The 71,683-nt window shown below is 40.5% G+C and overlaps 2 protein-coding genes across 16 annotated transcripts; both read left to right on the plus strand.

The window, feature by feature from the left end:
• The first annotated feature begins 15,190 nt into the window (after nucleotides 1-15,190).
• NAP1L1 (nucleosome assembly protein 1 like 1) lies at nucleotides 15,191-45,699 on the plus strand. Of its 15 annotated transcripts, none has more exons than XR_011502707.1 (17): nucleotides 15,191-15,598; nucleotides 19,728-19,767; nucleotides 23,959-23,995; nucleotides 28,589-28,674; nucleotides 30,138-30,240; nucleotides 36,488-36,629; nucleotides 36,876-36,956; nucleotides 37,680-37,808; nucleotides 39,262-39,333; nucleotides 40,151-40,290; nucleotides 40,747-40,892; nucleotides 40,987-41,006; nucleotides 42,654-42,776; nucleotides 43,199-43,228; nucleotides 43,463-43,788; nucleotides 44,819-44,890; nucleotides 45,574-45,699. XR_011502707.1 is itself a non-coding variant. In XM_044747791.2 (17 exons), the coding sequence occupies exons 3-16, from the start codon at nucleotides 23,979-23,981 to the stop codon at nucleotides 44,852-44,854; spliced, it is 1,176 nt and encodes a 391-aa protein (XP_044603726.1). In that variant the 5' UTR covers nucleotides 15,191-15,598; nucleotides 19,728-19,767; nucleotides 23,959-23,978; the 3' UTR covers nucleotides 44,855-44,890; nucleotides 45,574-45,699. The 15 variants fall into 15 exon arrangements, 10 of the variants coding, with proteins under 10 accessions (XP_044603726.1, XP_070363404.1, XP_044603713.1 ...); XM_044747791.2 differs by having other exon boundaries at nucleotides 43,738-43,788; XM_070507303.1 differs by having other exon boundaries at nucleotides 43,738-43,788; nucleotides 44,819-44,862.
• Nucleotides 45,700-61,268: 15,569 nt separating this feature from the next.
• Nucleotides 61,269-64,664, plus strand: PHLDA1 (pleckstrin homology like domain family A member 1). The gene is given in 3 exon segments (XM_014841563.3): nucleotides 61,269-61,379; nucleotides 61,381-62,429; nucleotides 62,871-64,664. Coding segments are annotated over 2 exon segments (1,119 nt in total). The 5' UTR covers nucleotides 61,269-61,283; the 3' UTR covers nucleotides 62,404-62,429; nucleotides 62,871-64,664.
• Nucleotides 64,665-71,683: the final 7,019 nt, after the last annotated feature.

Here is a 71,683-nt window from a genome sequence, read left to right on the forward strand (position 1 = left end):
AATCAAAGCTTATCTACAAAAGTAAGCAACAGACTGGGTTTGGCCTGCCGGGTGTATTTTGCTGACCCCTGGTCTAGACCAGTGTTGTGTAACAGACGTGTAATGCAAGCCACAAATGCGATTATAAAGTTTTTAGTAGGCACGTTAGAAAAGTTAAAAGAAACAGGTGCAAATAATTTTAATAATACATTTTATTTAACCCAATATATCCAAAATATTATCATTTCAACACGTAATTAGCATTAAAAATTCCTAATGAAATATCTTAAATTCTTTCTTTGTGCTGTCTCTGGAATCTGACGTGCATGTTACACTTACCGCACAGGTGTCTGAAGTCAGACTAGCCACATTCCAAGCGCTCAAGAGCTGCATGCAGGCCACGGCCCCTGCGTCGGATGGGACAGCTCTAGACTCTGCACGCACCTCAAGTTCCTCATCTGGTTCCCCTCTTCTTAGGTCTACCCATCTGCATATTCATTCTCTACCCGCAGAGCTGCAGTTATCCCAGGGTCCTTATTCTTTCCCCTGAGTTTGAGTTATTAGATATAGAATAGCATTCAGGGACTGCCTCTGGGCTGCCAATGGTGACCTTCGTCACTCCAAGTTCTATAGAACAGAAAGTATGTCTGTGGGGTGGGGTTGGGGGTGTCTTTCTTAGTCCATTCAGGATGCTGTAACAAAAATACCATATACAATGTGGCTTAAATAACAAACGTTTATTTCTCACAGTTCTGGAGACTGAGAAGTCCAAAATCAGGATGCCAGCAGAGCACAACTGGAGGCACCTACAACTGGAATATACAACTATGTACTGGGGGGCTTTGGGGAGAAGAAGAAGAAAAAAAGAAGAAGATTGGCAACAGATGTTAGCTCAGGTGCCAATCATTAAAAAAAAAAGAATGCAGGGGCTGGCCCCGTGGCCGAGTGGTTAAGTTCGCTTGCTCTGCTTTGGCGGCCCAAGGTTTCACCGGTTCGAATCCTGGGTACGGACATGGCACCATTCGTCAATCCACACTGAGACAGCATCCCACATGCCACAACTAGAAGGACCCACAACTAAAAATGCACAGCTATGTACCAGGGGGCTTTGGGGAGAAAAAGGAAAAAAAAATTTTTAAAAAAGAAAGGATGTAGGCAGATTCGGTGTCTACTGAGAGCTGGCTTCTTGATTCATAGAATGCCATCTTCTTGCTATGTCCTCACACGGCAGAGGGAGCGAGGGAGCTCTCTGAGGTCTCTTTCATGAGGGTTCCACCCTCATGAGCTAATCACCTCCCAAAGGCCCCTCCTCCAAATACCATCACATTGGGGATTAGGTTTCAACATACGAATTTGGGGGGGACACAGACATTCAGTCTATAGCGATGTCCCAGGAGAATGACCCAGCAATCCAAGTTCTGAAGGGCAGCCAGAATATGTGTGTATACTCCAAATCTGGCTCCTTTTGCGAGTAACTATTGGATCTGGATTCCCTCTTCTCTCTCTCTGTCTTGGTCTCTCTGTCTCCGTGCCTCTGTGTTTCTATCTCTGTCTCTCTCATACACATACAAAGGGAAAATACTAATTCTCTAAGACTGTACCATCTAGTAAATTTGTAAGGAGGAAGAGAAATAGTTTTTCTCCTAATTTTCCCATAATTTACAATCCTTCCTCACTTTGGAATCAATGCTCCACAATAGCTTAAAGAGTCGCGTTAGTTCCTTTCCTTCACCTTTTTACCTCCCAGTTTCCAGTTTTATCTACTTAGGACTGCCAGAAATAAGGAGCAGACTCATCACTGAGCCACTTGCTTCTTATGGCCATACTCTCAGTTACACACAGACACATCTGAAAGCTTGCAAGAGCCCAGCTGAATTCTTCGACCAGGGCTGTATTGGTTTGGATGAGGTCAGACTGCTGTAACAGAGACCCAACACGACAGCAGTGCAAAGCATGCAGAGTTTCTTTCTTTATCATGTAATCATTATGAAGAGGGTGGTTCAGGTCAGCAAGGCAGCTGTGCTCAGCAGGGTTATTTAGAAACACGGGTTCCTTCCATTAGGTTGCTCCGTCCCCCTCTGGGGCATATCCTCAGCTGCATTGTTGAAGACCTTAGCCCCCAAGCCAGGCTCTGTAGCTGGAAAGTCAATGAGAACAGGGAGACGGCAGATCAAGCGTCTCAAACCCCAAGCCCAGAAGCAACACACGCCATTTCTGCTCAGGTTCTGTTGGCCAGAACTCAGGAACACAGTCACACCTTGATGTGCGGAAGGCTGGAGAATTTAGTCTGAGAGGGCAGCCATGGACCCAGGAAGGAAAAGAGACTGAATTTTAGTGGGTAAATAACAGTCTCCACTGAGGGGTGTTCTCCTTCGCAGGCTGACTGAGCTGTGGGTGTGGGATCATTCTTCCAACTTCAACATCATTATCTCATGTAACAATTTTAAAAGTCCTATGGGATCAAAATTGTTATTTCCATCTTATGGATGAGGAAATTGAGGCGTTAGCTTATGTAACTTTCACAGAATATTGTTCCTTTTTCTAGTACATTCTTCCTTTTATTATGTTTATTTGGGATATGTCCTCAACTAGATCATAAAATCGTGTCCCCAACATTACAAAATTTAACACCTAAAAGTACTAATTGCTTAATAAAACTTTGCTAATTAAATGACTGAATTCATGATGAACATATATTTATGTGCTGATGCTAGAAACTAAGACAGGCAGACTTATTGCTACATAGTTAAATTATTTTGGGAAGAACTAACGTTCTAAAATTCAGGTACTCAAGACACCTATTAAGAGGTAACAAAGATGGCTGCTAATTTCTTCTACAATGCAGCGTCATGTAACTGTTTTTATTTAATTAATCTACGAATCCAGAATTTTTTAAAAAGTCAAACTAGTCAGAAAAGCTAAGTTTTTAATGGTTCAAATGATTTATACATATAAAAACCACTGAATAAGAAGGCAAAACCTTCTGTGGGTAGGGTCAGTCCCTAGATTAGAACAAGAAAAAGGAAGAAAACTAACACTTACTGGGTACATTGTATGGGAGGCCCTTTATGTAACCCCCATAAAACCCTGTTAGGTAAAAAGCATAATATTATTCACATATTCAGAAGGAGGTTGTTGGGAGGATCAACTTTTCCACTACCCTCTCGGGTTCAGTGCACGGTGGCCTGTAAATGAAACTAACAAAAGACAGATTAACAGGGGAAAAAAGCACACAATTTTTTGTCAATATTTACGTGCATGAGAGTTCACAGAAAATAAGTGGAGCTCAAAGAAGCAGTTATACTTGGGAACTTTTATAACCTTCCTAATTAAGGAAAGAGAATTTGGGCTTCAAGCGATGATGATTGTGGGGAAGTGACCAGGAAATATATGGGGGAAACTAATGGACGATAAGGACTATTTTAGTAAGGTCTGTTTATGCAGACTCTCTCCGCGTTGACGCTCCATCTTCGAAGATAGGAGTCGCTCTTCTCTCCCTGGTAGGGGTGGGAGAGCACCTTCTTTAAAGGGAAATTTATGTCCCGCTTTCAGGCAATGAGGGGAAGGCAGAAGGCTCTTCCTGCACCTGTTGATTTTCAATTGCCTCCTGCTCAAAATAATCTTTATGCCAAAGAGGCATATTTTGATGTAGCATGTTCTAATCCTCTTCAAGGTTCAGAAAGATTAAATTACTTATCCAGGTTTACTCAGGTAGTGAATGGAGGACTCTATTATTTAAATCCACCTCTGCTAGCCTCTAAAGCATATCCTTTTTAAATATAAATATTCAGGAAAAGTCTGATTTCCTGTTTTATTTAAGATTACTGAAATAATAGTTTCATCCCAAATAATAGCTATATTTTTTACTATAGCATGATGCTGGTTGAAAGTGCTTTTATAAATATCTCATCTGATCCTCTGGTAGGATTTGCTAAACTGGTTTTACAGATGAGAATACTAAGTTACTAAGAATGTAGTGACTTGACCACGGCGGCAACCAGTTGGTAATGTTGTGGCAAACGTGTTCTAGGTCTCCTGAATCCTAGCACAGGATCTTTTTTGGCTACTTCATTATTGCCTTTTCCCTCACTGCCCACCCGATGAATTTAAACGGGATTATTCCATGTGACCACAGACCTCTGGGGCATAGCCTCCCAGGGTGGTATGAAGGTCACTGTTCTGAAATCATGAGACCTGGGTCTGAGTCCAGGTTTAGTCATTTACTGGCTATGTGGGATAACAGGAGCTGCCTTGTGGGATGAGCACAAAAGGAGATAAGGCAGCAGGGAGGGTTTCAGAGGGGCCTCCATTTCTCTCGCCTTGGGCTTCCGTGGAGAAGGACCTCCACCAGAAAAATCTGCTTTACTCTTTCCTTCCGGATTGTTTGTCCCCAGGGCAGGAGGAGTGATGTGTCTGACTGGGGAGTTTGGGAGAAAGAACTGGCGAGCAAAGCCCAGTCCCTTCACGGGTTCCCTTTTCTGAGGAGCTGGTCTGTCTAGGTCTGCATTCTGCCCTGCTGTCGGGCCTGTGTTAGTTAGAGGTGAGGCACGAGCAAATCCAGTCCACTGCAGACACAGAGCCGTGTTCTCCAAACTGCCTTATCTGCAAGGAAGATGCTACTTTGACCTGCGTTTGTGTGCCTCCTGCATCTCTCTTTCAGTTGGTTCCAAACTCAGGCAAGGAGAACGGGTCTTATTTACTGGCTCCCTAGACCCCAACAAGTAGGTAGCTTCCTTTACCTTCCTTGCTCATAGAAGGAGGTGTCCTAAATTCATTGTAAAATTGTGTCTGAGCAAAGTCATAAATAATTTTGATGTGTAAACCAAGTTTTAACTTGTAGGTGTGAAAAAATGCTTTTAGGTAATCATAAATCTAAACGGGTATTGCTTTCTCACAAAAATTGCAGTTTTTGTTATTGTTGGTTCTGGTAAAATTTGGTAGGTATTTCAGAAGTCTCAAAATGTCATAAGAGAAAACTCGATTAAGAAAACACCTGAAGAAATGGAATAATAATTATGTTAATAAAATATCACTAAAATTGGCAAAATGGAAGTAAAATACTTCTCCCTTGTAATTAGAGCCATCGAAGTGATCAGCAGGACGACAGCGCTGGGAGCCTCCTGTAGAGCTGAGGTTTGATCCAAGAAGCCATAGCTTCCTCAGGCTTTAAAAAGTTCTTCTTTGATCTTGCATGATCTCTTTTTACTGAGGTCTGGGATCTCTTCCACCCACGGATCAGTACATCAGCTCTCGGCAAGGTTAGACTGATGGGGTCTGCCCGGTTCACCTCCGCCTCTGCATCTCAGAGTCTACTCTCTTCTGCCTTTCCTTCTACTCCAGGTCCTCCTTACTGATCTTCATCTCCTGACAACTCTAGAAATGCTGGCGTTCTTGGTCCTCTTGTTTCCTTTTTACCTTTTCCGCAGCCCTCCTCATCTATACTCCTTGCAATGAAGATTTCTAAATCCATACTTGCCTTCCAAGCTATTCTCCTGAACGGCACATTCAAATTTCTAACTGCTGAGGCTGCCCCACGGCCAAGTAGTTCAGTTCACGTGCTCTGCTTCATGGCCCAGGGTTTCGCCAGTTCGGATCCTGGGTGTGGACATGGCACTGCTCGTCAGGCCATACTGAGGTGGCATCCCACATAGCACAACCAGAAGGACCTACAACTAGAATATACAACTATGTACCGGGGGGGTTTGGGGAGAAGAAGAAGAAAAAAAGGAAGATTGGCAATAGATGTTAGCTCAGGTGCCAACCTTTAAAAAAAATACAAATTTCTATCTACTGGAAGCATCACAGCTATCTTAAATGCAGTGTGTCTGGAACTGAACTCAGTTCATGCACTCCTTCTCCCAAACTGGAAGATTTTATATAAAAGTCAGGTTCTCCTGAAAAATTGGAAAATCTGATAATATTGCACCCATGTGACAATAGCTGGCTGGAGCTAAGGAGTGGCTGCCCCCTTTAAATGAAGCCCATGGTCTCCAGTTGGTCGCAGTTCCTACCTCTCCCTACTGTCCCACACCTGGCTGACTTCATGATGTATGTACCTGGCCTGGCAGCTGTAGACACTTGAGTTTGTGACCACTGATCTAGGCAATCCTAGAACATTTGGTGAATTAAGAAATGAATTAAAGTAGCATCACTCTTTTCTATTCAGTCTGGAATTACCTGATTTTACTGAATCCTGGCTCCATCAGTCACTAAACTGATTGCAATCCTGCATAAGTTACTTACCGTCTCTATACCTCAGCTATGAAATAGTGGTAACAGTAGGAGCTACCTCACAGGGTTGTTGTGAGAGTTAAATGAGCTAAAACATGTAGGCAACTTAGAACAACGCCCAGCATGTAAGCCTTAGTCATTCCTGCCTCTGCCCCTACTGTTTCTCACTCTCTTCTCGAGTTTTGTAATGTATTTTTCCAAACTGTTTGTAAAAGAGATTGTTTCATGAGATTTTGGAAAATAGATGTAATCTGGTTCATGACCCCTAAGAATACAACTTTGATTGTATGAAATTATGTAAATGCATTTTTTTACTAATAGGGGTGACATTTCTGGAATGAGAGGTTCAGTTTGGCAACTGAAAGTCGTGAGGATGATGGGCCCCAATTGAATTGATGAATACTTGATACCAACACATTTCATGACTTAGCTAGGGTTTTTCTGTATATGAAATCCATGCCCAGCCAAAGGCGGAAGTCGTTGTTTGAGCCGTTTTGCATTCCAGACTTTGTTTCCTGCACGACCTTAAACAACTAGAACAAAACTTCTTCCATATGCCTGTTCTCTTGCCAGGAATGCTGTCCTGTTCTTGTCATACAGCAAGCTCTTACTTCCCCTTTAAGATTTGTTTTTGGCGTCACTTCTGTGATACCCTCTTTTCTGATACCCTCTTCTCTATTATTGGCACTTACATTGGGTTGTAAGTGCCTGTTTATGTCCCCCTTACAGTGAGTTCCTTAAATTCTGGGACATCTTATGCATTTAACTAGACAAGATATAATTACAGGCTCAGGCTCTGGGGCCAGGGTCCCCGGATTCAAATCCTCACTCTGCCACTTACGGGCTGTGTGGTGTGGACACAGGTCCTGAATCTCTCCGAACCTTGATTTCCTCACCCACAGCACAGAGGCAGTAACATCTCCTAGGGCTCTTGTGAGGATTAAATGAGCTAATACTTGTAAAACTCCATGGAACGGTGGCTCACACATAGAAGACAGCCAGTAAATGTTAGTGATTATTATTCGTGTTGCTGTTGACCAGATCTTTCTTTATTTGCATATTTTATCTCTAGTTTCCTCCAACTGCTCAAAGTTATTCTGCTACAACTGATGACAAATCCAATTTTGCTGCTCTTCTTTTCTCCCAGCTTTAAGAACTAACCTTTCAAGATATGAATCACAATTTGATACTGCAGAGATAGAATATCGAGAAATGAAAGATATTGAATGTCTAGTATTGGCAAAAGGTGCGTGCACACATTCCACTTTTTTTTTTAACTTACCCTGTAATCCCTCCCAGTCCTAGATAAAACCCATCTAGGTCAATAAGTTGATTCCTTTTATTTCTGTTCTCCACTCTCATTCACTCCTACCCCCAATATAATGTGTTTGATATGTGCTTGTATTTAATTAGTACATTGTACATTTAGTACAAATGTACACAGTACATTTAATTAGTACATTGTAATTAAATGAGGGCACTAATTCCCACCCCATCACATCAAGGCATACGTGACATTAACACGACTCACAACTGATGATGTCAACTTTGAACAGTTTGGTTGAGGGGGTGTTTGCCAGGTTTCTCCGCTATAAAGTTAGTATTTTTCCCTTTCCATACTTTTCTCTGGAAGTGAGTCATTAAGTCCAGTCCACAGTTCAGGGGGAGGAGATCAATCTTCACCTCCTGGGGGGAGGGATACCCATACACATTCTTTGGAATTCTTCTATAAGGAAGATTTGTCCCTTCTCCACTGTTCATTTATTTATTCAATAATTTTCATATCATTATGGACTCATGGATATTTATTTTATTCTTTCAGTTATAATCCAATACTATCACTATTTTGTTGCTGAAACTGTTCCAGCTTTGGCCATTGAGAGCTCTTTCAGATTGGTTCCTGTGTCCTTTTGACATGTCGCCACCATTTTCTTTTCTTTTCTTCAAACTTCTTTCCTTTCTGGCACTATAAGATGTTCCAGATTCATCTTATATTTTCCCTCCCTAACCCTAGAATCAGCCATTTCTCCTTTTCTTGGAAAACGGTATTTGGAAATCCAAATCTGGGTGCTGGGCATGCTTATGGCTACTGGAATGTCACTGCTTCTCGGCTTTCTCACTGGACAGAGCTGGGAAATATATGTATATATACTAACCTTTGTCTGCACATGCTTAGCTAGCTATATCATCTATCTGTCTATAAACGTGAATTTATATTGCTATCTCTGGCCCTAATTCAGCACCACAGGGCTCATTTTAGCCTTCTCTCTGTGCTTATTTGTGACTCTTTCTCTGATAATAAGAGACCTGGCTCCCATTATGTACAATTATTCACTTATTTGTTTGACTCTAGTATTATGGGGTGAATTGTGTCCTCCCAAAGTCCCTATGGGGAAGTCCTAGCCCCCAGTACCTCATAATGTGACTTTATTTGGAGACAGTCTTTATAGAGGTAAGAGGTGAGCAAGTTAAAATGAGGTCATCAGGGTGGGCCCTACCCAACATGACTGGTGTCCTTACAAGAAGGAGAAATTTGGACACAGACACATGCACAGAGGGAAGACAAAGTGAAGGCACCAGGAGAAGATGGACACCTAGAAGCCGAAGAGAAAGGCCTCAGAAGGGACCAACTCAGCCAACACCTTGAAGCAGACTTCTATTCCCCAGAGCTATGAGACAATACATTTCTGTTGCTTAAGCCACCCAGTCTGGTACTTGCTATGGCAGCCCTAGCACACTAATACAGATTTCCCAGTATGCAGGTGAATTAGTTTTGGAATTCCTAATACTTACCCCTATGAGAAACAAATTTACTAAATAGAACACAATGTTTATATATAGCTCTTTTTGCCTTTAGCCTTACGGAATCTAGTCAAAACACTGTTTTCTACAGTCAGCTCCTTTTTTACCCACCCCTTCAATGAGGTCATAGTACACATTTGTAATACGGTTAGATTAATTTGTCATAGTCTGTATTCCATCCTAGGATCCTTCAGCATCCTAGTTGGTTTTTTAAAATTTGAATACCACAAATGGATTTCGACAGAGACATCAAGTGCAGAGCTACAAAGAGTACAAAGTGGGGCACAGGGCGTTTCCATCACCCTCAACAGCCCCAGCCTCTGCAGCGCCTTTCGAGGCGACCCTTCACTGCTCCCGAACCCCTGGCAACTCCTGATATGTTTCCATCCCTATCATTTTGCCTTTTCCATATGTCATATAAATGGAATTATACAATATACACCCTTTGAATCTGATTTCTTTCACTTCGCAAAATGCTTCTGAGATTCATCCGTGTTGTTGAGTGAACAGCAGCTTGTTCCTTCTTATTTCTGAATAGTATTCCATTCCATTGTACCATTTAACCATTCACCTGTGGAAAGACATCTTCATTGCTTCCGGTTTTTGGCAACTAGGAATAAAGTTACTATAAATATTCACCTCCAGGCTTTGTGTGTGCACATAAGTTTTCAATTCACTTGGGCAAATACCCAGGAGTGAGACTGCTAGGTCATATGGTAAGCGTATATTTAATTTTACAAGAAACTGCCAAACTGCCTTCCAAAATGACTGTACCATTTTGCATTCATACCAGCAATGAATGAGAGTTCCTGTTGTTCCACATCTTTACCAGCATTTTGTACCATTTTCTTGTTTGTTTTAATTTGAGCGACTCAGGTGTGCAATAATATCTAATTGTGGTTTTATTTTGCATGCACTGCACTCTGCAGGTGAATCGCTGTGTCCTATTGCACTCGACGTTCTGCTGCATAATCCTCTGCGATGTGCATCCACCACGTCGCACTATCAATTCTGCCGAGAACGGACACTATAATCGTCTCCAAATAATACCATTTGATTTCTTTATTTTTACTTATTATGATCTCAAAGATTTCAATGTTTCTTTACTTTCTTTTTACCGGCAAGTTGTTTCATGGATGAGGAAAAATAAAGTCCAAACAATATCTAAACTACATCCAAAAATCTTCTTGCAAAGACTAGATTGTTAAATTTTCTTACGTAGACTCTACGACAAATGTGGAACTGATGCAACTGTCTTCAAAGGATTATTTAATCAAGTGGTATGACTTCCAGTTTGTTTATGTGACATGTTTCTTTCCTTTCTCCTCCCTCCCTTGCTTTCTTCCTTTCTTCCTTTCCTTCATCTCATTCTCTCAAACAAATATTTGTTGACAGCCTTTGCCCTGCTAGTCACTGTCCAAGCCAGGTGTATACAAAAACAAGGACACTGCCCTGTAGCAAGCAACAATCTAGTGTAGTGTGTCTTGGGGGAGAAAGAAACATGGGAACACATACACATACATACAGAAAAGAGTTGTTTGAAAACAGACAGGAGTGTGCAGCCAAGTCTGCCTTGGTGAGTAAGAGAAGTTCCCCAGAGAAGATAATTTAAACTAGATATAGAAGGATAAGTAGAAGGGGAGAGCAGGCAACATGAAAACTCTTGGCATCTTGAGGATCTGGTGAGAAGCTCAAAGTCATACATTATGGGGTTTCGAGAGCAGATAGTGGGAGGTGCGGCTAGAAAAATAGGCTGGAATGAGACTGGGATGGGCTTTGCAGGCCTTATTTTGTCATGAAGACCTCCAAGAGCCATTGAAGGTTTTATGACAAAGTAGACTTGATTAGGCTTTTATTTTAGATCCTGACTTCGGTAACATAGATCAGAGAAGAGTAGGAGAATGGTATTAGGGAGACCAATTGCAAGGCTGTTGCAAATATTTCAGGTAAGAAATATTGAAGCCACATAAAGGAATGGCCTATTTTCTGCCTAAGTGGTCGACTTGTGAGAAACAGGAGAAAAGGTAAAATCTGGGAAGGTAGAACCATGTTTGGCATGTAAATTAGAAAAAAAAATCCATCATAAAAAGGCAACATAAGGGATCCTTGTGGTGAGAGAACTGTTGTGTATCTCACCTGTGGTGACAGATACACAAACTTACACATGTGACAACATTGTAGAGAACTAAACACACAAACACACATAAGTGGATCCAAGTGAAGTTGGGGAAATTTGAGTAAGACTGTGGATTGTTGTTACCATTGTGGTACACTGGGTAAAGTTGAGATGGATCTCTTTGTGTTATTTGGTACAACTGCATGTGAATCTAAAATCAATTCAATAAAAACTTCAATTGAGACTGATAGCAAAATAAAGACATTTTCTAACAAAAAAAATCTATCAATTCTTTTTTGGATGTAGAGGAAGAAATTTAAGGCAATTTATCCACAACTCCCTACTGGTATTTTAATTTTATGTTGCATTTATATAGTTATTTGGAAAAAATGAAAAATAAAACCAACCAGATTCAAAACTAAGATATTTATTTTACTTTTTAAAAATTTTTTGGGTTTGAGGAAGATTAGCCCCGAGCTAACATCTGCCACCAATCCTCCTCTTTTTGCTGAGGAAGACTGGCCCTGAGCTCACATCCATGCCCATCTTCCTCTACTTTATATGTGGAATGCCTACCACAGCATGGCTTGCCAAGCAGTGCCATGTCGGCCCCCGGGGATCTGAACTGGTGAACCCTGGGCCACAGAAGAGGAATGTGCGCACTTAACTGCTGTGCCACCGGGCCGGCCCCTAAGTTATTTAAATATAATTTGCGCAGTTTCTAGATGAATATTGTTGGTGTCATTAGACATTTTACATACTGATGAATTGGGAGGGGAGAGAAATAAACATTTACTGAGTACTTAAAGTGCAAGTCGTTGCTCTGGGGGCTTACGTACATTTCTCTGCTGCCTGCTAATGAAGAGGTAAGTTTCATTAGAATCATTAACACACTTCTCAGATGGGGAAGCCCAAGGGTCAAAGTGCATAAGGACTTTTGCAGGGTCAGTGTTGGGATGAACCTACGCCTGTCTGACTTTCAAGTCTATGCACTTTTTTACTACTTAGGGGCTGAAATACAGACACAAGCACATTTAAGACGTTGTCTCTGTCATCAACTTGTCTCAATCTGTACAAGGTCTGTATCCAGTATTTAGAAATGTGGAAGATATTCCTTTTGTGGTAGTCAGTGTAGATTCTTTCAGCTCAGGAAAACATGTTTTAAATTTATGATAGCTTTTTTTTTGCTGAGGAAGATTTGCCCTGAGCTAACATCTGCGCCAATCTTCCTCTATTGTGTATGTGGGTTGCTGCCACAACATGGCCACTGACAAGCTGCGTGGGTCTGTGCACAGTAACCAAACCCAGGGTGCTGAAGTGGAGCATGCTGAACTTAACCACTAGGCCATGGGGCTGACCTCTGATAAGAGAGCTTTTGATAAAATATTTCTCAAAAATAGTGTCAGATGCTATTAGGAGACTTCAGGGGAGTTCCCTCAACCTTTAAATAAACAAAACCTCATGAAGAGATTTATATTGTTTAGATTTTATTGCGTGTTTACTATATGTCAGGTACAGTGTTAGGCAACTTAAACGTTGTTTAAAATTTCATAACAAAGTTATGATGGAACTTGGGCTGCTCGATTCGAAAGCCACATTTCTGAACCACTAGGGCTATAGTGCTATAAAAATCTACCAACACAAATAACAGGGCCTGAAGGAAAAGGCAACTTTACTGAAAGTTTAGCAGGGTCCAAGATCAGTGATCAGAGCCACCATTTATTGTAATTAAATTAGATGAGTTACTACATGGTGTGATTTGGGATCTAAGGGGGTCCGTGTGAAAAGCTCACTGGTATCTTCAGGTCAGTCACCTTCTACCCCTTTGTCTTATTTTATTTTCTTCACAGCTCTTTCACTTACTAATATCTAAAATTATTTCATTACTTGTCTATCACTTGCCCCACCTCACTAGAACATAAGTTCAATAAAATCAAAAATCTTATCCTTCTTCCTCAATGCTGTATTTCCAGTGTCTCAAGCCGTTCCAGACATACAAATATTTGTTGAATGAATGCATAAATGATAGGCCTTCCCTGAACTTAAAAGGTAGAGGTTTAGATTGACAAACTGTGGTTCAAAAGATCACATTAAAAGGCCTGCATTATCAGTAATTTATTAGTGTTTTGTTTCTTTTTTTTTTTTTTTTGAGGAAGATTAGCCCTGAGCTAACTACTGCCAGTCCTCCTCTTTTTGCTGAGGAAGCCTGGCCCTGAGCTAACATCGTGCCCATCTTCCTCTACTTTTATATGTGGGACGCCTACCACAGCATGGTGTGCCAAGTGGTGCCACGTCCGCACCCAGGATCCGAACCGGCAAACCCCAGGCCGTGGAGAATCGAAACGTGGGAACTTAACCGCTGCACCACCGGGCTGGCCCCCCGAGGTGTTTTGTTTCTTAGATTGACTGGATACATTGAAAGAAGGGGAGGAGGAAGCTGGAGGAAGGAAGAGGAGGCTCGAGAAAAGGGGAAAGAGGGAATATAAACTGGTCATGATAAGCCCTTAAATATGGGGATGGGTGTGAAGTGTCAGTGCCTGAAATTGGTGAGGCTCCCTGGAGTGGGATAAAAGTCCTCACAAAGGCTAACTTCTCAATTTGGTCTCTTAAATTCTACCACCACAAAGGTTTATGGAAAGGAGGTGAAAGTTATGCAGTTCATTTTAATATGCTAATTAGGTTGCACTGTGCATAGCTTTGATTAGAATGCAATACTTTTGAGGGTTCCACTGAAATTAGTGCCAAGTTTATGTATATATTGGGCACTGGTCCACCTAGTTTATACATTGTGGATTCTTCATGAGGAGCCATTACTGATGTTACTATAATCCTTGTTAGCCTTACATCATTGTTGAGTAGGACATACATGAAGAAAGAAGGTTGAGAAAAACAAGAGTCAAATATGAAGAACCATAATGAATAGGTAAACTGAGGTACCTGTAGCATAGAGTGGGAAAGGCAACTAATATCAACGAGGTTGGGAAGTGCCAAGGAAAAAGACAGTCTCTCTAAAACGGAATAGAGCGAGTTGCTAAGCGTGAGGATTACAACAGATGACTCCAGGCAGTTTGAAGTTTCAAGGAATGCAACACTAGGTTCTCAAAACTTTTGGTCTTAGGACCTCTTTATAAGGTTAAAATTGAGGACACCAAAGAACTTTTATGTGCATTATAGATACTGATATTTATATTAGAAATTAAAATTAAGAAATTTCAAGAGTAGTTACTGTTTCATTTAAAAACAATACACCAATTAAATGTTAACATAAGAGTACTTTTATATGAAAAGTATAACAAACAAAAAAACTGCGTTGAGTGGCATTGTTTTACCATCTTGCAAATCTTTTCAATGTCTGGTTTAACAGCTGATGACTGTATTCTGATATTTGCTTGTTTTCAATGTTTCCATATCACATGTCATGTAGCCCTGGAAAACTCCATTGCACAACTTGTGAGAGAGAGAGTGCAAAAGGCCAATTAACGTTTTCGTTATTATTATGGAGATACTTTTCACCTCTCCATTCAAAGGGTCTAGGGGCCCTCGGATCACACTTTGAGAACCACTGTTTTAAGAGTTACTATTAGTCAATCCAGCATCAAGTGAGGTTTCACAGGCCTAAGGATTTACATTTTCAGAAGGATGAAACAACAGAGTGTCCTCGTTATAAGGCATCCAGAGAAAACACAAATATGCCATTTTTCACCCATCAAAAGAACTAACGAGGAAAGGAGGGATAGCACATCAAATAAAAGGATAAAGGGGTAGATTTGAAGGGCATCCGCGGAAGCCCCAGAGACCCACTGAGTTAGGAGAAGCAAAACCGGTAGAAGACGCCGCCGAGGCGGTCAGGAGTAAAGAACTGTTGTTCTTAAGGGGAAAAAATGGGCGAGGACAGAAAAAATGGTTACCGGGGACCGGGGAGCCGCAGGAACGAGGCCGGGACAGGGACAGGAACGGAAGAGCGCGGCCGTCAGGATGCCGCGGGCCCGCCCTGGGCAGCGGCGCCCGCCCTCGCCCCCGCCCGCAACATGCCGAGGGGGAGAGGCGGGCCGCGGCCGAGGCGCGCAGGTCAGGGCCCTTCCCGGGGGCAGAAGGAGCTGAGATTTCCCTTCCAGAACAGAGGGGAGAGAAAGAGACGGCAGGGCGCGTCGTAGGGGGGGGGGGCGGGAACCCGGGGAACCCGAGCGCAGCGCGCAGGATGTGGAGGTCGTCGGGGAAGAAGGACGGTTCTGTTGCTAGGCAACCCTCCCTGGACCCGCCTCCTGCTCGCGTTGCTAGGCGACGGCGAGGCCAGGGGCGGGCACGGAGCGGTCCCTGCGTGCTGACGCTAATTGTATATGAGCGCCAGCGGCGGGCTCTTGGGTCTTTTTAGCGCCATCTGCTCGCGGCGCCGCCTCCTGCTTCTCCGGCCGCCGCCCTGAGTCACTGCCTGCGCAGCTCCGGCCGCCTGGCTCTGCGCGCTCGCCGCTGGTAACGGACGGGGCCTGAAGGGAAGGGGCGCGAGGTGCGGCCGGCGGCCGGGGAGGGGAGGGCCGGGCCGAGCGCGGGGCCGCCGGGCCTCCGGGGGCCGAGCCGCAGCGGCCGTGGCCTTTCGGGCCCGCAGCCTGAGGGCCCCGGGCGGGCCGGCGCGCTCCCTGGGGACGGCTGAGGGGACTCGGGGTCGGCGCGGCCTGTGGGCCGGGGCCCGCCGTCTCTCCGCGCGGACGGCGGCGACGCCCGGCGCCCTGAGGAGGCGGCCGCGCCGCAGCGAGCGGCTCGAGGCGCTGCCCCGCTGCCTCCAAACAGCCCTCTGAGCGAGGCCGCGGGGGCTGGCGAGAACGGCGGGGGCGCGGGGCCCGCAGGCGGGCGGGAGGGGCGGCGCGCCGGGGCCCGCGGGCCCCTCGACACGTGGCCGCGGACGCCGCGGGCCGACTTTGGTGCCGGGCCGCCGTGGGACGAGCGGGGGCTCTGCCCGGCCTCGCTGGCCGCCTCCGGCGGAGGCGCGGGCCTTGGGGAGCCGGCCGCCGCGCTGGGTTAGCTGCTGCTGACAAAGGTCTTTTTGTGCGCTTCCAGTGCGGGCAGAATTGGGATGGTTGCCTTGACCAGAGTGTTTCTTTGGGGACGCTTGATCCTAGTCAGTCCCATCCTCTGGACGGTTCCAAGATGGAGAGAAAGAATTTGGCCCGAGATGCCTTTAATCCTTCAGGACCTGTGTTGCTCGCTCACGGATGGCTGCCCTGCCCATGGTTCTGGCCGTGGGGCGCGGGCTCCGGCAGCGGGGCCTTCCCGGCCGCGGCCGCTTGTCCGGGAGGGCGGGCCGGCGGCCTGGGGGCCCGGGGGCCGCGGCCCTCCGCCCTCCCTTCGCCCTGGCGCCGGCCCGGCGCTCTGGAGGCGCTGCGCTTGGAAACGACATTTGCCATTTTTGAAAAATAGGTGGCATCGAAATACCTTTTCACATCACAATTCACGTCCTTTTTTTGGTCAGCTCTAATTAATACTAGTTCTTTACTTAGGAAGTGACACACCTTAGCTTTGACTGGATAAGGGAGAAACTTTATATATAGAATAACTTTGTAAAACTGACGGGGGGCAAATGAGGTTTACGGTGGTCTTCTGGAACTCTATGCACGTTCAGAGTTGTCCGAGTTCAGATTAGGGGCCCAAACCTAAAATGTGTGATTTACTCGAGACTGGTCCTTTGGAGGATAGATGGAACTAAACATTCAGTTGGTCGACTTGGACATCTATCATTGTAAAAACCTTGACTTTTTATCTATCTTTTCAGGTTAGTGATAGTTAATTTGATAAATAAAATTTTTTAAAAATTCACCTTACCAGTTTGAAAATCTTTCTAAATTCTGTCTGTTGCAAAGTACCTGTTTTTGATATTGGACTTATTGACAGAAAATTATTAAGCTAATACTAAATTACTAAATGTGGCACATGACTGTTCTCACACTCTAGAAATTAAAGAGAAAACAAAAAACCCGATACTTGTACCTGAACTAATTTAATTAAAAATGCTATTGCTTATTTTATTACTTATTCAATTTTCCCATATTGTCTGTAGGTGACCGATTTGCTTCTAAACTCCCAAAAATGTATTCAGTAGAATCCTTTTGTAAGATAAGGTGCTGAAAGAGGCCGAATCTGTTTGACTTAGACGTATGAAAATGTCAGAAAAAATACTACTTTGTTAATTTTTTTTGCTTGATTGTAAGTTTGAAATATTAATGAAAGATAAGATTACAGAGAATGAATCCTGATCACTTTAGAAAACTAATGATCGGTCTATTCACATCCTTCAGTCTAATCAGACCTGTAATTACTCGTGTTCTTAGTTGATTCTTTGAGTAAATATGTTAGCACCTATTTGGACGTATCTTATCATGTCGTGAGCCAAACAGACAAATTGGTGGACTGAATGTAAGATGTCGAGCTGTGATGAGTGCTGAGAAGAAAAAGAAAGTGGGGCAAGTAGAGTAGTATTTACAGCTTTCCTTCCATGACGGATCCTATGAGAATAGTGATACTGAGTCCCTTTTCCTCCTGACTTCATCTGAAGTTGTTCTCCCCTTGTTGGGCAGAGTAGGGTTTGCGAGGGGAGTGCTGTGGCTTTTGCTCAGCCTTGTAAGGTAAGTACATTGCCCGCAGGCCAGGAGATATATTCGTGGGCTTGCCGCAGAATGTGGCCTCCAGACTTCTGCTTACCGGCTCTGCCTTCTACTGCTGCATAACTTGATGCCTGTTCAGAAGTTTTGTACATTTTGATTTTTATTGGGAAAGGGGGCTGTAATTTTGAAGAGCTTATTACTTTGAGTTGTTTTCTAAGGTAAAGAGGGTACAGAAGAGCACAACAGGGGTAAATAATATTAACAGCACTTACTAAGTGATTATTCAGGCAGAGTTTTAACTCATTTACTGCTAGAGGCAGGTAGTATCAACATTTTAATGAGGAAACTGAGGTACAGAGCAGTTAAAGGACTTATCCAAGGTGACATAACTGAGTAGCGTTGATTTATGAGGAGGATTTTGTTTTGGTTTTAGAGTTCCTTTGACTTAAACTGTTAGGCTGTACATCAGCTTGGAATTCACAAGCACTTTTGCCTGGGTTTCACTGTGCTTCCAGGAAAAGTGTACAGCACTTAATGGTTACAAGGTCTTCCAACATATGTCAGATACATATTCCATGTGAGTAAATTGTTTTTGTTTGTTAATGCTGGGTAAATTTTTACCAAATAACAGTCCGACCCAGTAATGTTGCTCTGCTATTGGGTCAGATAATACTCGGAGATCCCTTGGACAGAAGATAGCATTCTCAAGTAGCAGTCTGTTGTGCTTGGGACTCTAATGCAAAAGTCAGTTCTGTGTTGACTGTTGATATCCCTGAAGTGAAAAAGTGAACATAGAGAATAAAGTATTCTAACTGGGAGGTCTTGTTGGAGCCAAATAAAGTTCTGGGTCCCCTGGACCACTAAAAATGTTAATAGGACAGTGTCTGATACAGATTTGTTTAAAGTGCATTTGGAATTAGATATGAGGTCTGAGATACAGGGAAATCTTGGGATATTACTGGTTCCTTTGAACTCTTGCTTTAAAATATTTGTACTTTTTATTTATTATTTCACCATGAAATAGTCATCTTCTGTAAGGCGACTTCAGTAAGATGATTGGGTTCTTTCTGTATAATCTGTGTAGCAGTAGGCTGACAGGGAAAGCACTTAGTTTTTGGAATAGTGGACTGGGCATGGTGTTGGAAGTCAGGTTTTAATTCCCAGTTTCACTTGCTGCTTATCTGCTAACTGAGCAGGTTGCTTAATATTTTATCTGCAAATATAGAGGAAAGCCTAGAAGAGTCCCTTACAGAAGTAGGCTCCTTAAATGTTAGCTTTGTTTACTTCTCATTGAAAGTAGGGAGAACTTATTCAGAATCAGGTTTACTGGAATGATAAGTTATTTGATAGCACATGTCTGGACATCTAGCTATTATAAGCCCTTCTAGTTGTGGCATGTGGGATGCCACCTGAGCGTGGCCTGATGAGCCGTGCCATGTCCTTGGCCCAGGATTTGAACCATGAAACCCTGGGCTGCCGAAGCAGAGCACGCGAACTTAACCACTCGACCATGGGCCCGGCCCCTGTATGTTGTGTTTTTAATCTTTTGGAACTTACATGTATACTTAAGAATTTTAGAGTATTTTAATCCATTTCGTCCCCCCCTTATCCTCACCACTGACTTAATGTTGTGGTAGTTTTAATTTTTTAACACCCTACACAGTGGTAATATTTCTCTTAAAATATTTATTTAGATATATCCTTTTTGCCCCTCGTTTCTTTTATCTTAGACTCTCTGTCTGGGATCACTTGCCTTCTGCCTGAACAACATGCTTACAGAATTTATTAGAGTGCTGGAGGTATTTTTGCCTGGAAGTATCCATTTTACCTTCTTTCTAAAAGGATGCTTTGGTTGGGTATAATATTCTAAGATCCTCGTTATTTTCGGCACATTGAGCATGACAGCATATTCTCTTGTCTTTTGGTATATATTATTGAAGAGAAAATGGCTGTCAATCTTGTGCCTTTGAAGTTAATCGAAGTCTTTTCTCTCTTTACTTTTGCAGTGACTTCTGTCTTTAGTGTCTTGCCTTTTCACTGCCTGATGTAAGTGTGGATTTCTTTTTTATTTATCCTGATTGGGATATGTACGGCTGTCTTCCATTAGTTCTGGAAGATTTTTAGCTGTTAATTTCTTTAAATATTCTGCCCATTCTCTACTCTACTCCTAGAACCTGTGTTAAATCATTGTTAAACTTTATTGAATCCTAAAATGTCTTCTAACTTCAGTACTTTCAATCCTTTAGGCCATATTTTGGAAGATTTCTTCTAAGCTTGTTTCCAACTCACCTAATTCTCTCTCCAGCTGTGTTTAGTCTACTGTTAAACATGCCCATTTAATTTCTGTTATTTTTATTTCTAGAAGCTTTATTTAGTTATTTGCCAAATTTGCTGTATCACCTTTAAGAGATGACTGTTCCTTGCCAATACTGCTGCAGACACTGTTTTCAAACTTAGTGATCATGGTTGTTTTTGTGTATGTTTGTAGTTATAAGTTTGTTTATGGTCTTTTTGACAATATTTAAGTCTTTATAAGACTGGTTTCTGTTGTGTTCTTTTCTCTTGCCCCTATTGCTTTTGAAAATTACTTGTATAAATTATTTGAGGTCTAGGATGAAGGTGCCTTTCACTTAATGTTTGGATATGCGGGTACCTAGGAACACTGTCAGACCACTTTGTGTCATAGCTTGGGGTTTTGGGGGCAACACTGACGTGGTGATCTTGGAGTTTTCTCCAAGTAGTACTGGTTTGTTATCCCTGAAAATATAGGACTTTGTGATCTCGCTTAATTTGGGACGGTTGCTGTAAAGATTCTCCACCCTGGCTATGTCTCCAGGGCTTTTGATTTCTCCCCCCAGGAGTTCACATTTGAGATTGGCAGTTGCCCTCAGGGCAAAAGTGGCTTCCTTCTGCTTATTCTTTTGCTTCTTGTTTTGCCTTCAGTTTTGGGTCAGTGATTCCTTACTATCTTAGCATTTTCCATGCTTTTAAGATTTAACAAATATTTTATTCTGTACTTTCAATTTTTTTTATTGGTAGCATTGGTCTGCATAATCTAGTTTGTCGTTACCAGAATGGAAATTCTTCAGATCTCTTAGAAAACGATTTCATGTCTGATAAATAAAATTCTCATTCATTCTATTTAATGTTGTTGACTGAAGTAAAAAAATCAGTGTAGATATTAACCCAAACCTGTGTTTCTCAATGTGATCTGATTATCTGAGACCACCTGCCTCAGAAGCAGGGTTTCTTGTTTAGAATGCAGATTTTTGGGTCCACTTCCTCATACCTGTTGGTTCAGAATCTGGGTGTGGGAATTTGTTTTTTAAAAAACAAACTTATTTGTAGTTTTAGATTTATAGAAAAGTTGTAGAGATAGTTTGGAGAGTTCCCATATGCCCCTTACTCAGTTTCCCCTAGCCTTAACATCTTAATTACTATCTGAGCTGATTATTTTGCAGAAACACTGACCTGATGCTAAGGATAATTCAAAATGGACAAAATGAAAAAATAGCTTACGTTTGTTGAGTACTTACTAGGTATCAACTCCAAGTTAAGTGTTTTACATGAATTTGCTTCTTATGGGAACAATCCAGTGAGGCAACAGTGTTTTCCTACATTTTGTAGATGATGAAATAAAGCTGGGATTTGGTTTGCCTGAGCTAGATTGCTGCAAAGCTGGTGTCAAACCAAATAATCTGACTACAAAATTAGGCCTACTTTAAAAAACAAAAGTGCGTACAATCAAGAAATCTAATTTAGCCAGGTTGGGCAGATTGGAGAGGCCATCTCTGAAGAAGTAAATGCCATGCTATTCTGTCTTGAATCCTTTTTAATAGAGAATGAAAAGAATCCCATAATGAAAGTTTGAATTCTAAATGTAATGCCACTTAGTGGACCCTGAGAGTAGCAGTGTAGACATTCTTCTGTGAACACGTTAGATGTTATAAATATTTGAATTTAGGAGTTTCGGGAGATTTTTTTGTTTCGTATTTTTGATAGTTGTTGGTTTTACTATACACTGTATATTCAGCTCAGCAAATTCCAGAATGTTCTTAAATACGTAACTGTGTATGGGAAAACCAAGTAATGTGGAAGGAAATATAAGTTCTCCTTTACTCCCAATCTTTTTTTTCTTATAGGTAACTACTGGTAGGTTTCTGGTGTATTTTTCCAGAAATGTTTTATTCATAAGAAAGTATGTGCATATGAGTATGCATATTCATATATATTTTCATATCCAGATGGATTTTGCCATACATCCTTTACCCCCCTGCCTTGGTGCTCTTTCCATATCAACTCAGAGATCTGCTTCATTTTGACTGCAAAGCATTCCATTGTATGCATATTCCTTGCTGTATATACTCATTTTATTTTTGTTGAATTAAGAATTAATTGAGGCTGACATATATGTGTATATATACACATATACACTTCGTGTGTGTATCTGTGTGTACATATGTATGTATACATACCCTGAAGGATGTAGTGGCAGTGTTGGCAAAAGGGAGTATAATCCCTGTAATGGTGAATCTTGTCTGATCAGTGTCTGATCAGTTGGGGAAGACAGACCTTAGTCAGATAATCAGACTGATTAACAACTACAAACTAAGGCATCTCTGAAGAAGTAAAACTTTTGAGCTGAGAGCCAAAGGATGTATAGGATTTGTTAAAACTAAGCTTTTGGAACAACCTTTTAGGTGAACGTGAAAAGCACAGGCCGTTAGATTCTTCATTTAATTTTTTTCATCGTAGATTCTCATAAGTGAATGAGACTGGAGATGGGCATATTTAAGGCTTTTGCTACTCCTGTGCCCAAGTTGCTATCCAGAAGGGTAATAGTTTTTAGGAATACTAGCCATATTTAAGAGTGCATATTCACCACAATTTTCCTTGCGTTAAAAGAAAACCCTTGCTGATTTGATAAATTAGAATCCCCCTTGGCGTTTCTTTGGTGAATAAGATTCAATATTTTTCTTGTTGAATTAGTTTTTCTTCTTAATTTTTGGCTGTGTTATTTTTGTTAATGCTGGGCAATTACTCAGCATCGGTAGAGAAATTTATCAATGCAATGAGAAATTATTTAAGGCAAATAAAAGATACTTAAAAATAGGAAGAAATCTCTCCTTTATAATTTGTCTAAAGGATGAATGTTGGATCAGAGGCAGTACCCTTCCAAATATTAGCACCTGACTCGATAACTCTTAACTCCGTAAGTAATAAGCATGTTAAGCCTGTTGGTATGAGGAATCACATCTTGTAACATTTTTTGAGTTAAAGAATAATGTTTTAATTTTTAAAAGATAGAAACTTAATCTGTGATTCTAAGCTTGATTTAAGCGTTTTTTTAGTAATCTGTGCGTCACCTATGGTGTTCAGCCATTTTACTGCCTGAATGGAACACATTTTCCTGTAACTTTTGGCTTTCTAAAAGCAGTATTCTCTAAGTCAATACTAATCTTACAGTGAGAGAACTTGGCTCTGCTGCATTGTAACAGTATTCAAGTCTGTCTACATTGTTGACCATGCCAGCATATCCAAGGTAGGCTGGATGGGGGCGTGGTGGTGATCAGTGATGTGACATGAGGTACATTTGAAAAGATGGGGAAGGTTTACTTGATAATAGATTGGATGCAGAGCTTTATAACTCTTATTAAATATTTTAAAGTGCTGACATTTGATACAAAGATTATTAAACTTTTTTTAAAAAGACCTCTGAGGAGGGCTGCATAGTGAGTACAGTAGGTGGCAGATTTTGGCTTTTTAACATGAATTTGATAAGAATTAATACTATTAAAAATGAAGTGGATTTATTTTGTGAGGGTACTGAGTAGCCTAAAAATTTAATCAAAAATTGGCCATTCTTGGTTGTTCAAGGAATTTGAGTAAAGACCCTTTCTATTGTTCCTTTTCTGTGATGCTAGCATACATCTCTTTCTTTGCTAACACTACGATTCTAAAAGTCCTTACACATAGATTGTAAATGCCTAATAGTAACTTACTTTTTTAAAGCAGTATCCTCTGAAAAGTTACTTTGGTGACTAATATGAAAGTCTGTGTGTTCCATGATTTTTCTTCTTAGCACTGATACTTTTTTAATGGGAGTATACGTTTCTTCTTGGGATAGTTTTCAACGTGGTATTGATTTAAAGGATTTTGGCTTCAAATGTTTTTATTGGTTTTAATTAAATCATATGCTTTTTTTTTTTTTTTTAACACTGACGTTTCTCTCCATAGATATTTGGAGTTCTTACAACATGGCAGACATTGACAAGTAAGTGGCAGATAGTTGGTTCTTTTTTCAGAGATTTGGCATCACTTTGTGCTGTGATATAGTTAACAGCAGTACTAATTATTCATTATGAAAATATATGGTAATGACTAATGCTTAGTACCTACTATTATAAAAGTTGGGTACAGTGTATCTAAGACAAAATGTGGTGTATATAATCACTGTCATAAATATAGTAAACCATTTGTCAGTGTTTATTCTTAGGAAAGTGCTGAGCACAATAATCATAAATACTTGTAGAATTCATTTTTACCATATTTGTGTTTCCCAAAGATTTTACTGCTTATATTGTAATGTATCCTACATACAAGATAAAAAGTGTATAAAATGTATATGTAGAGTTTAAAGAATAATAGGGCACTTGTACACAAGTTTAAAAAAATAGAGCATTACTGTTAGAAGCCCTGTGTGCCCCTTCTCAATTGCATCCTCCACCTTACCTCTCCCGAGGTGTAAGCCCTATCCTGGCTTTTGTCTAATTCATTTCTTTGTTTTTCTTTAGAGTGTTACCACCTACAGATTCTTAATCAGTGTTTAATTTTGAAATAGTCACAAACTTAGCTGTGTAAAGAAAAAAGCACTATTACCATTGTTAGTTATAGGCGCCAAGGCAGGAAAATAAAAAGCAAAAGAGACTACGTGGGTCGTAGTCTGGCTTCAACTTTCCTGAGGCTTTAGAAGGGCTTATTTTGGAGAAGGCAATGGGCAGGGTCATCCATCCTGGATGAAGTTGGCATCTGTCAGTTCTAGTGTGGATGGATGTCTTGCAGAAATATGGTCAGGGAGAATGGGATGAGCTGCACTGTCTGTTGCTTGTAATTTCAGAGTAGTCTGCCAACTCAGGAGTAGTTTAAAACAACACATGGGGATGGAGAGGGGTATGATGTGACTATCTACAGCTGTTGTAGACAGCGGAGCATGGAGGTGGGAGGGCGGGAAAGTAGCACAAGGGCAGCACGTTCAAGTACAGTGACATGCCACATAATAACATTTCAGTCAAGGCAGACTGCATTTATGACAGTGGTCCCATAATATTATACTAATCTGAGTATAATCCTAGGTATGTAGTAGGCTGTACCATCTAGGTTTGTGTAAGTACACTCAGTGACGTTCGTACAATGATGAAATCACCTAGCGACGCATTTCTCAGAATATATCCCTGTCGTTAAGTGTGACAGTACATATAAGAAAGTGGCTAATCCTCCCTTGCCTGCTGTCTTCAGCATAAAAAGATGGAGGAGTGGCAGCAGGCATTTTATTGATAATGGCTGTCAAAGTGATTATCTCCTGAATCACACTGCTCCAATCTGAATTGCTTAACCTTCGTTACACAGTTGTCATCATGGATCTATTTTACTATCTTCCTGGGGTTTCCTTTTGTTTCTCCTTTCTTGGGTTTGCTCTTTGCTGCATCCAGCTGCATCCAATGTTTTCTTTTTTGCTTCTTTAGTACCTTTTTGAAGAGTACAAGGGAAGTAAATTATTTTGAGATATGGCATGACTGACTCTTCTACCCTTATGCTTGATAGTTTGGGTACAGAATTCTAATTTGGGAATCGTTTTTCTTCAGAATTTTGAAGGCATTGCTCTGTTGTCACCTTGCTTCCAGTGTTGCTGTGTTGAAGATTGAGTCATTATGATTCTTGATCATTTGTATGTGGCACTTTTTTTAAAAAACATACCTATATAGATAGCTATTTCTGGAAGCTGCTCTGGCTTCAGAGTTGAGAAATTTTCCTTGTCAGGTCTTCTTTTATCTCTTGTGTTAGGCATTCGGTAGTGAACCCTTTTAGTCTGGCAGCTCAGTGGCTTTCAGTTCTGGGGGGAATTCTTGATTTATTTTGTTGATGGTCTTCTTTCCGTTTTCTCTTTCTGGAGCTCCTGTTATGTTGTATGTCAGACTGGTTCTTCTGTTTACCTTTTGTCCTATTTTCCATCTTTGTCTCTGCGCTTCTTTCTGGGCACAGCTGAAGAAACTATCTTTTAACTCTTGTATTGAGTTTGTAAATTTCTCTTGTTTTAATTTTCAAGAGCTCCTGTTCCTGTTTTATAGCATCATCTTCTTGTTTCATTGGTTGTAATCTCCCCTTTGGATGTTTCTTTCCCCTCTGTAGTCTGTTTGCTCTTAAATTTTTTTTTCCTCTTTTGTTTTGGTCTCAGTGTAACAGCTTTCCTCAAATAGGAGGTTATACTTGGTTGTCTGCTCATTAAGATTAGAGCGGGGCGTTGGGGGGGGAGTGCACAAAGAATGTTTTAGAAAACTTGATTGAAAAATTTGAGTGTTGGGCAGAGGGGCTTGTCCATTTAGGATTTTAATGCAGTCATCAGGGTGGGCATTTGTTGTGAGAATCCCCACTGTCGAGAAGGTATTTTTTCCTGGGCCGGTCAGATACCCCAGTGAAGAGGGTCGGGGTAAAGATCTGACTTGCGCTGTTCCAAGAGCTAAATTGGGAGCAGGTGGCTAGGAAGGGGTCTCTACGTTCAGCATTATATCTAGTATGTATGTTGTCCTGTGTCTCATACTCTAACTGTATCTCTGGTCCTCTAGTCTGAGCTCTGTTTAACCTTTCCAGAGAAGAAACTGCCATACTTCAGAATGAAGGAGAAGATCTGAGGATTTAACCTGCTTCTCAGTTTTTGCTTAGTACTTCCTGTTTTTATCCACTTTCATCTCCCAGCCTTGCTTCCGAAAGTGTCCTTTTTAAGATTCTGTGTTTGGGCTGGTTTTCAGCTTTCCCCACTGCTAACTTGGATTTCACTTCTTAGTGAAGTTGCTGCTTTTATCTCCTTGTCCTTCAGTGTGTGTTTGAAAACTCCTTTGTCAGAATTCTAGTGGGGGTTTTGGAAGGATTAAGATTGGAGGAGTATGTGCAATCTCCCATCTTAACCTTGGAACCTTATTTTGTTTTAATATTTGAAAAAAGAATAAATTGGTTGTGATAGTTGACTCCTTGCCCGCGCCCTCCTTCCCCCCATTATTTAATTTTGCATGGCTGTGAGCCCTAGGAGGGTGGGAGGAAGAGGGCATTCTTGGTCTTTAAAGCAGGAGCAGCAAACTTTGTCTGTAAAGGACCTGATCCTAAATACTTTAGGTATTTGGGACTGCATGGTCGCTGTTTCAGCTACTCAGCTGTGCTGTTGTAGTGCGAAAGCTACCCTAGACAGTGCATAAAGGACTTAATGTGGCTGTGTTCCAATAGAACTTTATTTACAAAAGAAGTAGTGAGCTGGATTTGCCCATGTGACCTAGTTTGTGGACCCCTGCTTTAAAGCATTAAGATTTAGATGTTCAATAAATAATTGAATGAAATGACGCTGGAGCTGTTTCATGTTTTTAGTTAGTGGCCCTTAACTCTACATATGCTTACCTTTGTACTAAGTCAAAGATAGTCCAGAAGTATTCTGTATTTCTGTTGGGAGAGCTGATTTTTTTTTTTCTTAGTTGACAGGAACATAAATTTTGCTGGCAGAATACAGTTGGCCTTTTTTATACTTAGCCCTACGTGAAAATTAGATAGTGTTTATCCCTATATGAAATTTTCAAATGCTGTTTCTAGACATGAAAGCAACTAAATCTTGCTTTGGTCTAAATTTGGTTTAGACCAAATACTAAAAATGTAAAATCACACAAGGAATTGTGTGGTGTTCTGTATATTGATTTAGATATCCTTATTCCTCTTTTTAATGCTGATTGTAATCTTATGTTCAAAAGCTAGATTTTTAAGATGAAATGGGAAGAATGTTAACTTATTGCTTTTTATCTTCTTTTTCAATGATGCCATCCTTCTGGCTTTGCTCTAAGCATAAAGTAGGCTCAGGTCTTCTTAACTTTCATTTTTCTTCCCCATCTCCACTATGAAGTAAAGAAAGAAAAAAAGAGGAAAACCCAAAGATAGTAAGTACCGACTGATAGGGTTACTCCACAACCATCAGGGATCCAGGATCCTTCTGTTTTTTTCAAACGCCTTCATCCTTAGCTAGTGACTTCCATTTTCAAGGATTCCTTAGGATCCGGCATTCCTGCTGGAGTTCTAGCCATCACATTCCTATTCTGGGGAGGGAGCAAGATAAAAAAGCCTCCTGCTGTTTACAGTCCTATAAAGGTGGCTTCCTCAAAGTTCTACACTGCTTCCCCTTTTTATCTCACTGCCAAAACATAGTCACAGCTACGTCTAGCTAAAAAGGTAGGCTGGGAAATGGAGACTTGTTAGCTTGGTGTATTGCCGTATAAAATCAGATTGCTGTTACTAAGGAATGAAATGAACAGATACTGGGTAGAAAGCACAGACTTCCTGACATCACATTGTCTGAACCAAAACCTATCAAACCACATTTTAAAGCTTGAAGTATAAACTTTATTTTTGACCATATGCTTTTAAATGAAATTTTAAATACTTCCAATTTGTACTTAATTACAAATGAAGTTAGCAAACTGAATTACCGTTTGGATTTCCTGTTTCATATTTTTGAAAGAGGCATATTAACCTAGAAAATGAATTGAAGTTTTTCTGTAATTTTTTTTTTTTTTTTGTAATTGGTACGTTTGAACCTTGGTGTGATACTATGATGTTGTAGCAAAGAACAGTCTGAACTTGATCAAGATTTGGATGATGTTGAAGAAGTAGAAGAAGAAGAAACTGGTGAAGAAACAAAAATCAAAGGTATTATTTTAAATTACTTTAGGAACCAGTGCTTACTGGCAGCTGTCTTTTAGAGGATAATAATAGTACCATTTTCTTTTTGGATCCTTGTCCACTTTACCCACTGGCCCATACCTCCAGTTTAATAATGGTTTGTGTGTGTGTGCTTGTGTGAGAGAGAAGGTGGGAGGGAGGAAAGGAGGGGAAGATGGAGATGGAATGGTAGTAAGGGAGGAAGATATGGCTGTAGTAACCCATCAGAAGTCACTTTGTGTACCCCCTACTCCTGGAGTGATGTGGCGTAGTTGTGTCAAACAGCTCACCGGGAGTTTATCTGAATTTAGAAATGCTACAGGTGGTGGTGGGAGTTGTTTTTGGTGGTGCTTCTAAACAAATAACACTAGCTTAGACTTATTTGGACATGTTTAGTATTTAATATGTAGGAAATGTCTGTTTTTTAAAGCCATTCCAACCAAAGAACAACAGAGATTTATTAAATGTAGACAAAATCATTCACAATTTGCTTTAGCAAGTAATTTTAAAGGGTGATGGCGGTAGGGGATTATACTGCTTTTGGTTATGCCCTGTAGATATGGGCCAAGAATATTGCGGTAAGATGACTCAGCTTTTCATTTTTAAGCCAGAATGAGGTTAATTGTGAAAAGACAACTGAATCTCTAGCCTCAATTTTCATCTTGCAACATTTTCTTAAAAGATACAGGACTGTATCCTTGGTGGCCAATAGTGATATTTCTAAAGGCATGTTGGTTATCAGAACTGTATTATCATCCAATAATCAAGTTAATATTAGAAGTAAATTGACCTTTAAAAACATAATTGGAAAAATTAATGGCAATTTGTGTAATGTCTGTTGAAAAAGAAGAAGGAAAATAATTTGTTTTCATAAATCTAGCTTATCTTTGGATTGAGTATAATTTTTAGGTGCCATTAATAACCAAATTGTGTTTGGCTTTAATTGCAGCCTTTGACTACCTCAACTAATAACATTCTCTATTCAGATACACACAAGCACATTATACAAGCATCAAACAAATATTCAGGTCACTCACTCTGTCTTTCTCCCAGCCTGGAAACTGTCACTATATTTGCAGTTTTCTGATATGTGTTGTCTGCCTTCAGAGGATTATCAAGAGTCGTAGATAGGCATCTGGATGAAGCTTTGAGCTTCCCAAAATGCCAGGTGGGTGAAACACAAGACAGTAGGACGAGAAAGGGTAATTGTTCATAGTAGTTGTGGCAATGGCCTTGAGAAGTGGCGTGCAGTAGAGGTCATTAGGAGTCTGAACTTTTCCTGCACATTGGGTTTTCCTAGAGTTAATTTTCTTTAGCCTGCTGCTCACCTCTACTCATACCGGTGATTTAAGGGCTGATTAGGGAAACTTCATGATTGGATTGTCCTTATTAAAATAACGTAATACATTTTCATAAAATCCTTCTTTCGATGCCCCCCCTTTTTTTTAAAGCGCGTCAGCTGACTGTTCAGATGATGCAAAATCCTCAGATTCTTGCAGCCCTTCAAGAAAGACTTGATGGTCTGGTAGAAACACCAACAGGATACATTGAAAGGTACAAGTTCTTCTTTTTCATATTTCTATGATCAACATTGCAGGTGTATCTATTTTTAAGACCATCTAGGACTTATTTACGTAGTAGTGGAAAGCTGTTGTCTGTCAGTATCTGATACAGGGTTATTGGGGAGTTGAAAATTTTGCTGTGTACCACCAACTTAAAGTTGGTCTTTTAAAGTTTGTTTTGGTTAATCTCCACAGGAAATATACTGATCTTAGCTATTGCTGAGATTTCTTTAGAGGTTTGTTAGAAATGCAAAGAAGTAGAAGAAATACAGTTTTTTTTTATTTCATTGGTGATATAAATTATTAATAATAGCCCAAATATCTTGTTCTGCTTATAATTTTTTTACATAGCTTTATGATTTTAAGATCCATCCATGTTGCTATCTATTTGTATCTCTCGTCAGTAGCTTCTAGCTTCTAAATGTTGCCCAGTTCTCGTGTTGTATGTCTGCCGTGTTGTTATTCTACCCTTTTTCTTTGATGGACACGTGGATTCGTTCCCTCTAGGCTCCATTGAATTCCATTGTGGTGGTCATCCTTGTGCATATCCTTTTAAGGAACTGTGTAAGAATTTTTGGGGGATATATACGTAGGAATGGAATTCCTAGTTATGCAGTATGCAAGCCCTTAAGTTCTTCTAGCTTGCTTTCTAGGATGACTGTATCCAGTGCATGAACATTGTTTATTCTTGTATCCTTGCCAACAGTTGGCATGATTCAGCTTTATAGCTTTTTTGTTTTTACCAATCTAAGAGGTACAGGCTCATTTTGTTTTATTTATATTTTCTGATTTCTAATGAGTTTTGAGCTTCTCTTCATAATGATTGTGAGCTATTTAGGTTGCTTATTTGTACTCTTTGCCCATTTTCCTATTGGAATTTACTGTCTTTTTCTTGTTTTGCAGGAGTTCTTATGTATTCTAGGTGTTAATCCCTTATCACTTTTAGACTTCGTAGATAATCTATTGTATCATTTCTGTTTTTATCTGTAGCATCCTCCATTAAACGTAAGTCCTTAATTTTTATGTCTGTTATATTTTTTGACCTATGGCTTCTTCTTTTGAAATTAAGAAGTCCTTCCTGGTTCCTTCTACATTTCCAATTGACTAGTTTTACCTTTCATCTTTAGGTCTTTAAGCCCTCTAGAGTCCACCTTTTATTTGGTGTAAATAGGCATCTAGTGCCTTTTTTTTTTCTTTTTTAGTGAGCTAGTTTTTGTAGTTCTTCACTCAGCAGTTCATTCTTCCTCCATTTATTTGTGGTACCACCTTTGTTGCATATCAGTTTCTTGTGAACACCTGTGTTTGTCTTTGAGCAGCACTCTTCTATTTCATTGGTCTTTTTGTCTATTCTTTTGCCATTGTCACATTTAATTACTATGGATTTACAGTAGGTCTTAATAAGGGCAAGGTGAGTTGCTTTTTCCACCACCCCTCACCCTCTACGCAACACACTCTTAAGATTGTCCTAACCATCTGTAGAACTTTATCCCACATATGGTTGACAGTAAGTGTATCAGGGTTCTCTCAAAAACAAACAAAAAAACTAAAATTTTGATAGGAATTACATTGAATATATAGATTAACATGGTAGAGAATTACATCTTTTTAATAATAGTCTCATGCTTATCCTTGTATTATGCAGATCATATTCTGTGTGTTTTATTACAAAGTTTTATTCATTCCTGTATACTTTAGTTGTGTTGCTGTTGTAAACAGTATCTTATTTTTTTATTGTATGTTTTGGTTGGCTGTTGTAGAGAGGAGTGCTATTGATTTTTTTAAGTTGATCTTGTATCCAGAAACCTTGCTACACTTACTGTAGTAATTGTTTTTTTCCTACCATAACCAAAAGATCTTATCTGCACATAATGGCAGTTTTAGCTCTAATCTACATTACACCACACTGTATGTTCATTTTTCTTTCTTTATAACATTGGCCAGGACTTTCAGTACTATGTTAAACATTAGCATTAAAAATAGGCATCTGTTTCTTATTTCCAGTCTTAACCAGGGATGGGTATACCATCCCTCCATTAAATTTGGTGTCTGATTTTTTATGACCTTTTTTCCTGTATCAGTTCAGTTGGTCTTTTGACTTTCTTTGAATCAATTAAGTATACGTGTCTAGTTGGAAATATATATTTGGATATCAGACTAGCCTTGCATTCCTGGAGTAAACGTAATCATGATGTATTGTCACATCGTGGAGTTGGGTAGTTAATATTTTATTTAGAGTATTATTCATTAGTGAAATGAGCCTGTGTGTGCATATATGTGCCTGTATGTATATACAATAAAGAAACTTTCAGGGGATGGTAATTCTATACCCCGGTTTTAGAGTCAAGGTTTCAACTGCCTAATGAAGTGAACAGGGCTGCAAATTTCCCTGTTTTCGTGAACAACCTGTATGAGATAGGAATTAACTGTACCTTGGACAGTTGGTAGAATTGTTCTAAAAATTGACTTGGGCCTTTGGTATTTGGGAACTAGAGGCCTTGGGGAATTCTTTTGTCTTTTTCTTTTTTTGGTGAGGAAGGTTAGCCCTGAGCTAACATCTGTGCCCATCTTCTGTTTTATATGTGGGATGCCTGCCATAGCATGGTTTGATAAGCATCATGTAGGTCCGAGCCTGGGATCCAAACCCATGAACCCCAGGCCACCCAATTGGAACGTGCGAACTCTAACAACTACACTAGGGGCCAACCCCTCTTTTTCTTTTTTTACTATGCTAATTGACCTCTTCAAGTTCTCTTCTGCCAATTTTGGAGTTTTATATTCTAAAAATGCGTGCTGTTTATCTAGGTTTCAAATTGCTTAGTGTATAATTTTTAAAAAATCTGATTATTTTCTCTTTTATATTCTATTTTGCATCTTCAGTAGTTTTATCAGTTGTCTCAATCTTGTTAATCTGTTTTAGAACCAGGTTTTTGATTTTTTCATTTCCATATTGGTTTTTTTTTGCTTTTGCTTCTTTATTCTGACTTTAATGTTATTTCCCTCTTATTTGGATTTGCTCTATTCCTCTTTCTTTAATTGAATGCTTTTAGTTCATTTGATTTTTTTTAAGTAGTCTGTATCTTTTATGGCTTTGTAAATGTTTTGTGGCTGTTAAGTGTGAAGATCTATATGCTGAAATTAATAGCTCAAGCTTATTTATTCAGGTTCTCATTTCTGCTTATTGATTGATTGCTTGATCTAACAGTTTCTGGGAAGGTTGTGTTAAAAATCTCCACGTAATTTATCTGTTTCTTCCTGTAATTCCGTCAGTTGTGGATTGTATCATAGATTCTGTTTTGTCTGATATATCAAGCTAGCTACTCCAGCTTTCTTTTGGTTTTTATTTACCTGGAATGTCTTTTTCCGTCCTTGTATCCTACTCCAGTATGAATGTTTGCTTCCTTATTAGTAATTTCAAACTCTTTCCTTTCTTGGAAGTGGTGTTGATTTTGGTCTTAATTGCTGCCATCTTTTCTTATTTTTTAATTTATTGTACTTTATTTTTTTTTCTGCTTTCCATTGGATAGATCAAGTTTTCTTCTGCTGGTTTTAAAGTTAATGCATTCTGTTTTTTGTTATTATGTAAAATGATTTGTAACTTAATACCTAAGTTTATTTACTTGTTGATTTCTTAAATTTACCAACACTTTCTGTAGTCCTCTGTTTTTCCTTTCAAGGAAACAGTAAAATCTACCAAGATATTCTGCCCACCTATAACTTACATATAGCATCTACTGGATTTGTTTGTTTTACTTCCTCAAAAATTATTATTATTAATTTTTTTTAAAAGATTTTATTTTTCCTTTTTCTCCCCAAAGCCCCCTGGTACATAGTTGTATATTTTTAGTTGTGAGTCTTTCTAGTTGTGGTATGTGGGATGCTGCCCCAGCATGGCTTGATGAGGCGTGCCATGTCCGTGCCCAGGATCCGAACCAGTGAAACCCTGGGCGGCTGAAGCAGAGCGAGCAAACTTAACTGCTCAGCCATGGGGCTGGCTCCTCAAAAATTAGTTTTAATGAATATAATGAGTATGTGTGGCATACTTACTCAAGGTTGATATACCTCATACAGTTTTTATTTTGCCTTCATATCTGAGTAATAGTTTGGCTTATAAAATTATTTCAAAGTTCTTAAATATCTTAAAGATTCACATCATTTCTTTTTGTGTCCAGTGTTTTCTTTTGAAGCCTGATGTCAGTTTGATTCCTTTTCCTTTGTAGGTTACATACTTTTTTTCATTGAACACCTTTCGAATTTTCTTTTGACTTTGAAGTTCATAAATCTCATTAACGTGTTTAGAGGTTAGAGTAAGGGTTTTTAGATTGCTTTAACACTGAGAAATTTTTCTCATTTCTGTACATAGCCACTTCTCTATTTTTCAGCTGTTGCTACATTTGTTATCCATATCTTGTAGCTTTTCTGTCTGTTCTGCTGCCTTTCTGGAGAGCTTTTCAACATCATGGATTTTTTCTTGAATCGAACCTGTCTTTTAATCCTATTTGTTGGTTATTTTAGTTAACTGTATTTTTCATACCTAATATTCCCACCTTGTATTAGATTTCTTGGTCTTGTTTCCTATTGTTAGTATCTTCCCTCATCTCTAAATATATATACATATTTGTACAAATTCTTTGGTAATATTTCTTCAGATGATAAATATTTCATTCTGTTGTGGAAATTGTACTTCTCAAGTGTCTACTTATTTTGGCCTTAGAGCTCAGGCACACTGGGTGATATAGATTAGTCCAATAATTAGTATTGAGGGAGGACTGAAGATCAGACTCTGGTTTTTGACAGTTCCCTGGAGTTGAAGGGAAGGGGATGGGATGAGCCTAAGGAGACCGCAGACTCAATTTTGCTGACAATTCCAGGCAGTTTTTCTTGGCTGCTTTGGGAGGAGGCAGTTTATTTTGGTTGTAATCCATTGTACCTGGATTGGAGTGTGTGGAGAAGTGAGTGCTTGTGAACTCTGAACGAGTCCAGCTTTCATCAGCTCTTTGTGTTGCTGGGCACTGTGAAGGGTGAAAGGGACAGGCCATGAGTGTTGCAAGGCAAGCGCAGAACTTAAAAAGCTTTCTTGGAAAAGTTTTCCAACCGGTCCTCCCTGCTACCCACCATGGCCGTCTCCTTCCCGCTCCAGGCTGCAGCTCGTCCTGTGCCAGGTAGGCACCTTTCAGTCTTACTCAGCAGTTGCTCATGGGGGGGCGGGGTGTATATGAGTGTGCCTGAAATAGTTGTTTCCTTCTTAAAGTTTCTAGGGTTGATGTTTTTTGAGATGCGAAGTAGGGGGGAGGCCAGCAGCCCAGCAGCCCGGTATTTCACCACCTTGACAGAACATTAAACTTTTAATTGTAAGAAATAAAAAGTTGATATCTTTAGGCATTTGTTTTTTACTTCTGATTATCTTAACTAAATTAATGGTTAAGAGAATTTGATTTAAAACAATCTGTCTACAGCAGGAAATTCTAACCTAGATTCTGGATCTGTTGCACAGATTCCCTGAAGTTAGGTAAATTTCGAATATGAACATTTTTTCGGTGGTAGAGGGGTTCGTAAGTTTAGTCATTCTTCAAGGAGCTCAAAAGCTAGGTGTGTATATATAACCTTTAAATCTATGCCCTCTAGTGAATTGTATGATATGTAAATTATATCTCAATAAAGCTGTTATTTAAAAAATCCATGTTCCCTCTTCATATCACATTCTTATTTAATACAATTTCAAATTCAATTTAAATGCAAAGACTAAAATAGAAAACAGTGGTGTAGGATACCATTCTTTTTCCCCATATGCATATGCTCCCCTCCTTTCCCCTAATAATAACTAGTACAGGTGGGCTATCCATATTTTTTAAAAAATCAGGTTATCATTGTTGTTCTTAGAGTTAGGATAGTCATTCCATAGCTTTTTAACTTTATCTTAAAAGTTAAAAGCTACATTTTATAGCTGAGATGCCAACACTGACAAGTTTAATGCTGAATTTGATTACAATGAAAGATTTAGAGTTGTTGATATGGTTTACGTTTTCTTATCAATTTACTGTACCTGGTTTAATTTCCACTTTTAAAAAGTTTTATAGTTGAGATCCATGTATTTCTATCTCTTGAATTTTAATTACTTAGAGTATACCTTTTACTTCAAATAGGAAACCTGTCATTCACTAACTTTGATACTTTCAGTATGATTAAAGTGTGACTTGTGTTTCACTGTGATGCTATGTAACTGGTGCTTTCTAACCTTTCAGCTTGCCTAGAGTAGTTAAAAGACGAGTGAATGCTCTCAAAAACCTACAAGTTAAATGTGCACAGATAGAAGCCAAATTCTATGAGGAAGTTCATGATCTTGAAAGAAAGTATGCTGTTCTCTATCAGCCTCTATTTGATAAGGTAATGATTTCTTCTACTTTGATTTATTTGTCTAAAATTTGAGAACATGATAAAGCTCTGGAAATATAAACAAACTTTCTTCTGACTTCTCAACAAAATGGTTATGAGGTATTTGGGAAAACTATCAGTAATAGCAATTCAAGTTGTGGTACGTGTTAATTAAATCCTTAATGAGAAACAGCTGGATTTTAGCTTGGCTGCTAAGAGTTTTTATGCTTCCCTTTTTTTTCCCCTAAATCATTTTAGCGGTTTGAGATTATTAATGCAATTTATGAACCTACGGAAGAAGAATGTGAGTGGAAACCAGATGAGGAAGATGAAATTTCGGTTGGTAACAACTTTAGTGTATTTTTATACCTTGGAGATATTTTCTTTATTGTGAGATGGATAATGAGCACAGATGAGCCACTGTTCAACCTAGCACCATTTGTACCCAAATTCACTTTCTTCTTAAATTTTTATAATACTTAAAGTTTATAGATTTTTATAAACTTTTCTTTTGAACTTCGTGATGAAATTCAAAGGATTGTTACCATTTTTCAAGTGAAGAAATGGAGGCCTTTAAGTGACTTGCCCATAACTAATAAATGGCAGAGTTGTGACACAAATCCAGTGCTCTGTTACATGACCTTGTTTCTCCAGCATTGCTGTTTTATTATTGGTTGATTAAAGGAATATAATATTTTGATTGAGAACACGAAGGGATGAAGCATTGGATAGGTTTATATTTCTTTTGCTTTTCCTGTTTGCTATGCTTGAAAGTTTTTATTTTTCATGAAGTTAAATTTTTTTTTTCCTAAAACTGTTTGCTCTGCAGCTCCTGGTCCCAGGAGGGTATGGTAATAGCAGTATTTATAGAAGTAAGGTTTTGTATGGGTAACAGTAGTGCTTACACAGTTGGACTAGAACTTCTTTGGCTGATAGTTATAATTAGTGATTGAGGGTTTATTTGTTTCCATAATTCTACCACTGCGTGTAAGTTAAGGGGATGTAAGACTTTATTAAGAGATTAATGTAGGTATTCAATAATGTATGCTGTCATTTATCAAGGAGGAACTGAAAGAAAAGGCCAAGATTGAAGATGAGAAAAAGGATGAAGAAAAAGAAGACCCCAAGGGAATTCCTGAATTTTGGTTGACTGTTTTTAAGAATGTTGACTTGCTCAGTGATATGGTTCAGGTAATTTTATTCATTAAAAACATGAGTTTACCTCAAAGGGTAAACTCTTCAAATTTAAATGGTCATAATGACTAGTCTCTTCATTATTGACCTTCATAGAATGATTGCTTTCTTTTGATACAGCTGTTTTTTGTAGAGGGCAAATTGCAGCTTTGATTAATGCAGTCACTTAAATTGTAATTCATTTTCAAAACTTTGATAATGAAATTGTCCCTTTGACTATTGCCCATCTTCATCTGGTGCTTTCTCGTAGCGCAGTGCCTTCTGTCTTTAGATGCTTAGTATGGAGGTAGGATGGGAGAGACTTAAAGTTTCCGTTGTCTTACTCAAAAGACCTTTTGAGTCTGAAGCAAGTGTTCCAAAGGACATGTGCATTTTTTTTTTTTTTTTACAATTGGCACCTGAGGTAACAGCTGTTGCCAATCTTCTTTTTTTTTCATTCGTCTCAAAGCCCCCCAGTACATAGTTGTATATTCTAGTTGTGAGTGCCTCTGGTTTTGCTGTGTGGGATGCCACCTCAGCGTGACTTAATGAGCAGAAACCCTGGGCCACCAAAGTGGAGTGAGTGAACTTAACCACTCGGCCATGGGACTGGCCCTGAAACATTTGTATTTTTAAAAAAATACTGTAAAGATCTAGGGGCCCTGCCTGGTGGCACAGCGGTTAAGTTTGCATGTTATGCTTCGGCAGCTGGGGTTTGCCGTTTGGATCCCGAGTGCTGACCTATGCACTCTTGTCAAGCCATGCTTTGCAGGCGTCCCACATAGAAAGTAGAGGAAGATGGGCATGAATATTTGCTCAGGGCCAGTGTTCCTCAGCAAAAAGAGGAAGATTGGCAGCAGATGTTAGCTCAGGGCTAACCTAACTCCAAAAAGAAAATACTATGCAGATCTTTAACTCTTACTATGTCACCTTCTCTGGGAAACTGCCCCTCCTAATCAGGTTCATTGCTTGAGCCACTACCATCTGCTTTGTAGTTCTTGTTGCCTTATATCGTGATTGTTGGAAGTTAACGTCAAGAAAAAGAAAGGCATCTCAGAATGATGACTGCTCATTGCATTTCTACTCTAGCCAAGTAGGAAAGGATCAATCAGAAGGAAAGGAACAAGCAGCAGCTGGGAAAAGGCAGCAGTTAAAATCAGGAAGCATTGTTAAAGCAAACATCCCTTATTTAGACTTGGTTTTGTACTTTTCAGCTCATTCAGTCTATGTAATGATGTAGTTCTCTGTTTAGTCACTTTTTTCCTGCCAACGGCAATAGAAGTAAGTAGAACTAAGTACATTAGCTTCGGTATAAGCCATAAACTGGGAAGTAAGTCTTAGGGTTCATAATCATTACATAAAACTTCACTGTAAAATGTTTTAGTCAGCTAAGTGTTTATTGTCCAGTAACAGAACACTAATCCTAAAATGCCATGTTAGATACTCATTTTAATTTTTTTTTAATTTGAAGGAACATGATGAACCTATTCTGAAGCACTTGAAAGATATTAAAGTGAAGTTCTCAGATGCTGGCCAACCTATGGTAAACGAACTCTGAAATATTTTGAATTTTGTAACATTGGATGTTTACAGATAGAGGGGCTTTCTAAAAAACAGGTGGCATTCAAAGATTAGAGATGAGGGTAAAAAATTAGAACCAATACTTGGTACTCTTAATTGTTGGTAGGAAATAAATGTTTGGGTATTGACAATTGTGATGCAGTATTTATTCCTTGTCCTCCCTCTGAGCATAAACTATTGTCGAAATATAGTGAATCCTTGATCCTGAAATAAAAATGGATAAAGTAATAGCAAGGGAACATGAATAAGAAAATGCTTATTCTGTATTAAAAGGCATGTGTCTGGGAATTACATAAAACAGATGTTAGAGGGACCCTGCTTCTCATTATGAAATATCAGCCAACAGCTTCTCCCCAAAACCAGTAGTTTTATGTAAAGCATGGGCAAAGCTATAGGCCATAGATTCTTATATTGCATGTAATAAGGTTGGGCCTTTTCTCTGTCAGGCTCAGGTTCTGTTCTAAGATTTAAAGTCCTGTCTGAGAGGATGGAGGGAGGAGGGGCACTTGGTCAGTTCACTTAGGTATGCCTAACCTATTTTGTTAACCTGTTAACTAAATAGCAGTGTAAGCTAAAGTAGTGTAAGTTTTGTTCAGTTTATTTTGTGCCGCATTTTGCTTTTAACATAATTTGGAATTTATCTGACCCTTTGCCAGAGTAGGAAAAACATTATCACTTAGAATTTTATATGTTTATAAAGAAATCAGAGATTAAGCTTTATTGAAATTTATAGTGTGGGAATTTAATTAGTTTTTATTCTTTTTTAAATTTTTTTAAAGAGCTTTGTCTTAGAATTTCACTTTGAACCCAATGAATATTTCACAAATGAAGTGCTGACAAAGACATATAGGATGAGGTCAGAGCCAGATGATTCTGATCCCTTTTCTTTTGATGGACCAGAAATTATGGGTTGTACAGGGTGAGTTTAATTTTACTTTAACGGAATGTTATATCTGTTTCTGTTTTACTTATGGTTTTTGATATTTGGTATTTCCTAGTGTGTGTGCTTCGTATGTACATACATAAGTACATAATTCGTTTATCTGCACACATTTCAGTAAAATGTTTTCTGAGAAGATCTTATCCCTTTTCCTAGAATTCTCCTTGGCCCATAGACTATTGCAGATATTTCTGCAAAGGAGTGCACGTTTAAATTTATTATATTGTGAGTTTTTGATAATTGTTAAAGATATTTATTGAAAAGTTTTGTTTAGAAATAAAATTTTTCTTTTTATGCTGCTACGGAAAGCATTTGAACCAATCTTTTCCTCAAATGTGAAGTAAAGTATAACATTAGAAAAATCTTACCTCTCCTATCAATTGAAAGTAATGTGATAATTGTGATACAAGATTTTTTGTTTGTTTGTTTTGGAAGGTGCCAGATAGACTGGAAAAAAGGAAAGAATGTCACTTTGAAAACCATTAAGAAGAAGCAGAAACACAAGGGACGTGGGACAGTTCGTACTGTGACCAAAACAGTTTCCAATGACTCTTTCTTTAATTTTTTTGCCCCTCCTGAAGGTAAACAGTGCTTTAGTTTGGGTATTAATGATTATTTTATTGTAAGCTTTGTTTAATTTTTTATTCACTTGGATTTCTCTTCTCAATTTTGCAGTTCCTGAGAGCGGAGATCTGGTAAGCTGAATTGTCACTTGTTGAATGTTTACTATATGAAATTAAAGGACTGGTTCACAAAAGCAGGGAGCGTGATAGTTGCTAGCATTTTGTTCTGAGGCTTGGAAATGCGTGGGAAAGACCTTCATGTATTTGAAGAACTGTTCCATTCAGAATGTCTATGGTGCTTGCACTGAGAAATGCTGAAAGGCCTAAGGATTTTCTTTTCTCTTAAGACTTGCAGATACTGCTGTGAGGAATTCAAGTTTTCAAGACTATATGTAGTTTTCTTCTTTGTTGAAACTAGAGTATTTTAAGTCATTTATGCTATTTACTAAACTCCCTCTAACCATGTTATGGCTAGAACTCTTTCTGTGTTTGTTATTCCAATGGAAGTATGGTTTCATTTATGTGGCCGTATAACTAGGAACTGTGAAATGTGCCTGGCATATAGCCTGGAATGAGGAACAACCTCAGAGAAGGCAGGGTAAGCTAGGTATGTTATGAATTTGGTTTTCTGTTGGCCACATTTTTGAATTAAATGAGGTAGTTTAAATAGTTTTATTACATATATGGAATTAGAAATTATGTGTATTTGAATACTTTTGAATTGAAATAGATTTAACTAAGGCACTTATACCAGATCTGCAGAAGGAAAGTAGTATTTTGGCCTGAAAAAGTAAAGGCTGGCTTGGCTTAGTGTTTTTTATAGGACAGAAATGGGAAATATAAAACAACGCGTGAGGTTTAGGTAAAAAGAACTACTTAGGAGCATTAAGATAGAGTTTCATGCTCTTTTCATGTCAGTGAATGGGATAGAGTTTGTGTTCAAGTGTGTTTTTTTTTTAAGTCTGTTACCAAGTATTGATGGTAACAAAACAGTCTTTGATAGTTATGAATAGAACACCTCCACCTGTGATTAGAATTCTTTCCTTCAAAGTCTGCCCCCCCCCGCGCCCTTTGTGTTTCTTGTTGTTTTATTAGAGAGGATTATATTGATGAATCAAAATAAACATTCATGGAATTTACAGAATGTTTACTCATTGTTTAGTATCGTAGGACCTAAATGGGATTGCTTAAATTTTGAATAGTGTTAGCACCATTTCTATGCTTTGCTTTGCCATTAAATAGAAATCCTTGATTGACTAAGTCACTTTTATTCAAGTAGGACTGTTTCCTCATTTGGCATTCTACAGCTGCTTGGGTACTGTCTTTTAGGAATTATGAAGTGATCCTCTGTGGTATTTTATTATGTGCCATGTAGTTAATATTATTTATGAAAGCCTGAGATGCTTTGGTACTATTTGTTCCTTTGGAGTTTTCAATAATTAACATTTTAAGGGAAAATTGCTGTCGTATAACTAAGTTGCTTTTTTATCTTTCTTTTAAGCCAGAAAAAACTAAGCAATTACCAGTTCTAATTTTTATTTCCCAAAGTTTCTTTGAGTATACACACTGGCCTGCTAACTTATTTTCTGTTTATTAAAAACCTTTTGTAAACCCAGGGCATAGGTAGATGACTATTTGATCACCCGCCTAAGCTAATTTAAAAATGACTGAAAGTTAAAAGCGAAATTGAGAGTTTCTTCATATGATTTTAACGTGAGTTTCATATATGCCAAATTAAATATTAAAGCTATTAAATTTTGTGCTTTTTTTCTTAAACAGGATGATGATGCTGAAGCTATCCTTGCTGCAGACTTTGAAATTGGTCACTTTTTACGTGAGCGTATAATCCCAAGATCAGTGTTATACTTTACTGGAGAAGCTATTGAAGATGATGACGACGATGTGAGTCTGAGTCCTTCAGTGGGATCAGTTGGTGAGGGTGTGATGGCCCTGATGAGAGGTTTAATGACTGCATGTAACTCTGTAAAGCAAGGGAGAATAATTCAAAATTAGGATAATTTTAAATAAGTTCTCTTCGGATTTTTGGGTTCATTTATTGTAGTTTTTATTTTTCTGCTAATAGGAAGATACTTTATTCATGCTTGTACTGTATTCTTTATTTTAATTTTTTAAATTGTCAAATTTAGATTATGGCTCTGAGGTGAGTGATTCCTGCATCTGTTGTCCTTAATTTCTAATCAGTCACCTCAGGGAAAGTATTTTTCCTCTTTTTAGATATTGGTGGAAACAGGGATGGATGTAACTAATGCTATTCTCAAATGTTTATTAATTTCATTCAAACTTGTCCTTTTTTCCCTTTTTAGTATGATGAAGAAGGTGAAGAAGCGGATGAGGTAATGTTTACCAAATGAGCAAATAATTCTCTGTTTAACATTGAGAAGCAAATTGAATGACTTATGTATTCCTTTGCTATAATCATTTTTCTGTGATATGGGATAAAAATGTTTTTGGAAAAAAATATGATTTTAGAATTCTACAGCCAAACAATGTATGTATAAGGTTTCAATAAATAAATTGCAAAACTCAGAACATTTTTTTTTATTTCAAATAATTCTGTTCTGCTGCAGGGTTATCAGCTCTTTGAAGAAGTCAAAAGCTGCAGTAAACTTTTTCAACGTTGGCTGCAGTAAATCTTTTCAATAAAAGCTGTCTGGATGTCTCAAGTTGTGTTGGGAAATTTTTCATATTAAAGCTTTCAAATTAAATTGCATGGTCACCAAACTCTGTAATCATGACAATCTGTTGACCTATAGAGTAACTTGTATTAAGTTCTTCCTACGTTATGAGCCATTTCTTCCTACTGTGTACCTACTTCATGGATGCATTTTGAACTTTAATATAGGAAGGGGAAGAAGAAGGAGATGAGGAAAATGATCCAGACTATGACTCAAAGGTGAGCAAAATTAGTGCTATTTTCTGTTAAATTTAAGACAGGTTAAATAAGAGTTGGTGTTTCTAGATGTAAAGTTTGTTTTTCTCCACTAAATAGATATTTTAATCCCCTGTGGCATTTCAACAGTACATGTAATTTCAATGCACCTTTTCTAAGAAACTTTTGTTTTTGGTTTTAACCTTGTATTTTTCGTAGTTTCAGGCTTAGTAAACCCTAGGATTCGATTTTAATAGCATGTTGTCTTGGTTTTGTTTTTTTTTTTTAAACAGTTTGTAGAAGCATTTTAAATTACTTTTTGCTTGTGTTGTTAGGTGGTTTTCCGTCCAAAGGAACCTTATAAACAAAGATCAGTTTTTAAATCATCTGAATGCAGGAGTGCTCAGGAATAGGAGAGTAATGTTTGTTCGATTCTCCCAGCCACCTCTTTTCTCCATCTCTGAGAGTCGCAGTCCGTTATTCCTGGGAATTTGTCCTATCATGGTAGTAAAGCCCTTTATCTCCCAAAATACATAGTACATGATCAGGATTCATTTGAAACTTCTGGTTTCTCTTTAATGCATTCATTCATTTGCTGAATGCTGTAAAATATCCAGAAGAATTTTAACCTAGTGAGCAGGTAAGAAGAGAGGGTGGTTATCAAATTATATTCTCTAACAGGTGTGAATTACTCTTAACAGCTAAATATGAGTGGAATTATTGTTTTTGAATAACACATCTCTAAAGAGGCAAAAATAATTGGTAATGTAACTAACATAAGTTGCTCGATTATTTTATTTTTTAAGATGGTGGCTTAGTGTGTTTCATTTTATGGAGTTCCTTCTACAATTTAAAATTTGAGCTTTATTTTAGCATTAATGTGACTAAGCTAATATTTGAATAAAGAATTTGCTGTCATTGCTATACCATTTCTTTGGCAAAAATTTTGACAGAACCGTAAGATAATATGATAATTAGGATAGTTAATTACTATTGAAAAATTAACTGAAGCAGGTAGAAAAAGATAGATTGACTTGTTGTTTTCCTTTAACAGAAGGATCAAAATCCAGCAGAGTGCAAGCAGCAGTGAAGCAGGATGTATGTGGCCTTGAGGATAACCTGCACTGTAATAGCCTAAACACAACTATTATTTACTTACAGCCTTATGTTTTTGTATTTCCTTGGTAGACAGTAATTTTTTTTAAAAGAAAGGAACTGATATTTTAAAGACCAATTTGTTCTACCTAGCATTTTAACTATAATTTTTCTGCCGGATATGTTGAATGCACCAATTCTCTCATGCATGTTCATTCATTGCTACATAGTTTGGTTCTTCTGGAGTATTTTTATCACGTAACTATTAGATTACGGTTAGGAAAATGAGCAGAACAGTTAAATGAAACATTTTTTGTCTTGCTAATTTTTTTCCTGAAGAACCAAAGTATTTTTTCAGCCAATAGTTGAATGAGTTTGTTTGCCTGCACTAGCTGTGCCTTTCATTACTTTGTTAGAGAAATGCAGCGACTTATACTAAGACCGTTCATCATTTAAAAAACAGAAACAAAATTTGTCAGGACAAGTGTATGGTTAAGAATTTCCAGTATGACCACACCCAGTAACTTAGCTTGTTATTGGATTTTTGTATTTTAGGTGACATAGTTAATTACAAAGAAATCTAATTCATAGTATGGTTATTGGTTACCACAGGGAGGTGAATAAAACCTAGTATTTTCAGAAGTTAAGCCTCATTATTTTAACTGTACTTTTAAACTTAACCTCCATTAACTAAGCATCTTTTCTTTGTGGTAGGGTCTTCTGCTTCCCTGGAAAGGATGAATTTACATCATTTGACAAGCCTATTTCAAGTTTTTTGTTGTTGGTTGTTTGTTTGCTTGCTTTTGTTTTTGCAGCCTAAAATAAAAATGTCAAATATAATTTTAGTTCTCACAAAATAATGTCTTAATTTTGTACTAATTTAGGTAGAAACAGAGGCCTAGCTTGAATTAAGCGTTGTACCCTATTTTACCATATTATTGAAGAAAAGGGTGCCAACTTTGGAAGAGGTACTTCATCTGCTAATAAGAAAGAATCTTAAATGATGTTTTTAAAAAGAAAGATTGAAAAGTTAAATTTCGTTTCCTTTGGTTAGTACTAGAGAGAAGACCCCAAGCCTCTGTGCTTAATTCCAGTTCTTATTGCTTAAAGTATGTCATTTACCCATGCTTCTGTTTGCTATGTATTAAAATGGGTAGAACTGTTTACTTAACTACCTCACAGATGTGTTAAGGCATATTGGTTAAATTTTATGAAATGTTTATCAGTCTCATTAAGAGCTCAAAAATTTGGACCTATTTGTACCACAAGTATGATATTCAACATTTTATTCATACCAGGGTTTGATAATTAAACTGGAAAACAGGTTAAGTACCTCTGTTCTGGATCTGGTCAGGCAATACTCTTGCAGATCTTCATGTGGCTCCTTGTTTTAATAGAAGTGGATAGATGAGTAGCTACTCCAAAAGGTCCAAGGATTGTTTTCAGATATTTTAGTTATGACCATATTTTAGTAAATAATACAGAGGTCATGGGACTAAAGTAGAAATAAGACCATTTTTAGGGGAAAAAATGCCATTAAATTTGAGACTGTAGAGCCACATTTAAAATACCTCAGGCTAATTACTGTTAATTTTTTGTGATGAGCTTAAAAGCTTTGACAGTGAAGTGGACTAATTGGATTGTAATTAGAAGACAGCCCAGAGTTCTTGCTCTTAATAAAATTACATTTGGTTCATTTTCAGAGGTGATAGAGCTTTCTTTTTGAAAATTTAGTGTTAAGGTTTTGGAACATGAACACAGTTCGTTATTTGTATAGTACTATCCCTTCCTCTCCTGAGATTTTAATTAACTACTGGAAATCCTTAACCAATTGCAATAGTTGGTAGGAAAAAAATGCCATGGAAACACCTTATGTTTTTCCTCTTTATTTTCAAAACAATTTTGGTTGCTTTGATTAGACATTCTGTGCTGATTTTTTTTGGGGGGGGTACCCATAGCTCATCTGAACGCAGCTTTTTCTGAACTTAAAAAATTTTAATCTAAAGATAGAATCCCATTTTCAGTGAACTTAAAGAAATAGAAAAACCTCAACTTCTTTTTCATTCCTTTAGGACATAGCTATTGCCAAAGTGAAGGGGTAGATACTATTTCGTCTTGTTATATAAGGGGAATGCGGTTTGCAAAGGAATTGGTTTCTTAATAAAGTTGGAGTTTCAAGGGATATCAGTGTTCATCTGTGCCATCTCTCCAGTTCCCAAATGGTTCTATCCCATTCTAGAAATTTGAAATATGTAATTTGAATCCTTAATAAAATTTGCATTTAATTTTATAAAATGTACTGGTGATATTCTGGGTAGTTTTTTTAAAAAATATGAATATATATACTTTTTTTGAAAGAGCAGAGAGTAGAGATGTTTAGAGTAGGCTATTCTGTGCTTAGGCCACAATGGCCTGTAAATTTGCATAGTTTCAAGAGCAACCTCCCAAGCCCTGCTGAGTGGAGTTCATTGTTGGAAGACTAGGAAGAAAGGGATTCCACAGGTCTGCAGGTTTTACTCTGTAACTACAGACGTTTTTGAGACTTTGCATTTTGTCTTTACACTTTCAGTTTATAGGCTCCTTTGGCCCAGGCACTGACTACCAGGAAGTTCTCTCATTTTTTCTCTCTAGAAATGGTAAAATCCCATATAATCACCTATAAAGTAATACTTTGAAAAAATATTTTTCTGACTGTCATTTTATGGTCATTCAAATATGGTAAGTGAACAGAGAACAACATTTCCATAAATTGATTAGTTTTTAGTTTAACTTGAATGTCTCAAAGTTTATGTAATTTCTCAGAATTATTTTACCTTGTTCACTGAAGCAGTATCACTATTTCTGTGACATAAAAATGTTAATTGTGTGGAATTGGCTTATGGAATAGTACTTAAGAAAAATGGGATTCTACCTCTATTTCTTTTTTAGATCATTTAATAATAAATAAACCTGAAAAGGAGACGTTAGCTTTGATAGAAATATTTTCATTATTCTGTGAATAGGTTAATGATACTGATTGGTGTATGATAAAGCTCCTAAGATAACTGAATTAACTGTTTATATTACTGCTGCTTGTAAGACAGTATGAATTTGTGGGTTTATCTGAGTTGTAGGCTATTCTCATTATTAAAAATAAAATTTTGAATTATTTGTGAAAACCTTATTGTACCATGCAGAAATATTAAACTTTTTATTCTTTGAATGCTTGGTTTCAGGGCTTGGTTTAGAATTTGAGTCGATTTTTTATGGGTTAGTCTTATAAAAATTTTAGTCGTTGTATTTTTGACTATTTACATCCAGACAAATGTTATTTTAAATGTACAAAAGAAACGGATAGTTTAGAAGAAGCATACATTCTTTGTAGGAACCTTAGGAAAGAGAAATCATGCTGATTAAGTTTTTTTCCCCTCAATCTTCTGCACTGTATATATACTTAGTAATTGTGAACTGGATTTTGTTTGAAAGTATTTATTCATAGTTTAGGTAATTTGCTGCTTAAAGCACTAAGTCTGCAAAAGCTGAAAAGTAAATGTAAATGATAACAGTAAAATTAACTGAGATTAACTTACAGATATATAGTAGTGATTTTGTTTATTGATTTAAAAATCCAGATATTAGAATATAACTTGGATTAAAAGCCAAGTTCTTGGACTGATTAAGGATCACTTACGTGATTTCAGAGAAATGGAAACATCTTTGTTGGAGTGTGAAATTACTTTATTTAAGGATAAGTATTTATCCATGAGAAATTTTAATTGATGTATTTAGTTAATTATATTTAAAAAAATACAATACGCTTTGTATCTTGTGTTTCTTCCATTTGATCTTACATGGTACTTTTAGGTTTTTCAGTAAAAAAAAAAAGTATTACCTGATTTCCTTAAGTATAAAATAAATAAGAACTGGAACATAACAATTTAGAAATAATAAATTGCCAGCAGGAAATAAGTCATTAACTTAATTGCTTAATTTTCATATGAAAATTGAGAGTCTTAGCTTTAGTAGATCTCTTGAGTTTTATTATTTTGAAACTCAGGGTAAAATGTCGCTTAAAATAAAAGCAATACTTTTTAGCTCATGTATTTTAGACTTCTTAAAAACAAGGAGGAGGAACTGGGGATAAGTGATCAAAAATGCAAGTGCCAGAAGTTGATAGATCACTTATCAAGAGTTAGTGGTATTAATATTCATAATTTGATCATTTGTAATGAAGTTTGGCATTTGTGACTCTGATAAACTCTTCATGGAATGGTAAAATAGTTACTGCCAGAATACTCAAAACTTGTATGAGAGCTTTTAGCTGGGATTTCAAGGATGAGTAGGAATTTGTGTAGTGAGGGATGGAGCATCTGAGCAGAGAACAGTTCAGGTGAAGTACTGGAGGAAATAAACAGTTGAAGGTCCTTAAATAGGACAGTGCAGGGCACATTGACAGCATTGAAGAGTGGATGGAAATACAAGGGGCCAAGCTGTGGAAGACTTAGCCATACAACTCCTTTTAAAGGGCTTAAAACACTGAAAACCACCTGTTTAAGGTATTTCAAGTGAGGGTGAGTCTTCCATGAACATAATTTTTAAAGTAAGACGTGATAGACTGAGTCAGCCATTTGAAAGTAAGAACATTTGAGTTAGAGCTAGATCTAAAGTGGGCTAGCCTGTCAAAGTAAGGGGTGAATTTTTTTTTTCCTTTTTAAAATAATGAGTCGATTATCTGCAGTGAATCTTTCAAGTTCCATTGGTTTTTGAGGGGAAGGCTTTATTGATATTGCAACTTTTCTCTTAACTCTGAAATTAATAATACTTGGAAGAATTCCTGTATATTCTTAAATCACTATTGATTTTGCTACATAGCTATGTATTATGTATGCATACATGCTTTTTTCTAAACCATTTGACATAGTTGACAAACGGCAGACATCATGCCTTTTTACCCCCTAAGTACTGTATTTTCTCAGTACAAGGGTAGTCTTAGAGAATCACAGGGCAGTTAATCAAAATCAGGAAATTTTAGTGTGCAGTCAGGATTCATTATGATGATTAAATTATCAAAAATTTGAGCAGTGGTATCCTTTTAAAGCTGGTTTCACATGCTTTTGGTGTTGAGCACTTAACTACTTTATAGCTCAAAAGGATTTTCTGGGCTCAGTTTATGCTTTTGTGTCTCAGCCCTGAAATTGGCTCTTTCTCTAAGGATCCCTTTTAACGGAGAATGGTATTTAGAAACCAAGTCTAGGTGGTGGGTGTGTTTGTCCTGGGATGTCCTTGTTTCTAGGCCTTTTCAGGTGACATACTTAGGAAGTGTATTAAAAGAATGTATACTGGATACTTCAAAGTTAATCTAACACAGTAGAATTTTTCCTAGCCTTACCCCAGTGCATATTTGTCATTACTTCAAATAGGTAGAGTTAGTGGCTGATACAGTTGGAAATTGTAGGTGAGGTTGCTCTATAGGAATAAGAAGCCATGATTTGTCTTGTGAGAGATTGTGGTGCTTGGAACAAGTACTTGGAGAGTGTTTAGAATTTGATATATACATAATGAGCATTCAGTAAATATGAGTCCTAAACGTAAGAAAACCTAGACTTTGTGGTTGAAAGTCAACTTGTAAATTGATATCAGGAGTTAATTTCAGAACTAGTTGAAGATTTTTTGTTGTGTTTTGTTTTTTTGTTGTCTCTAAAGGCAGAATGGCTCCTGGCTAAGATGTGCCCCAGTTGGTGTACAGAAGAACACAGAGACTATGACTGGATGATAAATATAAACCTCTGCCCCTATTTTAAAGGCTTTTGATGTTTGTTGAAAGTCATTGCTTTAAAACTAAATGAAGTCTCATTGTATTTAGGTATCTCATGCTCCAAAACACCCCTGTTGTCATGTTACTCAGCCCGCCCTCTCCATGCCTAACATTTACCTGGAGCCCTGGACATAGAGGATGGGCAGTCTAGGGGTGGACAGTGAGACAGGTGTCTGTCTTGAGATCATATGTGGTTTTAGACTTGAATTAGGCCGATCAATTTGAGTTTCAAAATTCGAGGCTGGATTTATTTTTGCTGTTAGCTAGCTTGGTGAGTGGACAGAGAACATTCAGAGCAACTTGGCCATCAGCGACCCAGCCCATCTAACCTTCATTGGTATTATGTTTCAGCTCTGCTTGGCTGCCTTTTAATTGTCCTTCCTGCCACTGGTCTTTTGTGCATATATCTTATTAGTTCAACGTAGTCTCCTTTTCATCAAATTAATATCTGCTCTCTCTGGTTTTGCAGTTCTGAACTGGTTCTGCCAGTTCAAGAGTGCTCTAAGGATGCTTGCTTCCTATTGGAGTTCCTAACTTCAGTACTGGGCCTGGAAGATGGTGGATGTACAGCAAGTTTTTGTATATGTAGATCAATTGGGATTTATCTAGACTCCTTCCAGTATACCAGCCATAATACTGTATGGGGCCACGTAGCAAGTTAAATGATTGATTCAATCTCATAAGTCAATCAAGATACTCCAAAGTGTTTTGGAGATGTCATATTCCTACATACTGAGTGACTTATATTGAAACAATAATAAAACAAAGCTGAACTGTGTATACTGTTCTGTAAACTCAGTGGGACTATGAGAATGTGGAGAAGGTATCAGTAGTTGTTGCAGTTACCTAGTACTGCATAACAGAACTGCTCTCAACATTGACAAGACTTATTTTGCAGACTCTGCTTGGGTGGTTCATTTCTGCTTTACTAATCATCAGCAGGGGCAGCTTTTGAAGAATAAGGACTGGAACCGTCCGAAGGCTCTGCATGCATGGGTAGTTGATGCTGACTAAAATCTCAGCTCGCATGTGGCTAGAACTCTACCTAAGGTAGACGTTGCCTCACAGCACCGTGGCTGGGGTCGAAGAGTTAGGCAAAAGTCGCATGCTTTTTTTTTTGAGGTAGATTAGCCCTGAGCTAACTACTGCCAGTCCTCCTCTTTGCTGAGGAAGACTGACCCTAAGCTAATAGCCATGCCCATCTTCCTCTACTTTATATGTGGGACGCCTACCACAGTGTGGCTTTTGCCAAGCAGTGCCTTGTCCGCACCCGGGATCCAAACCGGCCAACCCTGGGCCCCCGAGAAGTGGAACGTGCAAACTTAACCACTGCGCCACCCGGCCAGCCCCAGTTGCATCCTCTTTATGACCTAGTCGGGGAAGTCATCACTTTGTACTCTTGAGTCAGCTGCAAACCTACCCAAGTTTAATGGGAGGGGACTACATCTTGCTCGAGGAGCGATGAGGCTTTGGAAAAGTGAGAGGAGCTGGGATGTTGTAGTGGTCACAAGTTGTTTTTTGGAAAATGCAGTTGTCTGCAATACTGTTGATAAAGTGAGAGCTACAATAGTTTTCCAAAATGATCAGAAATGTCAAGAAAGGTTAAATTATGCCTGTTTATGGAGAAAAAAGATGTATCATACAGGAATCTTTTATCATTTGAATTTATCTGGACAATTGAGATTCCCACATATACACATGTTTTTATGATTCAGAATGAACTAATTATCAAGCTTGATTAGTAAAGCAACCTTAAATGGTAAGTATAAGATAACCAGTAAATACAGATATTTTTTCAAAGGTTGGGTGTAATATACAGTGAAGAAAACTTCATTGCTGTACTGCTTGTCTTTTAAACTAGATGAGACTTTGCTTTTATAGCATTAGAAATCTTAATCAGCATTTTTGAAAGACCCAAATGTGTATTAAACATTTAAAATAATTGAATAGTGCTTTATTTTATCTTCCTACTTGAGGATGATAATTACTCTCTCTTTATATGTAAGGATGGTGGTTAAGTCTCTAACAAGGCCATCCAGTTGATCTGTGCCGGAGCTGGTATTAGGTGTCACCTTGCTTGGCCTCTGCCTCTGCCACCAGCTAAGAGACTTGCACTGACTTACTTGCAGATACTCATGCACACAAGTAGTGGTTAAATAGGCACTTCCTTTATTTTTTTTTTGAGGAAGACTAGCCCTGAGCTAACTACTCCACTTCTCCCCTTTTTTTGCTGAGGAAGCCTGGCCCTGAGCTAACATCCGTGCCCTTCTTCCTTTTTATATGTGGGATGCCTACCACAGCATGGCATGCCAAGCAGTGCCATGTCCACACCCGGGATCCGAACTGGGGAACCCCGGGCCGCTGAGATGCGCAGCGTGCGAACTTAACTGCTGCGCCACTGGGCAGGCCCTGGCACTTTCTTTAAGCTAGAGATTTTAGAATATCAAATATTTTAGAGACCAGAGTTAATCTGGATTTAATTTTAAACGGTTTTCAGATAGTCTTCTCCCCACCCCCAGCCCCTGAATTTGCATCCAGGTTGGTTTATTACTTATTCCTAGGTGTAAACATAGACTCTGGGACTGGTATGGGAGCTTCGTAAGTTCTGACAGGCTTCCATCTACTTTTTTGTCCTTGGCATATCGCGTCCATCTTTAAAGTTGCTTTATTGTCTGGAATGGCTCTTGTAACTCTTGTCGATCATGTCTAGGCTCTAGGCAGCCGATGGGACTGGAGGAGGCAAGACTCCTGGCATCTAACCATCTTTAAGGAAGAACCTATCATTTGTGCTTACAGCACTAAAGGGAAGCTGGTAAATACAGTAAACCTGGACATCTAAAGCGGAAGCTGAGTTTGCTAGGAGGTGTGAGAATGGAGGTTGGTAGGATAGCCACATGGGCCACGTATACTGAAGGGTTTCAGATTTAGAAAAGGATTGTTTGATCAAGGATATCTGGGAACACGTGGGGGAAATAACTACATTTCAGAAGGAAGTAAATGGGCCCCGGAAAGGTAATCCAGGAATACCTCCCAAAGGATTAGTTCTGACTGGAGTTCTATCCTTCATCCAAGGCTTTTCACTTTATCTTGCATGATACCTATCCCAGAACCATGCATACACGTTGAGGCGGTGACTTTTAAGCAAAAGTGTAAATGGAATCTCATCAAACTACCAGCTCTTCCTAGTTTCTGACCTCTTAAGGGATGCTTATGTTACATGATGATTTATTTAAAGTAGGTAGGTTATAGTTGTGAATTGTGTGGCCATTTTGTTGCCTCTAACATGGTGGTTTGCTTTTTCTTAGAAGTTTAGTGGCAATGTGAAAGCTTGTCATAAAGATTCCCTGGGTTCCAGCTTTGGTAAAAGAGTCTTTCCACCTTTCTGGGCCTGGCTACCCGACAGAATTCTTTTGTTTCATCCTTTCACTCTTTGGTCCTCTTGTCAGTTACTCCGTCATGTGTGACACAACCTCCACTGTCCAATCCTTGGCCGAGAAGCTTGTTTTTCTAAAGTAACCTTGCTGTTTACTGCACCCAAGCAAATTTGTCCTACCACCTGTTTTCCTTTATCCTCGAAATTTTGGAAAGAATTATCTACACTCACTGCTTCTGCTTTTCCTCCTCTAATACCTAAAAAGGTCTTTGCTCATTTACTGAATTTTGTTTACAGATATCAATAACAATCAAGTTGAATAGTTTCTGTTCTTTCAGACTAGTGCTATGTTGTAAAGAAGACTGCAAAAGAGAGTCATCTTTGGAATCTAGTCCTTCAAGTGGAGAGATTTGCCCAAGTGGCTGTCACTCAGATAGTTGCAAACAACAGGAGCATTTACCTTGTTTAAGTAGAAGTGGACTTGGGAAAGGATGTTAGATGTTTATGGGCTCCTAATGGAGGGCAGAGGTTTGGATGCCATTCAGCCACGGCAGTGGTCAAAGTAAACTTGAGAAGTTCCCCAGTGCTCCCGCTGTGGGTCACTGGAATACCTGATGCTCCTCTACTGCCACCCCTGAAGACCCAGAAGTCAGAGAATCAATACGTTTGAGTAGTAGCAGTTTTGTGACACTAGTAGTAGTGGTTCTTCTCAGCCTCCTCCATTGGGCTACCCTCTCCCTGCTCAAATGTAGTATCTCCTATGTTCTGAATTTAAGGCAAAAAGAAGAGAGCTCAATCCCTGCTCCATTACTTCCGCTTGTTTTCATTTGTCATTTCAAAGCTAATATTACCCTAATATGGATCTAATGCCTCACCAGAGCCTCCTGAACTCACTTACTTGTTGAACATCTTCAATAAAATGTCTTCGGCCTGCCTGCCCCATTTTGAGTAGTATTGGTATATTTCCAGACAGAAGTAACATTTAGTCTCGTGCCCCAGCTTGTGCTGTTAATCAGCAGTCTCCATCATTATCCACTGTATTACCAGGTCAGTGATGAAAACACTCATCGGAGATGTTAACTACTGGTCAGATTGGAAGTAGTGGAATATGATTAAAAAGGAATTAACTCGGCCAAAGAAACTTAAGAGGTGGGATTTGAATTGGGTTTTGAAGAACGAAAGGTTACAGAGGATTTGGGAAGGCAAAGCAAAGACAGCACAAGTAGATAAGTGACTGGAGCTCACTTAGGGGTGAGTGGAAGGAGAGTCTAAATTGTAAAGGCAAGTAGGACTTATTCTGTGGAGGGCTTTCCATGCCAGGGTAAGGAGTTAGAATGTTCTCATATAATGGGAGGCAACTGACGGTTTTCTATCATATTTTAGAAACAGAACTGGTATCAACAATGTATAGGATGGTATGGATTCAAGTGGTTGGGATATTACAAGAGTGTAGATGAGAGAAATGAGAACCTGGGTTAGGCTATTGCAATAGAAAGGACAGCTGATTGACAGTGCTTGATGTACAGACGGGTTGTAGTAACAGTTTTAAAAACACTTGTATAGAGCACTAAACACCCTTTACTATGCCAGCTTGCACTAAGCTGTGTTATACCAACTGATCGCTAGGAGGCATCAGTTCATCAACTAGTAAGGTGAAGAGGAAGGCAGCTAAGGCTGATGGAGCTGAGAAGTCTGGATAGTTTGGTATTCAGCTGGAGAGTTAAAATTTAACCTTTTCAACTCGGCATCTTGGAAAGTATTTCCACCAAACGGTATTTAAATGAAGAGACAAATGGCTAAGCACTGATGAGAGTCACCTGATACATTTTCGTAGATTATTTAGTGTTTATTTCTCAGAAGACATTTGAGCTTTGCTCTATCCAAATCTTTAATAATACTCATTGTCATGAATTTCGACTGTATATTGCAAATTAGGAACTTTATGGATCAAAGAATTATAATTTTGTAATCACGTTGTAAATGAAAGTAAACACTTCTTAACAATTTTCCAAGTTCTGTTAAATGTCTTTCAGCCAAGTTTTGATTAATGGTCTTTGAAGCAAGTATTTGGCTATTTAACTGCCAAGTAAAAGAAACTGCTACCAATTCAGTTCCATTACCATGTTTCTCATACTTTTGATTACTCTTACTAGAAACCAATAGGGTGGTAGTTTATATAAATACCTCAATATTAAATTGTATATTGCTCAGGAAAAGACTTGTAGGACTTAGTTTAGATAGCATCTACAGCCTATGAGCCTACCACGTGTAGTAGTTTTAATACATTTAAAAAATTAAACCAAATATATATTGGTATGGCAAGTTTGGGAGGCTTTTTCATAATGTTACAGGCTGAAAATTTTTGAAAGGATACATTATGAAAATATCAAAAGCATTTGAAGACATGGATTTTTTTTTTTATCACAGGGGCTTCTGATTCAATTTAAAATGTCTACATGTGTTGGGCCTCTACTATATGGCAAGAATTGTACTAGGTGATTGATTGGGACATGTCAAAACAGTGGTCCTTGCCCTCTTGAAGAGCTTACATTCTCTAGGAAGGGGAACAGAAATAAGCAAGAGGCATAATAAATTATCCAGTACTATGTTAGGAGGTAATAGATGCTATGGGAAGAATAAGGGGAATTGTTTGCAATTTTAGAATGATTAAGGTTGGCCTCATTGAGACGACATTTGAGCAAAAACTTCAAGAAAGTGATTGGGATGATCCTGCGCTGTGTTGAAAATAGATTATAAGACGAGTAGAATCAGACAAGAGTCCACTGCAGTAATTCAGGAGAGAGATCAGGGTGATTTGGAAGTGGAGAGAAATTGACAGAATATAGGTGTAGTTAGAAGGCATAACTGATGGGATTTTTTTACTCAATTTGTGGATTGAGTATTGAGAGAAATCTGTAAAGGGTTATTGCAAGGCAGGCATGCTTCTGAGTATTGCAGTCCTGGGGCAAAAGGCGATGGAGACATCAATGGTGAAATATTTAAAATTTTTGTTAAATAAAATACATTCAATGCTCCTATCTTGACAAATATACCTTCCTAGGTACCTGGAACGCCAGGTTTGAATTTCAGAGTCTTAGAGGCCAGTTCCAGAACATTACTTGCAAGCAGAGCTGATCCTCGGCTCACATCTCATCATCTTTCTTTTCCCTTCCCTGGCTCTAAATTGTATGGCAAGGGGCCTCCTGCACATTTGTGTGCACATCCTAGTCTGCATGTTCAAAATCGGTCCATCCCCGCACACACTAGTGCACACACTGGTGATAAAATGCATTCATTGGAAGCGTCGAGGCCATTTAGGGAAGGATATTTGGAATTCTGAGTACCTGGAGTATAGTCTGGAGTTAAGTATGAGCTCCAGATAGATGTGTCATTTTGACTTTTCTCAAGTTCAGGGCTCTGGATAAGGGCCTCTCGACTTGTTTTAGGGGTAGTACTGCTCTGAGGTTTTGGCCTGAGCAGCTGTACAGATGGAATTGTCATCAGCTGAGAAGGGGGCTGCAGTTAGAGCAGGTCAGGGAGAGGAGATTAAGTTTGGGAGTGCATATATTTGAGTTCTCTATAGACATCCAAATCTGTAGAGAAGGGTAAAAAAATTTTCCACTTACAGTACCACTGGTGTAGAATATATCAAAACTGAAGGCTGTTTTCACTAGTGCCATTCTAGCCAGCTAAAAGCTCTTAAAAAAAAAAAACAACCAACCAGGAACTTTAAGTGACTCCAGACCCTTAGTGAACCAGCTCCATCCGGGAATTTGTTTTAACCAATCCTGCATAAACCTATGGACTCCGTCCTATCCAGAGCGCTAGTTTTCTTTCTTTTTTTGGTATGGGGAATCATGTAAATCTCCCCTTTCCTTATGCCTTTTCTTTTTGCTGAGGAAGATTAGCCCTGAGCTAACATCTGTGCCAGTCTTCCTCTATTTTATATGTGGGATGCTGCCACAGCATGGCTGACGAGTGGTGTAGGTCCATGCCTGGGATCTGAACCCACAAACCCAGACTGCCGACGCAAAGTGTGCCCAACTTAACCATTAGGCCACAGGGCTGGCCCCAAGTGCTGTTTTTCAATTTTTTATTAGCAAAAGCTTGATGAGCCTTTCTTTCTATGACTTAAAATCCCTTCAGACTTTTCCCTCTAGTGAACTACTCAGGAATGTCTTGCCCAATGTGTGTTCCCTTGCCTGGCATGTTAGTAATATTATTATTAATTTCTTTTGAGGAAGATTAGCCCTGAGCTAACATCAGCTGCCAATCCTCTTTTTTCTTTTTCTTTCTTTCTTTCTTTTTTTTTTGCTGAGGAAGATTGTCCCTGAGCTAACATCCGTGTCCGTCTTCCTCTATTTTATATGTGGGATGCCTGCTGCAGTGTGGCTTGACAAGCAGTGTGTAGGTCTGCATCTGGGATCCACACCAGCAAACCCCAGGCCACTGAAGCAGAACATGTGAATTTAACCGTTGTGCCAGCAGGCTGGCCTCAGTACTATTATTTTTAAAGTTTGTTAGTCTTTGTTTTATTCTTTGGCAACAAACAGTTGGATATAAACTGGGGATGTAAGTTTGGGAGTCTTTGGCATATAGATGTTATTGAAAGCAATGAGATTGAATGAGATCAACAAGGGAGTGAGTGTAGATAAAGAAGAGACCAAGGACTGAGCACTGGGCACTTCAATATTAAAAGACTGGGGGGAAGAAAGGGCCCCTGTTACAGGGCATTGAGACCGTCACCAGGGAGGTGGCAGGGAAACCAAGAGTGAGGCCCTTGAAGCCAAGCTAAGAACTGTATCCAACAGGAGAAGATGATCAACCGTGTCAGATGCCACTTGATAGACAACTTGACATGGCCACTTTGAGTTGACCATTTCAGGCTTGTTTACCAAAGCAGTGACTTTCTAGCTAGCTTTCTAAACTTTAGCAACATTTAAGCGACGTTGGTAGGTTGTCGTATCTACAGCTGAAGTGTTTTTTGGGGGGAATAGTTATTTCCTGTAATTCACTTTCTGTGAATTTATGTCATTGTCTTAAAAAAAGGCCAATATGGCCATTTTTGTGAGTTGGTGGTGACTGTTGAAATAAATTACAAGCAAAATTGTCACCAATCTAAAAGATTCCTGTACTACTGAGATTTCCAATAAACGGTACACTGTGGTCAGAGACTTCCGAGCTGATCACCAAGTCACTAGGTTATTGTGAAATAGTCAAATGGAAATTCTTTATTTAAAAAAATTTTTTTTTTAAGATTGGCACCTGAGCTAACAACTATTGCCAATCTTCTTTTTTTTCCCCCTGCTTTTTCTCCCCAAATCCCTGCAGTACATAGTTATATATTTCAGTTGTGGGTCCTTCCAGTTGTGGCATGTGGGATGCCGCCTCAGCGTGGCCTAATGAGCGGTGCCATGTCCGTGCCCAGGATCCAAACGGCCGAAACCCTGGGCTGCCAAAGCAGAGTGCATGAAAACCACTTGGCCACCGGGCTGGCCCCTCAAATGGAAATTCTTGAGTTTTAAAGTCTCTAGTTAAAATAAGTGCTGCTTAAAACCGTGCTGCTTGTTCAGACGTTTTGAAGTAATTTAGCTAGAATGCTTTTGTTGCATCCCGATAAACTGCAGAAGCTTAGATACCACCGTCTTATTTTTTACCCAGTGAAGTTTGTATCATTTTTCCATATGAAATGTCTTTCCCAAGTACACCTGCCCTCAGAGACTCTGAATTACACACTTAAAGGAAGTAACCTTTCCAAACGAGCTGAAGAATGGCACTCTGTTAGAAAGATGAACAGCTGGCCATGTAGAAATTCTCTGGAATGCTCACTTGTCCTACAAAGGCAGGGAAGGAACTGAGATGTCTGGTGTAGTGTCTGTCATTGGTATACAGAATTGTTCATCTTTTTTTTTTTAACAATCTTACTAGAAATTTTAATATAATTTTAATAATGGCCTTTCTCTTTAAAAGACTGCTAATCCATTAACAATGTGAAGGCCCTGAGAACTCTGCGATTCAGTGGGACTCAGGATTGTGTGGAATTGTCCCATTTGCTAAGACGTTCCTTAGATTAAGATTCAGGACCCTCCGGTGTTTAAATTCATCCCTTGTTCTCGATTACCTTGGGATTAAGTTCCAATTTCTTAGCAAGACACAAAGGATGTGGCTTTTGCTCAGCTCTCCCAGCTCATGGCTCACTTCTTCGCCTGTGGAATTCTTTGTTCCAGCCATGTGAAAGCAGCAGATGAGCTAGGTTAGCCCTTCTTCCTTCTTGGGCATAAGCCGCAGCCTTCCTCTGACCTTGGCCAGCTCTGCCCTGTCCACCCCTGGTTTAGTTCTTTTTCGTGGGATTCTTCTGTTCTCAGGGTCAGTATATAGTTGAGGCTCTCTGTTTACTTCATTGGTTTCGGTTTGTGCTCTTTATTCTGATTTGTTTCCCAGAATTTCTGTAGAAATTGCTTACATGTGGGGATAGGAGGGAGCTAGGGGCGAGTACAGCATCACCTTCCCCAGGTCCAGATAAATGAGATTACGAAACAGAGACCTAGCCCGTTAGGCCTTTGCAGAGAGGGACCTGCGGAGGCCAACTCGCGGTGTGGAGAGCTAAGCTGCGCCTTGAAGTGTGGGGTCTCCTCGGATTTGTAGTTGAAGTTACTGTTCTGAGATGTTGCAGGCTGTACCGAGGGGTCAAGGAGGGAGCTCGAGAGCTTGTACCCCGGGTGAAGATAGGCTAGTGCCTGCGCTCTCGAGAGGAAAACGGGAAGGCGAGAAGCCATCCGAAGTGGGTCAGCTTCCTCTACCCCTTCCAAACGGGACAGACGGTAGCGCTATTGCTTAACAATCGCCCTCTGCTCCAAGAAGAGCTAGTTAATGACCGTGAGCGAATGTGAGTGTAAAGACACGGTGCCCTCTCGGCCTCCGCGCGCTGAGGTGTCACGTAGGGTCCGGGGGAGGCACACTTCCGCGGGCCTCGGCCGCTCGGAGCCCTGTCCCCAGCATCCTTGCCCGCCCAGGCCGGGACACTGGCTCTGCGCGGTCTCGGCGCTCAGCGCGAACCCCAGGGCTGCGTCTCGAGGGCACACAGCCCCACCGGCCGGGGAGAGCGGCCCGGGGGCGATGGCCACGCAGCGGCCCCTGGGCGTCGGCGCTCGGCTGTGGCCCGCGCTGCGGGGAGCAGCTCCGGGCCGGCGGGCGGAGGCGGCGGCGGGGCGGGGCCGGCGCGGGGCGGGGCCGGGCGGCTCGGGAGGGCCCGCGTGAATGAGGCGCGCGCCGGCGGCCGGGCGCCGTTCCGCGCTGGGCTTCTCCCCGCAGCGCGGGCGCCGGGAGCCGCCCTTTCCGCTGGGTGTCGCTCGGGGGCGGGGGGGAATGGCCCATTCAAAAGCGCCGCGAGGGGGCCCGGCCAGTGCCCTGCAGTGAGCGCTCGCGGGAGGACGGCGGCGGCCCGGCGGCTCGCGGCGGCGGGACCTTGTGGCGCCTCAGGACGCGGCTGCCCCCCTGCCCCGACCCCGACCGACCGCCGCTCTGCCTCCTGCGCCTCAGCTTCCTCTGTGCGCTCCGGGCGGGCGGCCGTGGGCGCCGCTGGGGCGAGGACGGCGCGCGGCTGCTGCTGCTGCCCCCAGCCCGGGCGGCGGCAAGTGGGGAGGCCGAGCCGAGCGGCGGGCCGCCCTATGCCGGGAGGATGTTGGAGAGCAGCGGATGCAAGGCACTGAAGGAGGGCGTGCTGGAGAAGCGCAGCGACGGGCTGCTGCAGCTCTGGAAGAAAAAGTGCTGCATCCTCACTGAGGAGGGGCTCCTGCTCATCCCGCCCAAGCAGCTGCAACACCAGCAGCAGCAGCAGCAGCCCGGGCAGGGGCCGGCCGAGCCGTCCCAACCCGGAGGCCCCGCCGTGGCCGGCCTCGAGCCGCCGGTCAAGCTCAAGGAATTACACTTTTCCAACATGAAGACCGTGGACTGTGTGGAGCGCAAGGGCAAGTACATGTACTTCACTGTGGTGATGGCCGAGGGCAAGGAGATCGACTTTCGGTGCCCGCAGGACCAGGGCTGGAACGCCGAGATCACGCTGCAGATGGTGCAGTACAAGAACCGTCAGGCCATCCTGGCGGTCAAGTCCACGCGGCAGAAGCAACAGCACCTGGTCCAGCAGCAACCCCCGCAGCCGCAGCCGCAGCCGCAGCTTCAGCCTCAACCCCAGCCCCAGCCGCAGCCCCAGCCCCAGCCGCAGCCCCAAGCCAATCCCCAGCCCCACCTCCAGCCGCTCCACCCGTATCCGCACCTGCACCCGCACCCGCACCAGCACACACTCCCGCACCAGCACCAGCAGCCGCTCTCGCAGCCGCACGGCCACCGGCTTCTCCGCAGCACCTCCAACTCGGCCTGAAGGGGGCAGCACCCGCGCCGGAGGAGGTAAGCGCCGGCGACCCGGGCTCCCGGGGCCGTTCCGAAGAGCGGCTTTCGGGGTGCGGGGAGGAGTAGGAAGCCTGCTCCCGGGTTTGGCTCTCGGGTGGAAAAATGAGAAGCTATTCGAAGTTTCTGGGAAGGTGGAGAAAAGGGAAGCAAGCCGGGGCCGGGAGCGGCGGCGCAGAGAAGGGGGCTGGGGGACCCGCGCCGGGCGGGCGGGCCTCGCGGGCCGCCTCCCTGCCGGCCCCGCGCGTGGGCGGGGGTGCGCGCCCCGGCGACACCGCGGCCTCTCTCCGGGGCCCAGGCGCCACGTAACTGGGTCTGGGCGCTCGAGGGAGCGACCCTGGTGACTTTCTGGGCACGCTTTGTCCGCCGGCCCGGCCCGAAAAGAACTGGGTTATGGAGGATTGTGAGCCGCCCACTTCATTCCATGTCATTTCTTTCCAGGTTTTGAGGACTTGAGGAAGTGGGACGAGCACCTTTCTATTGTCTTCACTTGGCTCCAAAACAAGACGGTCTCCCCGCCCCGCGCCAGATCAAGTAGTTTGGACATCACCGGACTGATAACTCGCGATTCCTTAGTTTTCTGCATTCTCTTCACCGCAATGCAGGAGACGCTCTCTAGTCCAGAGGGCTTTATTTATGAACCTTGGAAAGGATCTCCCAGGATGGTGGACCTTCTAGGAGCAATGATGTACTGTAATTTTATTTTAATGTATTTTGACTTATGATTATTTATTAGTTTTTTTAATGCTTGTTCTAAGACATTTCTGAATGTAGGCCATTTTTCAAAAAGAAACTTGATTTTCAAAAACCTATTCCCTAGTAAGTTCTAATCTTGGAAAAGAAAAAAGTAAGAGGGCGGCGGAGGGGAAAACATTAAGAATTCATACATTATTCTTGGGGCATTTTCCAAAGGTCTGATACTTTGATTCTTATGCAGGTGGTTGAAATTAAACTCTGTGGTATTACTTCTTTTTTTATTTTGAGATTTTTTTCTCCTCGGACATATATTTTGTGTAGAATAGAGGTTTAAAGAAGTTAAGTGTTCAGAAGTGTGTAATTATGAAAATCTAATCGCTTTCCTAAAAGGAAGTCACTAGTAGTGAGATCTGATTCCAAATATTTAAAACATAACCCAGCTGATGGCAGGATGATCATGTGGTGAATATTCGGTTGGACTGGGTCTGCTGTAGGAAAAGCTTGGCTTCATGTCACGTGTGTGTGACTCGTTTAATAAGGAGATTTCTATGATTTCCGAGTGTGAATGCAGTAGGTGTTTCATTTCAGAAGCCGCAGTGGGGAGAGAGAACCATTCAGCCCGACTGAGAGGACATTGATGCTCTCACCCATCACCCACACTAGCGCTTCTCCTCCCCAACAGCTTTGCACACTTCACTTGAGCCGCATTTTCTGACCCGTTTACTTTGTTCTGGAAGCATACTCTAGAATCTCATAGTTTAAAATACAGTTTGTAAATATTTCAAAGAACTAGGAGTCATCACTTTTTGTTTTCGTACTGAAAATAATGTTGATCAGATAAACCAGCTGTTTCGCTTTTTATTGCTCTGTGAGAAAGTTGAGGGTTATTTGTTTTGTTATTAGGTTAGCTAAACTCAGAAACTGCAAAAGGAAGGGCTGGGTAAACACTGGATTTTCAGTAAGAAAACAACCCCAGTCTTGTTTCAGCCCCTTGTGCAGGAGTCTGGGGGGCGGGGTCAGGGGAAGAGGATGGGCTTTTAAAGGTAGAACAAACCCTCTTCTGTGTGAAATCAAAGGGATGGTCAAAACCCACCAGGGCAGATGCTGCTGAAGTTTAAAAAGAGCCACAGATGATACCAAATCCTCTTGGGGCCGAAAATCACTTCCTATCTGCGGGGCTTCACTGCCGGGTCTCTGTTTTCTATTATCTTTTTCACGAAGTCTTGATCAGTATTTTTCCAGCATCTCAATTGGAATGGTCAGTATCAGGCCACTGCTGTTATATGTCAAGAAAGGAAAACAGAATTTCTTTATTCTGCCTCCATCTAAAAAGGAGTGTCAAGGTCAAATTACTTTTTAGTGCAATAATTAAAGGTTGACATTTTGAGGTCATAACTCGAATCCAAAAAGTTATGGGGGGAAACTGAAACTCTAGCAAAAGGCGAGCAAAACTTAAGTGGACTCCTACTTCCAGTGGCTGAGTTGCAGTTATAAAAATATGCTGCAAAAATTTAAAAACTCACATGTATATAACATATATATGTATATATATCCTGGGCAGCTCTGAGAGCAGATCTGAAGGCTTCTTCAGTTGGTCCGACTTCTCTGGAAGCACTGCCGTACTTGTAAGATAGTGCCTCGTGTACTAAAGCAGATCATAGAACCCCAATTAAACCACAGCTTTTTTCCAGATGAAAGGATCTTTCTTTCAAATTCTTGTGCTATAAAAAAAGTAAAATCCATACCGTACTTACTTTTAAAATTAGGATTTGCATAGGTTTTTAAAAGGCATTTGTATGTTGTTAGCTTACTTATAGGGTAGGTAGTGTCGTGGAAAAAGATCCGCTGGGGCTCCCTCCTGGCTGCTGGAGTGTTCCCCACAATGGCCGTGGTTCTTGACTGGGCCTCCAGATTTGTGGCTCCTTGTCTTGTCTTTCCACAGCCCTTAGTCCCTGGTCTGCTGTGATGTTTATACGGAGTTGACCCTCTTAGTGGCTCTCTAGTCTAAACCCCTATTAGCGTTTAACTGTGACATTCTCAGAAATTAGAAAGGAGTAAGATGGTTTCTGTTGTTTGACAGTTTGAAATTCTTACGATTTAATAATTTTTTCCAGCACAAAGTCGAGCATACTTAACAAAACTCGAGAAAACAAAATACAATGGCAAATCATGTAATGTGTCAGTGGCTCTATTCTGCCTGTAAGAAAGTGATACAAACCACCTACTATGGGTCTTATGAAGCCTAACAAATCACTTTCACAGAAAAAGGTAAAAATACTTCTTTCAACCCAAGAAAAGGAAAAAGGGAAGAGGAGGTCTGATAGAAAATCCACCCCTTAAATAAACATAAAATGTAAACTGTTGGAAAATTAAAAGGCATGTCGTATCTGGAAACTGAACTTTTGTCCTTGAACTTGTGTTGGCACCAAGCCTCCTACACAGTGAGCTCAATAATGTTTGTTGGGACAAATGCATGAAAGAAGGGAAACACGTGGAAGTCCCCTGCACCAGGAGCCATTGTCCCCCACCTCCCGCGGTGCTGCCTTTCCTTGCAGTCCTGCCACCCCGAGAGCAACTAATCCTGGCTGGCTGGCAAGCTGCAGAGCCTTGCTTTCTGGGGCGGCCATCACGTCTGCTGGGGTCTCCTGCCCCTCGGGGAGTGCTGAGGTCTGCGAGGAGATGGCTACAAAGGACCTTTCAAATGGACGTCGCCCTCACAGAGGGAGCTGGGATCCTTTCATCACGTAGAAGTCAAACCAGCTTTCTAATTTCACTTCACACACTTTGTCCAGTGGAGGTAAAAATCCCCAGCGTGTTTAGGAGTTGCCCTTCCATGTGAACGCTGTTAGGAAGTCCGGCTTAGGGTGAAAGGCCTGTTTTAACTCTTTTCTGCTCTCACTTCTTTTAAAGACCCCTCATTTTAAATCTGACACTATACAAGTTTGTTGCCAGTGTGTGAGTTCAAACACATCACTCGCTTTCTGGGAAGGTAACTTGGTGTCAGCCTGGCTCCAGGGTGTACACCATCAGGCTCAGGGGGGCTGAGAGGAGGGGCCTCAGACTTGAGGGAAACTGGAGCCACCCCTTAGGACGTGCTGCGGTGTGAGATGAGGATGGGCCTGTGAGCATTCGTTCTTCTCTTTTTTTAGTAAATATCCAACTAGTTGCTTTTTGCTTTCCCAGTAAAATGCCCTCAGCAGAATAAAATTTAAATTTGGAAATTACAGAGCTTGATATTGAATCCATTAGCGATTCAAGAGAAATACACCTGTTTACCTACAGCAACCTAAGATGTGTTAATTGTGGAATTGTGTTGGACAGGTTTTTAAGAACTATTTTCTAAATTCTTGACACAGTTTGAAGGGTGACTTTTTTATTTTAATTCGTGACAAATAGAAATGGCAAGCAACAGGCTATATTGGAGTATATGAGGAAGCCATTTGGTGTAAACCTAATTCGGCCTGACTTTGTTATTCCAAAAGGGCCTGACATGGCCGTTGAGCCCGCATAGTATATCTGCTTTAAACGTTTCCTACAGCAGGAACAAATGCCCTTGAGATAAAGGTGCAACTTCTCCCACATTGGCATTTCCTTAAGGATAAGCATCTTTCCTTAGGCTAGGAACTGATTGCTGCACTCACCTTTGACCACCCAGCTCACCTGTGACCACCCAGCTTGAGACAACAGACCTGCCACCCTGCTGTGTTCACCGAGACAGCAGACCTACCTGCTGTGGCCATCAATCGCTGTGCCGACAGAGCAGTCTCGCGACTATTGTAAAAGGGACATTTTAATCCTATGTGAAACATCCTGTTTGGGGGTATATAACCACTCTGTGCACCCCACTTCTTCGGTGCCCTTTCTTCCTTCAGGAGGAAAGGCCCTGGGCCATGGTCCTCACATTTTAGCTCAGAATAAACTCTCCCAAATTTTCATTTATAGATTGGTTATGGATTATTTTCATCAACAATTAGTTAATTAGTTTTTTGAGGAAGATTAGCCCTGAGCCACCAATCCTCCTCGTTTAGCTGAGGAACACGGGCCCTGAGCTAACATCTGTGTCCATCTGCCTCAACTTTATGTGCAGGATGTCTGCCACAACGTGGCTTGATGGGCGGTGTGTCGGTCCTGGCCTGGGATCCCAACCAGCGACTCCTGGGCCCCCGAGTATGCGGACTGAACTGAACAGGCCGGCACCTGAAGGGTGACTTTTTGTTCTGCAGTGTTGAATAGCCAATCCAGATTTACATAAGATTGGAGGACATAAGATCGGCAGGACATTTGCCAAACGGAGTATAGGATTCAACAGGGTTTTCTTAGAAAGGATATTATTGTCCAATGAAGGAAACAGACGGACTCTGGATCTTTAGAAGCGTCCACATAAAGGCAGGTGAAACCAACCCCTATGTCCTCTGAAGCTGCCCTGCTGGTCATGAGCTGGGCAGCAGGGAGGGGTTTAAGCATAGGTGGGCCTTCCCGATCACTGTATTTATTTTGAGAAGAAAGATGGGACAGTGTGTGTTATATTCTGCTGTCAGCCTTCTGCTTAGTTTCAGAATATGCAAACGCCAGCTTCTGAAAAGCAAGCATCGCCGCGTGCTGAATGCTTTATAGACGATAGCCTTTGTGAACTTAATGTGTAGTCATGATTTGTGTAAATGCGTCTCGAATGATTTTGGAGAGATGTGATTGATTTTTTATATTTTCAAAATGCACTCCATTTCAAATAAAGTATTTATTGAGAGGACCGACCTGTGCCGCTGTTGAAGCCCTGTTCACCTGCACGTGCAGGTTGTTTCCCATGGGAGAAATGGCCTAAAGGGCTTGGCTGTGTACAGGGCATGACCATTCAGGGAAGAAAAAGACCATTTTTCGGGTTGGAAATTAATGTTTAAAAAATTACCTGAGAATTTTGAATAAAGAAATTCACTCAGATTTTTTTGGCGAAATATTTCATTTTCAGAATGCTAATGAATTTGAGTTGAATTTTCCACAGTACCCCAGAGGACAAGAAATGGTCCCCAGTGATAACCTGAAACAAGTTCCCTCTCAAGTCCCAATGAGGTTCGTGTCCTCTCAGGTCTCTTGAGAGGGTAAAGCCTTGACTTCAGGGAATCATCCTTCAACTGGGCATCTATAAAGCTCCCTGTTTTATGTTGAGAGCAGAGGAGAGACTTGATTCTTCAAAGCGAAATAGCGTAACTTTACTCTTACAATCTCTATTGGCATCTAAAAGCCTTTAAGCCTCAAAAACTTTAAAATAAGAAATTGGAAGGCAATTTTGTGTCCCTTAGCATAGTCTTACATTGATAGCTTTATTACTCTGCTGTTTTCTTTCTTTAAAGAAGAAATGAAATCTGGGAAGACAGGTTGTTGCCCTCGTGCAGGGACCCAAGGGGGGCCACGGGAAGCCGGTGTCCACAGTAGCCGGGAAATAGAGTCACAGCACATGGGTTCAAGCCCCAGTTCCACCACTTACTAGCCAAGTAGATCTTGAGTTACTTGATCTCTTGGAAACTCAATTTCTTTCTCTGTAGAATGGAGTTGATAAAGGCACCTGCCTTTGGGTTGTGGAGACTTAAGTTCGTACACACACAGGTGCTTAGCACAGGGCCCGGCAGGGCTGTGAGAGGGGGCTCCCTGCAGTTCAGGGTGGATGAACCATCCCGGGGATCATTAGATCCATAGGAATACATAACATATGGTGTTTTAAAGCTATGAATGGAATTTTCTGATATCTCAGCATTTCTTTTAAATGGTAATAACAGTATGGTGGCAACATCCTTGTATTCAACTTTGAAAAAAGAAAAAAAACATTATTTATAGCACTACTATTTTTATTTGCTGATTACTTTTCAGTCTTGGCCCACATGCTTATGTATTTTAAGTGAGTTACAATCAAACAATCCAAATACTCATATATGTAGATGTAGAGAATGCTGTGGGGCTCCGCCCAGGTGGCTACTTCAGGACAGAGAGGGCACAGGGTCCGCAGTTATGAGAGTGGTGGTGGTTCCTGTGCTCTCAGCGAGTCCTTTCCCAGGACTTGTCCTCAGCCTTGTCTCAGTGAGAGCCACGCGCCCTGGGACGCACACCCTCCTTGGGGGTAGCCCACATCCAAAGATCGGTCTTTGGGGAGTGGATGAAGACCGGGCCCTCTGCCTCAAGTCAGGACAACGGTAAGGGCCGTCTGGCTCCCAGAGCTGCCTGGGGTGGGCTGAGCCCTGTGCCAACAGTGAGCTGGCATTGCAGTTCGGCGCTCCCTCTGCCCAAGCCTGTGCGCCTTGCTCCCTCCAGGGCGAGTTCCCAAGAACACTGCTTCCCCTCAGCTTCTGCCACCCAAACCTCCAGTCCCATCTCGGAGTCTCAGAACCTGTTTGTCAGGGACGCCTGTCAGTGACTGTGTGTGTGTGAACGTACAAGCGTGGGTATAAACGTGCATTTCCACGTCGTGTTTCTGCAGGAAAGCTGGTGGTGTTGGCAGAGGGGGATAGCACGATGGTTAAGCCTGTGCTTCAGGGTAGGGCTCTCTGCCTGGAGCCCTTCTGTCCCCTAGGAGACATTTGACAATGAAGACATTTTTGGTTTTCCCACCTGGTGGTAGAGGTCAGCGATGATGTTAAATATCCTGCAATGCACAGGACAGCCCCCCACAACAAAGAATCATCCAGCCCAAAATGTCAATAGTGCCCAAGTTGAGAAGCCCTGCTGTAGAGTCTGATGTCTTATTCTTAGCAGCTGACTGCCCTGGAGCAGGTGATTTCATTCATTTCAGCCTCAGTTTTCATGTGAAGAGGCAGACAATGATAGTACCTGTCTCATGGAGTTATGAACCCAAAATTAGATAGTTCACATAAAGGCTTGTCACTGTTCCTGTCAAAAGGTCAGCATTCAGTTCATGGTGGATATCATCCTCATTATTACTATTTAAAGTCGTACATTTAATGACAGCCTAATGTCCCACTGAGGTGATGTATTATTTCATTCCTTTGCCTCTTGTCACCTGGTGGATTTCTGTTTTTATACTGTTATCAATACATATCTTCATGCATACAGCATACTGAACAGAGCACAGATTCGGGTTCTAGTCTGACTTTACTTAGGCCTGTGACATGAGGCAGTTCACTCAATCTCTCCAAGCCGTAGCCTGCTCATTTGTATGGAGGACTAATAGCCCTGCCCTTGAAGAGCTTTGATGGACATGCTGTGCAGTGGCAATGAAATCTGTATGAGTTCAAATCCCAGGGCCACCACTGAACCATTCACTTACAGTAAAGCATGACGTAAATGAAAACATTCCTGTTATCTGGCTACCATTTTAAGAGGGATTAGATATTGTATCCATATATCTATGATACATATATATGTGGATATTATATGTGTATATAATATACATTTGTGTATTACAATCCAAGTAATTAGGATTTAAGAAATAGGATGTTCTTGCAACTAGAAAAATAGCATGAAGTAATTCCTAGTTTTTTGTAGAACTTAAGCCAAATATATCTTTATATTCAAGTGGAAGGCATCATATGGACACAACGTTGCAACTGTCCAGAATTATTGACACAGGAAAACCTGAGTTCACTGGTCGTATGAATCTATTCAGCCAGGTGTTCTTCCTTGCTTTGTTTCTTTTTCAAAGACCCGTGGAAAACCCTCCCCACATCGACAGGCAGACAACGCCGTGGTGGAGGCATCCTAGCGCCCTGGCCTCCTCGCCCACGAAGCGAGTCTGGCTATCAAAGACGGCGCGGGCAGGCCAGGGGCCTGTGGAGATTCCGATGGTCTGGGGGTGCTGTTGATGCAGGCGGCTCTGCTTGGTCTGAGGGTTGTTCCAAATCTGATTTTATCTCGAAGGGGTTTTTAGGACCGGAGAACAGAGAGGCCCACTCTGCTACCGCTCGGTGCAGAATCAGAGCTGCTCCTCTGAGCTGGGGCGGCTATGGGAGTGCCTTGCTCTCCACCAGAGCGTTCACCCGAAGCATGTGATGTTTAGTTAGACTCCAGAAATGAAGACCGGAGAAAACGTTCAATGCGGTTCTGCTGCCCCCTCTCAAACTCTGCCAAAGTCATTGACGACAGGGTGAGCACACGGTGCTGCGGCCCCGGAGACCAGACGCCCGTGCTTCTGAAGCAACCGACAAAGGAGCATTCAACTGTTGTGCAGAAAGAGACAGGAAATGACTCGAGGAGTTTCAAAGTTTTGATTATGTCACTATCCTCCGCTGGCTTTCTCCTGAAGCTGACAGTTCATACAGGTCAGTTCCTACTGAAGCTGGCAATGATTTTGCAAGCCTTTTGGGCTTTGCTGGAGCAAATCCTACCAAGTGGTGTGGCTCGCTCTGTCAGGGCTGACTCACCCCTCAGAGGAGCAGAGCAGCTTCGTGACTAATCACAGTCAAAGAAGCCAAACTTGCAACAGTTTTAGGCATATTCTCTTTCTAGTTTCTAGCTGTTGAAAAAAGGTGCATTTCCACAAAGCTTGGCTGCAGTTTGCAAAAACCTGCTTTTAATGACCCTTCAAAGTGTCCCCAAATACGTGTGTATGTCTGTGT

Source organism: Equus asinus, chromosome 4 (genome assembly GCF_041296235.1).
Source record: "Equus asinus isolate D_3611 breed Donkey chromosome 4, EquAss-T2T_v2, whole genome shotgun sequence".
NCBI lineage: Eukaryota > Metazoa > Chordata > Mammalia > Perissodactyla > Equidae > Equus > Equus asinus.

What these genes read in the sequence shown, in the direction of transcription:
- NAP1L1 (XM_044747791.2), top strand. An exon ending in CCAACAGGATACATTGAAAG is followed by an intron (nt 30,241 to 36,487) that starts GTACAAGTTCTT and finishes CTAACCTTTCAG; the next exon opens with CTTGCCTAGAGTAGTTAAAA. An exon ending in CAGATGCTGGCCAACCTATG is followed by an intron (nt 39,334 to 40,150) that starts GTAAACGAACTC and finishes ATTTTTTTAAAG; the next exon opens with AGCTTTGTCTTAGAATTTCA.